Genomic DNA, 72089 nt, shown 5'->3' on the forward strand with positions numbered 1-72089 from the left:
TATCATTCGTTTAACGACATGCAAATTGACTGTTTCCAGATGGAATGATGCAAATAAAAATATAACAAAAAAACAAATCGGTAATGATAATGGCACACAGATCGCAGCCTCTGTTTAACGATGTCGGTACGAGTTAAATGTTAACGTTTAATAATAATAATAGTAATAACAAAAACATTTTATACGTTTTGACAAATGTGTTCTATGCGGGAATCACGCAGAAATATTCTTGCAACTCTCTGTACTTTGTTTCATCTTAAGTCCCAACGCAGCCCATACTACAATTTAATAAAATTCATAGATAAAAAAAAAAAAAACGAGATGGGGGAAAAGAAAGGGACAAACACAACGAAGTCTCAAATTTCTGTAATGGAGTCAATGAGACAGCGTCAAAATCGCACCATCATTGTGTTCATCATGTTTCTGGACGTGTTATATCAGCGCTGAGCCAATCATAAACAGAAAAAGCCTAGTGACTTGCACTTTTGACATTGCTTGATTGGTCCCATTACATCGTAGCCTCGACTGCGTCCGGGACGAAACAAAGTAGAGACCGTAACTTACTTGAAATATCGTTCTCCCTGTCCGTTCATATACAGAAATTAGGGTTGCGAAATACCTTTTTCTGTCGGGTCAGATGATAAAAAAAAAAGTTCGCAGATGTAGACATTTTTACGATGTTTTAATAAAGGTCTTTGACGCAGGAAACATAGTCAAACGTAAACGACATCAGTAAGAGTGTCTTCAAAGCTGTATCCAGCCCCTTATCCCAAAACTCTTTCAAGTCTTTTTATCCACGTTTCGAGTATGTTTAAAGTTAGAATCAAAACAAAGCGAACGGTTTAAAACCGGCAATACGCGAACACGCACAAAATATGTTCACTAATTAACGTGAAATCAGAGTTCTCGTGCAAGCATAAAAGGCGAGCCGCGCGTTTCGAATCAAACATCAGAAATAAAAGTAAGCAACACGACACGGGACACGTACAGCTTTTGTCTTACCCTGACACTGAGCCATGGCGGACGTTACACGAGTCACCGTACCCACTCCAGAGCCGAGAACTTTTCACGTGACCGTCTGTTTGAGCAGTCACGTGGTTCGCGTGGAGCTCCGGGTTGGTTGGATGAGCTGCTAGTGTCCGCTGCAGTCCAGTTTACGTTTAAACGGAGTGAAACATCGGACTCGTGGACATTCCAAATCAGGCCACGAGCACTCCGGAGTGGCAAGGAAGTTCTCTGTGCTCGCTGCTCGCTAATTACCGGTGCAAACAGTACTAATTGGAAGAAATCCCTTTAACGGTTCTTGCTTACAACGGGAAAGGGGGGGGGGGGGGGGGTCGAACGGGTTCGTTTTTACCAGGTGGAAACTCGCAGTATTTTTTTTGGGAAGGGAAGCGTCAGCCTCACCAAGAAACGTCGCAGGTAATCAAATTACGAATAGAACCACTGAATGTCCCTCGAGTGGCGAATCTCGTAGCGTCTGCTTCAACCGAAGAATCGGACCCATAGAGCTTCCTGATTGGCTGATGTCGGCCATCTTGAAGTCAGCCGAAGAATAAAAGAAGCTGCAAATGTTTTTAAAAAGCGTTTACGGTAAATCACTGAGCATCGGGTGAAATGACTTTGTCTGAGTAGAGCTCTGCGCATACTTGAACTCCTCTCTCACCTGGCGGTGGAGGCTCGCATATGCAGTGTCTCCAATAAAAAAAAAAAATCAGTATTTTTTTAGCAGCAGAAATAAACTACGCATTGCCGAGTCTCTGTTCAAATGTAACTCCGGTCCAAACCTAAATATGCTAAAGTTTCAGAACGAAACGTTTTCTTATTCAAGAGTTATAAGTGATCTTATGGAGTTTTCACACACACAAAAAAAAAATGATGGTCTATGAAACCATCAATAACATAGGAATGGATAGAGTGACCTACCGCGGATGCGAACCATTTTCTGATTGAAAAAAAAAGGTAACAAAATAACTTAACTTTTAAATAAAATAATGGCTAGTTTGTTCTATAACTTTGACATTTGGTGCTACGTTTTGGCAAAGACTGAGAGTTGGGCCATACGTAGCGTATCTTTACGGCAAAGACAAGCAAACACTGTAAATGTTTTTTTTTTTAGGGACACCATGTACTTTGAAAGCAATATAGACAGCAGATAACGCTAACTTGAGCAACAGATGCAATGTTTTGTACATGTGCGATCAGCTTGTGCTCACGATAGATTTTCGTCAACTGGTCACCAAGAGTAGTAACGATGAATGGATGGATGAATAAACATTTCTATAAACCACATTAAATTGGGGGCGGGGGAGGACGGTTGCGCAATGGAATGATATTTTAGGAGAAGGAAGTATAGTTAGGTGAGCTCGCGGATGCCTCTCTTCTACAAGAAGGAGATTACAAGTTTTAGCACAACGAGACGTCGTATTTCTTTTTAGGTCGGCTTTATCCAGTTTCAAGATTCCGAGGTTCTTCGTTCAATGATGCGATTACTTAATTTGTTTCTTCTATGAAGGAGCTATAAAAGCACATGCAAGGAAACGAGGGTATTTGATCCTATTAAATCAGATTTGTTTTATTATTAAAAACATATTTCAAAATTTTGCGCAATATATGCAAACGCGTGCTTCGTTAAAAAAAGTGGCGTGTTACGATACTTTTTTTTCAGTCTTTTTATTTCTACGCGATTTTCGGTGCGGTTCGCGTGGCCTGCCAGGTCTGACAGAAGAACGCTTTACTTGGGGGCAACTTTATGTGAAAATGATGCCAAGGGTATTGACACTCGTTCACCGAGGCGCCTTGAGCGCCGATCAAAGCTATGGAAACGCCATTCTCCACTTCTAAAATTTTACCAAAAGTTCTTCTCGAGACGGCCAAGGAGCTTTTGGAAGGCCGAGGTGCTATCGCTATTAACTCTTATTAACCGAAATGTCTTCTTCTTGCGCATGCTTCTTTCTGACATGTTTTATACAGTCGTTTGTTTTTTTGAGAACCGCTTCAGGACTGAGAATTTGCAAAAATTATTGCTAAATCCTGACAAAGAAAAAAAGTTTTTTTTTGTTGCCGCGCTTTTCGATTTAGCGCCAGAGCAAAAGATTCGGCACCTTGACTTTGGAAACCTATATACTAACCTCGTCCAGCGGTTGCTCTGTGTGTGTTTTTTGTCGTTCGACCCGAGGAAGTTGCTCGGAGCTCGGGTTCAGTCACGTGTTCCGCAGTTGTGAGGGGCAGCGGTGGCAACTTATACCGCCATGTTTTGCGTTTATCCGCGCTCGGAGGTGTCCCTATACGAATCCGTTGGTGTGTTCGACGGTTTCCATAGTACCTGTACGAGCCTTCGGGAGACGACGAGTGCCAGTAATTAATAAAACCCAGACGATAAGTACTCTTATTATCGGATTGCTCTTGGCTCGCTGGCGCATCGAGCAGACGCATAGACTGGGATTAAGATGATCACGGCGCTTTTCGCCGAAATGTTTTTGTATAGCGCTGTGCTCGGGCAAGCCGACACTAATTCTAAACAAAAGGTTGACCGCTACACTGGACATCTATACGCCACTCCGGCCGTGGTCTACGCGAAAGGCTGTTCTCAAGGAGCCGCACCACGGTGCTACCGTTTCATAGAATACGCTTCCAATGCGGACGGCAAGTCGTCTGCTTGGTTGCGCAGGATTTGCGGTGACGTCAAAACGACGCTGAGCTCTGATTGGCTTTGGTTAAAAGAATAGTGGGTAGACCTCAATGCTAGCTGTCTCGAGGTCTACCGACCATATTTGTTCAATCAGCCAATGAGAGCTCGGCGTTCTGGCATCATTGCAACCCCTGTGCAAGAAGCAGACGGACTTGCGTTCCGCATAGTCCCTGACTGCTTAAGCAATGCAGGGCGCGGTTTCGTAATCCATGATTCGTTTTTTTTTTTTTTTTTTTTGGCGTCCTTATTGGCAGCAGAACGATAATAACATGTTCGCAAATGATCATACCTGATACAAAAGGCACAAAGTTCTCTGCAGAGATGCGTGAGAAATTTATCCGCGGAGACGCCTCACGCATGTTGTACGAATGTCTACTTCGTGCATATGTATGCTTTGAACTCGTCTGCAGACAGTTTTGGTGTGACCAATGTTATGGGAGCGTCATATATTGGATGAATGGACGGATGGATGCCAATGGCTATACCCTTTGGAACGGGTGGTAACTGGCGCCACCTGGCCTAAGTCTAAAAGTACTTATATTGGAAGATATATAAGGTAGAAACGCGCACAGTGTATGCAGATTGTCTTTTGTGTAATGTAAGAAAAGTTTGATCGCGTTTTTTTTTTTTTTTTTAAATCTGTCGGTGAGTGTGTACAGCTCGTGGACTCGCTCGAATCGAAAGGACCGGTTTCTTCTCGTTCTTTCGCAGACAGCTTGTGCTCATCTGGATGCGGACCTTCCACGCACGACACACGTGGGCATGGTGAGCTGGGTGCCCTGCTCGCTTCCACTGATTCTCACCACGACGCTGCTTCCATCTCTTGTCGCTGCTTTGGGGTAAGCGCATATTCGAGACTCCGGAGCGAGAATACGTCCCCTACATATCTCTTGGCTTTTTCCTTTCCATCGTATCACTCCAAAACAAACAAGCAAAACAAGAAAACAGACAAACATACAAACAGCGACGCCACAAGGAAAGAGGTGGTAAGCTATCGCTAACCCAAAACCCTCCCGAAAATGGCGATCGAAAGCAACCAATAATCGCGATAAAGTTGAAGTAAAAAATGACTCAATTTGTTCGTTAGTTACACGACTTGAAAAGTTTCACATAAACTGTGTTGGAAATGGCAGCTAAGGATAGAGAAACCGAATCAAAAGTAATGGACGAACAAAACAAACAAAAAAAAGTAAGGAGGAAACAAAGAAATAGCGCGTGTCTCCCTCTTAAGCAAAAAAACTGGGTTGTGTGTATGTTTACACAGCCCAGAACTTGGTCTGCCTCACAGCGGCGACGAGTCTCCCAGCTGTAGATGAGAAATTTAGCCAGTGCGGTACAACCGCTAGCCTGGGGTCTTTAACGTGCATCACGCAGTAGTGATACACGACCGCACGCCGGTACGATGCTCATCCAGATCGAAACGGGCAGGGGTTGGGATTGAACCCAGGATCCCAGGTTCTGCAGCGCGAGCTTTCGCTCCACGTGCTCCGAGCTGGTGTGTGCTAGACCACTCGGCCACCGATCCCTTTTTTTTCTCTTTATTTCATGGTAGTTACAGCAACATTCATGTTATTCTAACAGCGCTGTACAGCTCTTTTGCACAGCGTATTAAAAATCACGCATTTCGAGGAGTGATCTTAAAATACTAGTCCACTCCGGTTCAGGTTCACAGTTCAAATACACACTCTGTACTTGTTTTACAAGGTTGAAGAAATATGTCCGCACTTCTTTTGCGTCGAGGTAAGCATGTCGAACAGCCATACGTGATCTCCTCTCCCTCTTAAGCAAAACACGCGGAAAGCGCTATTTTAGTGTTGATACTAAATGCTGCTCCACGCACTTGCGACTGCATGCGGTCGCAACTTGTAACTTGTGACGACGAGAAAACACAATTGCGTCAACTGTGGGGTAGCCGTGGAACATAAGGGATATCTGTATATCTCCTACGTTTTCGCGCATCATTCTTTTCCTTTTTCGGCTCGAAACACGTTTGCCGTTCTTATAAAATTCAATTTCTTGTAGATATTACCTAGCTTTGATTTCGAAAATACCGCAAAAACTTCTCTTTAATAAAGTGCAGTTTCAGGATCAACTCATAGATGGCGCTAGCGTGCCAGTATGTTCCCTCGGCATGATAGATCCCAAGAGCTCGGTCGTAAGCAACCGCAAGATGTGTGAACGGGCCTTAAATGTCTCTCTACATGGGCGGAGATGCTATACTTGGTGTTTTCGGCTCCAGGGGGTACAGTTACGGCAGGTCGAACAAGGAAAACAACAAGAACGTGTCCCTCCTGCTGGATAGTCTTCTGCAAGGATACAATCATCACGTGAGACCTGGCAGAGTGGGTAAGACGAGTTTGCTTTGTCCAGTTCTGCGTCGGATGTGAATGCCGCCCGTAAGTCACCAACAGCTCATGAAACTCAGCGTCTTGCCTATTATGGTCACGATTCTTACTCCATGGTTTCGTCCTTAGAGGTGCCCTGAGGAGTTCTCTGAGATCGATAACTCACTCTGCTCGCTCAAAGCATCCTTGAAATCTCTCAATCATGACGATACGCGGCCGATTTCCCTATAAAATAAAGCAATAAAAGATCGCAACACACCGATTTCATATCCGGCGATGGGAGGAGCATTTTCCGAAACTAGGACCACTCTCAGTCAATAGAGAGTTTTAGTAGATCGTTTTTTCGCCCCGATAACGACACCCGATAACGATACAATGCATGCCCAAGGCCGCCGGAAAGGAGAGGAGGTATCGTTATCGGGGCGGTATCGTTATCGACCCTTGCAACCGCGGAGTGATATCTCGAATTCGCGCGGCTATGCTATACCCGTTTTCACCTGGAGAACCGTCGTAAAAAGAGTCCGGCTCCACGCGGAGCATTATTAACTTCCCCTTTGTGTTGGTAACTAAGAAATGTGTAGATGAATGTTAGGTAAGGTATATGTTGTCTTATCAAGGCATACATGTTCCAAACACCAAAAGCATCGCTTGTTCCTCCGACAACCAAATCTCGTAAGAACTACTTCTCGCCGCGTATGAACAATGCGCAAAACTTTTTTTGTTTTGTTTTAAGTGAAACTGGTTATAGTTGCCCATACTGCCCGGACTACCACTCAATTAAGCGAGCGTGTGCGCTAACGACCGGACATATCACTCGCGCAGAAGTGAAAAACAAGAAACAAAAAACAAAAAACAACAGCATACTTTGCTGTTTTTGAGTTGATTATTGCAGTGTTATGTTCCCATTTTCCGACTACTCTTATTTGCTTCTATCATCTAGAAAAGCATACACATTTTGTGATGGCTGCGTTTGGAATCCCAACCAATTAACATTGTGTGAGCCGCTCCGCAAAGCCAGCAACGTTAATTAAAAACAAAACAAAAAAAAAACTTCAAATATTTGTTTGTTGGCACATTGCGTTCTTTAAGCTGTCAATGACTTAGAGAAAGCCGCAGTGCTGAATTTTCTACATAACCTGCCAAAGCTTCGGCGATATGTATCTTATTTTGGGGATGAAAATAAAAAACAAGAACAAAAACAACAATAAGAAGAGAAATTAAAGACGTTTATAAATCTCTGTAACACGAAATTAGAGCGTCTCTTTAGAAGGAGGAGGGAAGGGTACGAACGAGGAGGATATTCCTCTCTTCCTCCTTCCCTCCTTTCCTCCTCTCCTCCTCCTCCCCTCCATTCCTCCTCATCCTCCTCCGCTCCTTCTCTCTTCCTCCGCTGAATTTGTTCATGAATGCCGTGACACGAAGTCATGTGACGTCATTTTTCCCTCTAAATTTAGCGGGGAAGCAGGAATTTGTATTGAGGTCACGTGACGTCAATTTCCCCGCTAAATTTAATGGGTAAATTTTCGCGCTAAATTTAGCGGGTTAAGTTTCAGCATTAAATTTAGCGGGGAAATTGACATCACGTGACCGCAACATAATTCGGTTTTCCCGCTGAATTTAGCGGAGAACCTGCGACGTCCCATAATGCAACGTGCACGGTTACGCCGACGGCGACGCCGCTCAACCCGGAAACGGGCGCCCCAAGAGCTGCGCTCTAAAATAATCTTGCAAATTTCTTGGCGAGACATTCTGCATCACCTGCTGAGTTCTTTACATCACTCACTGAGGGTGATGAGGTTCCCCTATCGGATGCGAGTGCCACGTTAGCGGGGGTCTGGAGCTCCCGGTCAAACAGTCAGAACGTGAGTCACCCAGCTGAACGCTGACACAATAGCTCTTGTCCAGTGCATGACCCGAGCAATGCGGAAAGCAAGTCGTCTGCTTCTTGAGCAGGACTTGCGGTGACGTCACAAAGACGCCAAGCTCTGATTGGCTCTGATGGAAGAATAGTGGGTAGATCTCAAAGCAAGCTGCCCTGAGGTCTTCCCACTCTCTTTCGTTCAGAACCAATCAGAGCTCGGCGTTTCCACGTCACCAGAACCCCTGCAAAAAAAAGCAGACGATCTGGCGCTCCGCATAGAGGCATAGTTGTACAGTATACTCATTGCAAGTAATCAAATTACTAGTAATCGATTACTTTTGGAGACATTTTGTAATCATTTAGTTTTTTTCATTAGGATTTAATTGCACGCATAATCGGATTACTTTTGGAGGTACTCAAATTACTTGTGACTGTTACTATTTTTCCTCCCCTTCCCGGAACCAAGTCTCCGAGAAGAGTATGGTTTTCCGAAAGTGGGCAGAAAATTCTGTCGTTTCAAAAATCTCAAGTAATCTGAAAAGCAACGATTAGTTTGTCAAGTAACGGACAAATTACTTTTCTTCTCAAGCGATAGAACAATTGAATTGAACACTTTTTAACAACGAGTACTTGAAATTGTAACCAATGACTTTCGTTTTTCGAGTAACATGTACAAATCCTCGCCGCCATCTTGAATTGTCGTCACTTTCAGTATGGGCGAAAGCATAGTTTTGCCGTCTCCACGGGTATAGACATTTAGAGTATGAGTGGAACGTCACACATTCTCGTTTTCCCTCCCCTCTATTTGTTTACTATTTACAGGTTAAAACGTTTTATTAGTTTTTCGTCGCCCATACCGGATACGCCTCTTAGGGGTCTGCGAACGAGTACCTGAAAAAAGGTTTATACATCAGTAGATGTAGAAACTTCAGTTCTACGGCTCTTTAGCTGGGTGAATTGGCAGTGGCACGACTTTACTCATTTCATCGCTAAGCAGACGAGGCGGTGGAAGCATTATGTTCCCGCTGCACCAGTCAGCGGTCGGTCTTGCACCACCTTATCAGTCATTCTGCGCATGCGCACGGGGCGTGCCCTAAGAAATCTGGAGCGTCTGCTCTCCCGAAAGGCACTTCGAGGAGTCAATCGCTGCAATCGACGGATGGTGCTCGGCCAACGGCGGGGCTGATAGTATGTTTACAGTCGGTGTAAGGTTAAGGGTGAAGTGGAAGCTCCCACCACCCCTTTTCACTTTAGCGGAACGAACGGTAGAGAGGAGGTCGCGTCTTTTCCAGCGTTCGCTCTGCTAAAGTGGAAAAGGGTGGGAGGAGCTTCCGCTTTACTCTTAACCTGTAAAGGCCCGTTCACACTCTTGCGACTGCTTGCGACCTCTTAAACCTGGGTTCCTTAAAACTTCTTAAACCAGAGAACACACTGGCGCCATCTATTGGGAAGCAGTGTAAACTCGGCGGTCCGGCATATTTTTTTTTATTTCTTGCGCAATATCCTTTCTTTTTTGGCTCGAAAAACTTTTGTCAATGTTATAAACGAGCCTTTCTATGGGTATTACGCACATTTGACCTCGAAAATCCCGCAAAACCTTCGCTTTTGTGAAATGCAGTTCTAGGGTCACCGCATAGATGGCGCCACAATGTCAGTGTGTTCCCTCATTCTAGAAACATTTAAGAAGTTGTAAGAAATCTCGTCTCTCTCAGTCGTACTCGGTCGCAAGAGTGTGAACGGGCCTTAACCGACTCTACACGAGAAAAACCGGTTTGTACTGCGGCACTGAGGGGGTCTAGGGTAATTCGTCAAAAGCCCGTTCGTCGATTGACGGCAGGTAGAAGAACAATTCGTCGAATAAGGCAATTCGCACTAGGCCAACTCGCAGAACGGAAGATTTGTCCAAATTGGCCGTTCGTAATAAATGAACAAACAAACGAACACACAAAACATATTAGTCGAAAGGTACAATTTAACGTGACTTAGTATTATTACCTGTGTTTTTTTTAGAAATAGGCAGAAAATTGAGCGCAATGTGGGGACAAAAATTTTGGTAAACGTGAAAGCGTAATACGACGTGACAAATAAAGGATAATAAAAGGTAGGCTGCTCTTTCAAGTTAACCACCTTGAGCCCCGTTGGCTGAAAATAACTACGTAAAAATATTTTCCACAAAGCTTTTTTTTTTTGAGAATCAGTTTATTGTTATGGAAAGCACGTAGAAGCCAATAGACACAACTTATAAACGTTTATTAAAATATGAATAACAACAATCTTTAATAGGCCCGTACATTTCTTTCAAAAACGTCTTCGTTTTTAAATTTCCTGTTGGTATTAAAATTCCACTCAACCAATTATATGCATGCAACCTTATACTTAAGTAACATTTTTGTGTACTTAACAATTTTAATATGTTTCTAGATGTATCAAAATTAAGAACATGCTACCCCATCTTGTAAACCGTAATGATCGGGCTTGAAAGAAAAAAAATTCATTATGGTGAAGTGTTGAAAATAACAGTTTATAAACCTAACAAAAGTCATAAGAAATTTTTTGATTGATATAATAAAGGACATATACTTAACTTCTAAGTAGCATTGTGCTCGTCAAATGTATTTCGTAACGCAATTATTGTAAATGAATCCTCCTTTCCCAGATAGATGAATAGAGCGGATAATTAACTGTATTTTATTTATAAAATGAAGTGTTACAAGCTGATAAAAAACACTCAAAGAGATATCCACCATCACCCGAATTCAACTGAACAGTACCAGTAAAGAAACTACATGTGCGGAGACAGTTCATTAGCAATTCATAAAGACAACAACAGCAAAAACGATGCGTTTTAAAACGTCTGACTACCGTTGCGTTGAGACGAATGGTATGCGTTTGGAGAGATCTAGAAATACCCAAACGGCTCATGACATACAAACACACACAAAAAAAGGTGTATGTGTTTGAATGGTAGGCGCGTTTGCCCCCAAAGCACACCCAGGCGACTAAAGAAAAAAAAAAAAAAGATTTTCGTTTCTGACCCAGACTCCAAATATGCGGCATGTTTCACAGCGGACGGCACTTAGTCAACCATTTTTCAAAGGCGGAGGACGAATTTTCCAGGGGGACATCAGAGTGTGGCCTCAGGGCAAGGTCATCACTCTAAGACAGACTTTAACGACTTTCCCAGCGTCTTTTAGTTTACGATTTGTGGGTGTTCGTGGGGTAAATGTATCTGGGCGTGTAGGCGGATGAAATCCAGAGCGTCTTGAAACGATAAATCCCGTGACTAACAAAACTGCTGCTTCATGCAAAATTGAATTATTTTTTTTTGAAAGGGGGGGGGGGGGGGGATGGAGTAGCAGAGTTGGATCCAAAGTACCGTACTTTCTGGGCTATAGTCCGCACTCGTTGTACAGTCTGCAGGGTCCAAGTGAGACAAAAAGATAAAAAAAAAAGGTTTTACTTAGACGGTTCGCACCCAGTGCATAGTCCGCACCTGGTGCTTAGTCGACACGAACATCTTTTCATACACGGGACAACCTGGCAAATGTTTGCTTTCTTAGCTCGCAAAGAAACTTGTTTTATGCATAAATCATCCTTAACAAACTCTTTCAATCACAAAATTTGTCTCTTTTCGTCGTAATAAAGGATATTGAAAAACTAAATTCCTGTCTAGTCCGCACGCGTAGTACGACTAACGGCTCGAGTATTGTTAAAGGTTTGCCTCACAATTGATTCATTTATAATAGGGTAAATACTACTACTACTGCTCCTACTACTACTAGTATACTACTACTATTACTATAAACTATAATAATTCTGAATTTGTTTCTGGAGTGGCGAAGCTGCATACGACGCTGACAACACTCGGCATACTAATATATACATTATTGTCGTACAAGGTTTACTCTTGTTTTCAAGATAACATAAAAAGTTAGAGGTGACATTTTCCCGCTATATTTAGCGGGAAGTGTTCCCACTATATTTAGCGCAAATTATCGGAAAATATTCCCCTTAAATCTAGCGAAAAAATGTCCCCGCTAAATTTAGGTGGAAAATCTCCCCGCTGAATTTAGCGGGAAAACGTCCCTTAATGTAGCGTGCGCGGTTACGCCGACGGCGAAGCCGCTCAAGCCGGAAACTGGCGCCTAAGAACTGTTCTCTAAAACAAACTACGCACCAAAGAAAACACACACAACGCGATTACATGTGACAAATGCACGAAATTTAGGAAGAATAAGCGACATATTTGACAATTTTTATGCCATTTTCTTCTGTTGATGTGCCTCTGTGAAGTTATATTCAAACTCTAGAAGAATTTCCTATCTCTTTCACAATTCACGAATTCGATCGAAGTTTGCGGCTGAGAAACCGTTGGCTGTTTCCGCAGCTTGACTACTCTAACCAGTGCACCCACTCGTAGCAGCAGGCACCGAAGCGCACCATGCCAGCAGCTTCCGCAAAAGGGGGTACGCCAAAAAAACTAAGACGGGTACCTAGTTCCTCGGCTCAAATCTATTAGATCAGGGTCGGCGATGCGTTAGAGCCAGCCCTAACCTTCGCTCGGTCGCTTGTTCGGGCGTTCAGCGTATTCCCAAGCTAAATTATTTCTTCTGGATGGCATCCCAGATCAGGTCCTCCCCTGGCAATTTATTCAACACATTATTTTTACCACCTAAACTCCCTCCCTCGGGGCGGTGTCTCTTTATTTTCATTTTACTTGAAAAGCAGTTGCCGAGGAGATGAAGGAAAAAAAACAAATGGTGGGCACTGTGGGTTTCTGGGGTGCGTATATACCAAAAATAGTAAGGTAACCAATTTAGAGAAATGTACGACGATTTGCAAGCTATACAACGAGAGCTCAGTATGTGTTAGCAGGAAAACTCGTAATATGATAAATAAGACAAAATGTTTGAACTTAATACGATGTTAGCTCCATTGTTTACGATTCGGATCGGATGCGATTTTATTTCCTCAAAGGTATCTGAATTGGGATACATTGCATGAAGGGGAGGGGGGGGGGGTAATTACAACATTCACTGCACAATGATTAAGGGTAAACAGCAAAACATTGAAAAACATTCGCTGATCACACTTTACAAATGAGATTTACAAATGTCGCGAAATTTCAAAATTTGGAAGATCTGAGCGAGTAAAAAATTCCAGTCGCCAGGAGCAAAAAAAAAAAAAAAAAAAAAGGGGGGGGGGCGGGGATTTTGAAATTTGTTAGTTCTGCGGAAGATAGGCTGAATTTTGAGTGGATGATCGCGGCGCTTTGTTCCAGAACTTTGTTGAGCGTACGTGTTTCGGTCTTTGCAAGTTTTGCAGTTGAGGAGTGGTTAGCGAAAAAATATTCACGGTGCAGGCGAGCTGGTGTACGTAGATTAGGATGTTAAAATCCTGAGACTGGGAAGGAGGCTTGAAATAAAAAAGCGTAAGAAGTCACAGAAATAAGGGGACAGACAAGCCCACCGATTTAATTCATTACAGACATTTGTTAGCTGAGTTTGGGACGTTTGTCTTTCCTCTTATTTCTGTGACTTCTTACACTTTTTCTTTTCAAGTTTCCTTCCCAGTCACAGGATTTTAACATCATGATCAGGAGTGGTTGTTTCTGACATCTTACAGAGTTAAATGTTGCAGCGACAAAACCACTATACAGGAAAAATTTCCAGAAAGTAAGACAGTTGAATGTACTACTCATTTGTTGGCAAAAGTGTGCGAAAGCTCGCCTGGCTGTCACAACATTACGGAACCTTCTTGAATATTTCGTGTATCAAACTTGTGAGTGCTCCAGCAAACAAGGATGGTTTAGATACAGAATCTTGTACCAACTACCTCTCGCCTCTATTTTGCAGCAATTCGTGATATATTACTTGTGTGTAAGAAAAGAAAAAAAAAAAAGAAAAAGAAAAGTGAAACCCATTGTTGTGGCGTATTTTTCTTTTGACACTTACCATACCTGCCGATTTAATTCATTACAGACATTCCGACGGATGTTTACATTGACATTGAAGTCAGAAGTATGGGACCTGTCTCTGAAGTGGACATGGTAATGTAACATCGTTGCACTTCTTGCAGAATATATTTATCACTCAGATTAGTCGTCAAGTACCCTACAAACGTTTGCTTTACATCCGTCCGTGTAAAACGACCCAGCAGCGAGGATTTAAAATGGAGTCAACCAAATTAAATGCACATAATCATAAATCTTTGTGACCAACGGCCCATTTAGCTTGTTTAACATCAGCGATGTTTTCTTTTCAATTTTAGATATTGACAAATGCCTCTCGAACGTTTCTGTTTAACTGAACATGCTCTGACACATTCGTTGTTGAAAAATATGAAATGTTACGTCTGCAAGTTTTTCTGTGACATGTAGGAACTCGGGCTCCTGTGATTTGTTTTATTGGTTGCACTAGCTTGGAGATTCCAAGGAAGCCCTGATGCACTCTGTTTTGTGTGTATTGTCTACTCTTTGAAAAATTGAAGGCGTATTTTTATCCATTCATCGAACCGTCATATTCGGAATTGTATTTTGTCTGGAACGTAGCAGATACTGACGCATGGTATCGGCCTTCCGGGCACGCTTTGACGTGTCTTTTTTTAAAGTGTCGCCTCATCATCCTTTTCTACGGATTCGTCCCTTCTTGTTGTTGCTTCCGAAAGCTTTTGGAAGCTGGCAAGCATTATATTCAGTTTCATCATTATTCGGCAAACAGCGAAAGCTACAGCTTCACTGAGTCAATCTGCTCGTTGGAGAGAGACATGTGGTAACAGATAATTGAAGCGCTCCCTTTTGGCGTAGCGTTGTCACATACCTTCACTCCGTCGCTCCGACTGGCTCAAGGTGTCTGTAGCGTTTGCTCTGTGCGAAGTTATGAGGAAACAAGGGATAATACATAAGACAGATTTCGCCCGATGTATATCAGACAAATTGCACGCGACGGGCACTCGCAACATCTCAGTTGACTTCCGTGTAAATGCAATTCTGAATTAAAATTTGATTTCTTCCATTTCCACTGCCATGAGCCTTGGCCACTAGGTTTAAGCTCTTGTATTTATTTTTTCGAGTTGTTTTTTAGCTGGAATTCTCACCCTCAACCCTGATAACAAAGGTGTTACGCCTGATAAACTCCTAAAGTTACTAATTTTTTTTTCCTCGGTCTTCCCGCGCCGGAACACTACGCCATTCCAGTAACACATCTGAAACGAAGTGCCACTCTTTGCTATAAGTATAGTTGGGTAAAAAAGAAAAAAAGAAAGAAAGTGTGGTTTTCAAGATCACAATTGGCAAACGAAGTTCTTCTCGTGTATATGCCAGACAAATCGGCATTGAATTCATAATCATGAAGTGACCACAGACAGTATCTCAGCTGTTGTCAAACGGTTTGCGAGACCAAGTCCATTTGAAGGCATTACTTGATTTAGTTTCTACAGAAACTTTCTGAGTGCTATCCGAGCGTCCAAAACATTATATAAATAATCCAGCAAACGGAGTGCATTAAAACGTTTCACATAGGCGTCCTTAGGTGGTACATTTATTGTACACACGTTTTAAAAATGTAGGCGGCAAAAAAAAAAAAAATAAAGAAATAAATTAAACCATATTTCTACGCACAAAGAGAAAAAAAAACACAGTTAAAACCGTCTGGTTGGTGCTACTGCTTACAGATGATACCACACACGCTTGTATCTACCGGATGTGCTCTCGGGTGTCCATATCAAAGGAGTTTACACTTCAAAAAAATTGAGTATGAGGAGTTGAGGAATGCACCACCTAAAGGCATATTCGTAAAAGTTTAATGGCGCACGGTTTAAGTGCTTGTTTATACGAATGTTTTTTTACGCCCAAACAGCGCTCGGAAGCACCCTGTGGTTTTCACACTGTGGTGACGTCATCCTTGTTTTGTATTTTTCCACTGCGCAGACCTATTCCATGGACTGCTATTTCAGACAGAGCTGGCTGGACCGGCGCCTGGCCTTCAGCGGCTCCATGCCGTCCATGACCCTGTCCATATCCATGCTGGAGAAGATATGGCGACCGGACACGTCTTTCTTAAACGGAAAGCACTCCTACCTCCACACCATCACGCAGCCCAACAAGTTCGTGCGCCTCGCGCAGGACGGCACTGTCCTCTACTCGTCTAGGTAAGTACTCCGCGTGTGTTGGACTAATGCCACCTAGAAGACAAAGGCCTGCTTATGACGTCATTGTTGGTGGACCTCCGATCCACTCTAAGCGGCAGACGCCAGGGGCACGCGGCTATGCTTTGCTGCGTACTGTCGTCCGGAGATCCGTTAACGATGTCTTTATGTGTGGGCCTTCTCTTCTGGGATAAAGCCGCAGCTCAGTGAGTCGGCCTTTTAGAGCGCAGCTCTTAGGGGCCCGTTTCCAGCCTGAGCGGCGTCGGCGTCGGCGTAACGGGGGGGGGGGGGGTCACGTGACCTCCGAGGTCACGTGACCCTCCTCCCCCGAGATCACGTGACTACCCGCAGGTGACGTGACCCCCCTCAGTACCCTTCCCTCCTCCTCCTCAAGAGCTGCGCTCCAATTCGGCGTTACAGGGATTTGTAAACGGCTTTCATTTTTTGTTTTTTCTTCTAAGCGATAACCTCTACGGAAGCTTCGTGGAAGCTGAGCAACCTCCTGGATAGCTATATTTAAGTACCAAATTTTCGACGTCATCTACAAGACGCCAACATGGGGCACAGGCTATGGACACGATTGTTGCATCAACATTGGCTGGGGCTTCTACTCAGTCAGTGGAAACCAAAAAGTATTCAATTAAGTTACTCGATTACGCGAGAGTAAAAGTAATTGGCGATTACTTGAAAAAGTAACCTTTACTTTTCAGGCTACCTCAGATTTTGAAAACGAGACTTTTCTGCCAGTTTGAACGCGGGTCTTTCTTAGTGTTCATCATTGGATTAGAATTACCTAATAGCAAGCTACTTCTCTTTTTATTTTAGCAATTTCGGTAAACCATCCTTCTTTCGGCGACAATGTCTTTGCACCTCCCATACGGTACATGGGCCCTCCTGTACGAACTGCACATGCGCTATCACAGAAGACTCGCGCATATGCGCAGTTCGCAAGTCTTACCGCAGTTGACGCCGAGATCCGATGGAGCCAATCACGCAGCGGCAAAAGTGCGTCGTCATGGCGCTCATATCGCCTTTGCGCTCTGAAATTTACGTTGAATGCGGAGCGCAAGTTCGTCTGCTTCTTTTGCAGAGGTTGCGGTGACGTCAAAACGCCGAGCTTTGATTTGCTTGGAATGGAAGAATAGTGGGTATACCTCGAGGCAGCTTACAACGTTACTAAAACACTCAGTTGGGAAACTCGCCATCGAAACCTGGGCCGCTGGCGTTCACCGAGACCGAGCTAAATGCGATAACAGCGCCACTCTTTTTCGTTTGTCTGTACTATGGTCACCTCGAGCTTTTTGAAAGCCTGTTTTTGCGTAAAAACAAACGGAAAAGACTCTTTTTGTATGAAATTTATTGGAGTTTAGTACCAAATGATGGGCGCGTGATGTTTTTATCAGCTTTAGTTCGCAAGGTTTTGCGGAACAATTAATATTGTTTTCATACAACCATGCCTCAGCGGGCCTTTCAGGTAGCATGTCCTGACCTAGGTGCATTTTAACGTCGGTAGTTGAACGCGGCGCGTCCGCCGGGGAGACAGGGGTGGCACCTTGTAACCTCTACCGCTGTTTCTGTTCTCAAAGCCAAAATAGATGTGACGTGCAGTTCTTCGAGAGGCCGCTGCGGGAGAAATGGTGGCTTCGTGTTCGTCATTAGCTCGGTTCTCGGAGACAGATTGGGGCCACTTTTTCAAAGCTGTCTCTATGGGAGTTTCCCAACTGAGTGTTTTAGTAACGTTGGCAGCTTACTTCGAGGTTGATCCACTATCCTTCTATTAGAGCCAATCAGAGCTCGGTGTCGTTATGACGTCACCGCAACCCCTGCAAAAGAAGCAGACGAACTTGGGCTCCGCATAGGTATACCAAACGTCCTCACTCACTTCAATTTGCTTAAAAAGACAAAAAACAAATATAATAATAGCGATAGCGATAAAACTAGGTTGAACACAACTACATAGGTCAGACAGAACTGGACGTTTGTTTCCCCCCGTTTCTTGGGATCAATTTTTGTTAGGAATTGCGATGTCTCGCCAATATCTGAACGACGATGGTGCTTGTCTGAATTCCATGAGTAACTGTTTTAGGAATGATGCTTAGGCCTATAATTATGCGGGGTGTTCTTAAGAAAAGAGAACCGTGGTTTTCTGCGTCGCGTAAATGAACTGTATACGCGTCGCAGCAATCTGGATCCTTTTGAAGATCCATGCGCACATTCGCGTTTGAACACGTTTGAGTGCGTTGCGGAGTCCTTACAGCCAGGCGCGGTCGCTTGCGGAGTGACGCGCGCCTTCCCGCAACGCTCGGTAGCGCGACGCGAGCGAGTAGAGACTCGCTCAACTTTCCGAAGCGATGCGGAGCGTTCGGGTGCGTTCGACGAATCAGAAGCCGAAAGAGGAGAGGGGGTGACGTGTTCGCTCGCCCCACCCGGCCAATTCGGCGAGACGTATCTGGTTCGCCGGTCGCAGTGCTTGCTTTTTCGTTTTGGGGAGCGGTGGGGACTGTATTTTCCAAGGCGGCGATGGTTCAAGCTTGACAAAACGTCGGGGAAGCCGGCGAGGTTGTCCCAAGATCGAACACTTCGACGCTGTCGCTGTGCGCCGCCATGTTGCCTTGGATTTCGCTTACCATTGGTGAGCCACTAGCGACGATAGCGCATTCTTATTGGCTCTTGACTGCGGTTGACTGCGTGTCAACACAACTGTCCGTACAAGTTTGGCGCAAGCGGTCTTCGCAACGCAACGCGGCCGCTTGCCGCTACGGAACGCACCGCGCTCAAACGCGAATGTGCGTATGGGCCTTGAGAATATGACGCCTGCGGTTGCGATAGAACGCGAAAGTTTGAGAACATGACGTTACTTGGTAGAAATTATAAAAGAGAAAGAAGAAATTGCTTATAAGACGACGTCTACCAATACACCTCTTCTACGTGGGCGCCGCCATCATTAATTCTGGAACTTCCGGTATGCGTGAAAACGTTGCTTTCTTCTCGCCTCGACAATAGAACGTGTTAACATTTTAATTGCAACCGTCAGTCGTTCTTGTTATGACCCTTCACTACTTTTTTACTTGTTCGGCGTTGTAACCTCTCGCTTTTTGTTCGGAACGCATACCGGATTGGGGGACAACGTGGCTGGGTGCGAGGCTAAACAAAAGAGGTGTATAGACCCGATACCGTCAAAATAAGAAACGAAGTTGCGGGCGCCCATGCACGGCATGTTCGCTCTTTCTCGCGTTAGTTAAAACGCGTTAACGTAAAGGCCCGACCACACTAGCGTGGACGGCGCCATCGGGCGGCGCCGCCGGGCGGCACCGCCGTCAGGCGTCCCAACGCGAGGAGTCCACATTGGCCTCCGTTTTGCAGGCGTCACGTGACAGCACTGGTTCCCGCGATCGCGCCTCCCGTCGGATTTCCCGCTCTTTCGTCGTCTGCTCTTCGTTACATTCTTCCGTTCCGCACTCGCTGCCACACATGGTAGGAATCCATAATGACCTGGTGATCAGCGTGAATGTGATTATCCTCCTAGCCTGTTCGTTGATCTTGCGACGTCGCCGCGCTCTGAAGGGAAGGAGGCGCAGGTTTTGGGTCCGGCCGAGTTGGTTCTACCGAAACGCCGCGGGACAGGACAGGTCTGGCGCGCCGCCGGGGCTTTGCTGCCCCGGCGGCGCGCCAGAGATGAAGGCTACTTTCGAAAGTGTCACCAAATCAACACGACATCCGTCACAACACAGACGACATGCAACAAGTGCCACGGAGAAACTCACTTGTAATTCCGAATTCCTCTCCTATAATTTCCCAGCGGTTGTTCTTAGCGTCCTTATCTAGGTAGTCTGGCTGCGTCTTGTCATATAAAAAGGGAAACAGTCGCACGGTTTCAAGGAACCGCTCCGTTGGGGAAGGCATCGGGGGAAAATAGGAAGAGCAGACGACGCGAAACACGTCCTTCGGAACGTGAAAGACGAGCCGAGGACCGGCTTGAGCGTTGCCATGGCATCGCGACGTCACTATCTACGCCACTTCCCATTGGCTCCTCTCTTCTGCGGCGTGCGGCGCCCGGCTTTGAACCGCGCACGGAGCGGTTGACTCTGCGGCGCCGTACGTCGCGCCGTTGAAGCCGAAAACTGGTTTGGGTCGGCAAACGGCAGCGCCGACCGCCGCGCCGCAGGCCTCCGCGACGCCAATGTGGTCGTGCCAGTGTACCAGATAGCCCCCAACAACTTCGGGTTCTAAACTGCCGGCGTCGAGTGGGTTTTTGGAGCCGGGTGGTGATATCCGCTCCTCGCTGGTGGAAAATATGGATCAGTCCTGGACCCATATCCAGATTTTCTGCCAGCGACGAGTCGATTTCGCCATCCGCGGCTCCAAAATCCGCTCGCCGCCGGCGCGGATCCGCCCGGAAATCCGCAAGTGCAAACGCACCATAAATGCCACATGCGTCCGCTGTCTGAGTATTTGCTTTGACGAAATTAGGCTGAGGTATACCTCGGCTTCATAGAGAAATTTCCGTTTTTCTTAATCATCTCTACATAAAAAAAAACAAAAAACATAATGTTTTTAAACGTTCGCGTTCTATCCCAACCTCTAGCGTCACATTCTCACGTAGTTTGAGCTTTCTGCTATGGGTAGTTTCTCTATGGGGGCGGAGAAACACACTTCTATTTTTCCCAAGAACGTGTAGTGCTTCGTTTTCATTTCAAGATGACCCGGGAAGAAGTCCCCGCTAAAATTGAACCGGTGTATTATTGATTCACATAAGTGTTCGCATTTTTTTAATGAATATTTTTGAATAAAACGCGCTATTGTGCCATGCAGCGCCGACTCACTTTTTAATTAAAGTGGATCGGGCCCACGCTCGTCAATTCTGCTCGTGGATTCTGGCAAATTTAATCTCAATCTTCTTGTTACATTCTAATTAAAGTCAAACTATTTGTTTGACTAGTCGATCGTTACGACATCTCGTTTTATAAGGCTATTTTACGGCTGTCAATCAAGCTTCAACGCTTGAAGGTGTCTTGTAAACTTTAAACATTGGAAAGTGTATCGTAAAAAATAATATGGCTGAAGTTTCGAATTTCGCATAAAGCATTACTTTAAGTTAGATTTAATATTACTCTTATCTTCTTACTAGACATATTTAGTTCTCATATATTTTCTTTACGTATCGCTTGTTATTTGTTTCAATTACCGCAGTCACGAAGGCGACTCTCCTGCAGATTTATATACGCTACTCATTACAAGTAGTCAAATGACTTGTAATAGATTGCTTTTTCAAGTAATTTTGTAATCATTTGAATACATTTACTGGGAATTAATTACAAATGTAATTGTATGACTTTTGGAGGCACTAAAATTTATTGTACCCACTTAGAATATCTTTCTCATCTTTCTAATGGCGCAATTCTTGGTACATGCAAGGTATCGTCGAACCACGTCCCTGAGAGGAGGATTGTTTACCAAAATTGGTATATTGAGATGATAAGCAGTTATAAGCATCCGGTGAATCTAATTCAATAGGTAAAAAAAACAAAACGTTTTTAAACTGGCAGAGTAAAATCTGTTATTTTGTAAATCTGACGACATTGGAAACGTAACGGTTTCTTCTAAGTAGTCAATGAATCTAATTGAATACTTTTTTAACCAAGAGCAATTGTAATTGTAGTGCATTGTTTCGCTAACGTTTACATGACTGTCTACGGTAACTAAATAAAAAAAAATCCTGACTAAAATACCACGTGGCACCACGTGGCACATTACAGTGCGAGCGCGTCGTTTTTAGTTATATTTGGTTGGGACCAACAGTAGAGCTTATTACATCTACCACAACCACCATTCGATCCGGTGCGTTTGCGCAGAAAGTGGAGCAACAGGAGGACAGACTGTGTCGTCTAGAAGATAGGCTGGTTCACACGCTTGCTTACTGCTTACGACCGAGTTCCTTGTGATCGCTTGTGGCCAGTGAACACACTGACGCGCCATCTATCGGTCGATCGTGTGACACTTCTTCACTTTAGTGAAACGCAGTTCTAGGGGCGGCTCATAGATGGCGCCAGCGTGCCGCTGCGTTTTCTCGTCGTAAGAGGTCACCAGAACTCGGTCGTGCGCGAACGCAGGTGTGTGAACCAAGGCGAATTCGATACCGATGATTGTCCTTGTAGCGAAGCGTTGACAGTGTCATTTATACGCGTTGATTAAAATGATCCGACAGATTGCCGGTGTTTGAAGAACGCAGACAAACAAACGATGTCGCGCCTATAGTACGCGCCGAAGAATTAGGGGAGAGGAGGAGTCGAGAGGGCGTGGGGGCGTCAGAATGCCGAGCTCTGGTTCGAATGATCAGTGGACAGACCTAAAGGTAGATGCCGTTGTCTTGACTGCACTCGTCGAGTGCGTTCGATTGCGATGACTAACAACTCTGTTCTTGTTTCATTTTGTCTTCGATCATTCTTGTTTTCTTCGACGCGTTAACGTAAACAAATCAAAACCTCTGCTATTGTTCGTTTAAGCTTGTGGCTAAGTAATATAACTCCTTCACTTGTAAAGTTAGAGACGTGGAGCTAACACACTGGTTGTTTAGCCGCTTTATATTTTTGGTTGCGATAATCTCCGTTGTGATCTGATTACTATTCCTGCTTGGTACGGTGCGGTTGTTTAGAACCGCCGTACAACCGGCAATCCAGGCAATCAATTCATAAACAACCTAATCGCCCAGACTGCACTCTTAACAAATCACAATGTAACACAAAGTTAATCTTTCCATAGCTGGTACATAGAAAAAAAAAAGTCTCAAATTTACCGAGTAAAAGTTAAGATTTCTGAGGATCAAGAATTTCTTCTCGGGGCTTTTCTTTTTGCCGAATGAGCAATAGGGACAATCTTTCGAAACATCCTTCAATCCGCTTTCTAGGCTCGTCTGGAGTCTACAGTATTCGGGAGCATGATGTGGCAAGGACCCCTAAAATTACGAGCTATTTTTCTGTTTCATCTCTGAGAGCAAGAGAAGACGAGTTAGGGAGGGGTTGGATGAAACATAGTGATGGATGGACCTGACATCTTAGACAGTTTGTGTTTTCGATCCAGACCACGGAAGCTGTAAGCAGGATGACGCGTACATTTTGTTTTCTTTCGAGTAGGACAGGATAGGAAAAACTTGCGTGATGTAGACACCAATAACGACATTTCTTCAAAATGTTGCGCGAGAATGAGGCGCATTAATAAAAAGACATTATAAAAATAATGATAGATTAGATCGATTGGTCTCGACTACTGAATAGCCATGGCCAGTCATGGGTTAACCACTGTTTCTTTTTTTTTTTAACTCCGCACAGATTTTCGTGACGCCATCCAAACCTGGTTTATGGCAGAAAAAAAAAAAGAAAGAAAAGAAACCACGTTAAAGCTCTTTTTTTTGTTAAGTAGTCCGATTACTAAATATTATATATAGACAAACAAAAAAAAAAATTCTAAACTTTTTTTTACCAACATCTACTACCGGCGAATACTATAATATTGGCGTAGAGAATGAAAATAGAAGACAAGGTGATGCCTTGTATTCCAAGTGGAATTAATCTTAAGCTACGGCAGTCACATTTTCAAATCGTAACTTCCGCAAGTTTCGCCCCCTCTGCAGTAATCACCAAAATGGCGGCGTTAAAAAAAATATCTGGCGAATGAAGGGCCGGTACGCGAAGTGTACCTTCTTACTGTCTCTTGTAAAAAGAAAAAAACAACAACAAGAACAACAAACAACCGATGAATTGGAGGTGATTCGACTTGCAGGCTGACTGTCAGCGCAAGTTGTCCGATGAACTTGGAAAAATTCCCGATGGACACACAACGCTGTCCCCTACGGATTGGAAGCTGTAAGTAGTGTTCACAGACTCGATGTATTTGTGCGCTTTCGCGCTAGGCACGTTCTATTAAGTAGGAAAGATAGATGATATGGTAGCTACAATTCGGAAATAGATAGACGGTTTAGCATACCTCTTTAACAAACTTGAATCGGTTCAAAATAAAGCACCTCGTTTCATGTCGCACAACTACTCACGGGAGTTAAGCATAACTGCTCTAAAATCAAACCTCTAGCTTCGCACTTTTTCTTTTGTTCGGCAACTTCACAGTTGTGCAACCCATTTTGATCAGTATATTATAGTTATATGATATGGGAATTACATGGCTTTGCAATCTACGTTAAGAAAAAAAAAACGAGTAGTTATCTTCTTTTTTTTTTTTGCATGGTGTTCAATATTTTGCTTTGTTTTTCCTTTTCTCGCCAGCCGGCTATCCCGCCAAGGACGTCATGTTCCGCTGGAACCCCAAGCGCCGCGTGGTGATAGCGTCAGATATGAAACTCAACCAATTTGACCTCGTTCAGACGCCAACCGACAACCAGAGTGATTTTTCTAGGAAAGGTAAGGCACGCCGCACCCATGCACCAGGAAAACTGCTCGCGGTACATCACTCGAGAAACAAGCAGCGTGAAGTATCATTTATACATTCATTCTTTCTAATGTATAAACTTAAATGCATGTTTGAAAGCTGCCACAACAACAACACTAACGAAGCTTGTTCTAAAATTGGAGTTACAGTCTTGAGGCAGCGCTTTTTCCCTCATCTTTCAGCGTGTCACGGCTGCGTACGCACTCAACTAGCAAGTTCTATTTCACCCTACGTTTCTGGAGCTCAGAGAAAAAAATAAATAAACTACTCTAAGTCGAGAAAATGAGCCGCAATGTCAATGCCGCCCGCAGAACGGGATAATTGCCTTCATTAGCAGCCCAGAAAGATAGTACGAGGCAGGGAAGGCTGGCTTTAATTGAATGGTCACGATTATTAAGAGTGCTAGTGCTGCCTAAAACGTAGATAAAACGAGCATGCCTGACTCGGCTGATGATGATGATACTGATCTCGGTGGCGATGGTGCTAACCCAAACACGAGTGACGGTGGGAGACTCTTTACGATTTGCCGGTAGGAATCTCACGTATTAAGACGAAATTGCAGTTCTCGATGTACCTCGTAAAAATTCAGCAATATGTTTTATAAAAAAAAAAAAAGCTTAAATACCCCCCCCCCCCCCCCCTCCCCGGGGGAGCGACTCAAGTTGTTCAAGGTCACGGCCAGCTTCGTCATTATTGCACTCGTAACAGCCTAAATGCGCAGGCTGTGAAAGTTGGGTTTAAAAGCAAGAGCATTTATAGGCGCCCCGCTTCTACAAATGGGTGATGTGGGCGTACTTAGCTGTTCCCGTCGAAAAGTAAACCGAGTCAGATAGCTGGATGTTTAGACGGTAGGACGTCAGTCAGCTATTAAGTTTGTCGACCTTTCTTTTCGCGTTAGGTAGAAAACTTGGTCAGTGCCGTATGATTATTAACCTCAGGTCCTTAACGGGCATCACGAAGTGGTGATTACACGAAAACGCGCTGGTTAATATAACGTTTTTTTTTTTAATTCGTAGGAATGATATTTGAACTCAGGTTATAGGAGAGAGAAAATAAAGAGTTTTTCCTTCACGCACTACACCAAACTACACTCGTATTCAGCAAAGGAAGTGTATAGAAAAAAAAAAGTCCAGCTTCTCGAGGTTTGTTACTGATTCCGCTTTTCATGTGTGGAATTAAGATATATGTAGGTGTACCTTAGATTAGCTTTAGGCTGTTCTATCAAAACGTACACGTTTCAAACGCCAAAAACATCGTCTCCCCTTGAACAATCAAACCTTGTATCAACTACTTCGCGCAATCCATATATAACGCGGAAAACTTACTTAAAGGGCGATCTACAAAATCGACTCGTGCCGGGCAGAAAACCGGCTCCCAGTTTCCTTCTTTCCACTACTCCTCGCACTCTTCTCGCCTCCTCTCCCCAAAAAGCGGGTCTCTGAGCTGCTCCAAGCAGAAAGCGGGAGGGTTTCCTTTTTTCTCAAATACGAAGAAGGAATTGGGGGAGTGTTTTCTTTTTCTGCTTGTTGGTCGGCATTTAAGTTCAGACGCAGCCGACGCTACGAGCTGATGGGACCCATCAGACAGCATCAAAAGTGCACCGTCACTGTGTTCGCCATGCTCCTGTATGTGTTCTATCATTTCCGAACCAATCATAAACAAAAGAGGCCTAATGACTTGCGCTTTTGAAGCTACTTGATTGGTCCCATTACCTCGTAGCGTCGACTGCGTCCAGACACGCTGAAACGAATTATACTAGTAATGATTATTATGCAATTAATGCAAAGGTATAAGCGAGCTGGACATTTAGCTGTGTTTGGAGATTTGTGTCTGTCTTTTGTCCCTCTTGTATACTAGTAAGATGATAGCACTTCTAAGTTATCAAAATGACTTCACGTTTTATTTCTCTTTCTTAATCTTTCTCTTTCCAATAACCTTCACTTTTGTATTTTCTGTGGTAATCAACTTCTACATGTTACCCATTTATATTTATTTATTTATATGCGTATACTGCAACCTCGATTGAGGCCGTTGCGGGAATAGAAAAAAGCGATTAAAATAAATCAGTATTGAACAACAAACAAAAACGAAAAACTAGAAATATCGATTTCACAATCACACATCAAGGCAAGGTAAGTTTACGTATTTATAATATAAAGGATTCATAGGGATGCATGTGTGTAGATCCATTACCACTGTTACATAACTCAAAAGCGCGAGGAAAAAGCAAAAATTTTTTTTTTAAACAATCGGGATGAGATAGAACTGGTACAGCTCTGAAAAGAGGAGACCGTCTGGTGCGATTGACATCTGTGAACTTAATGTAGTTTATGCGCTGGATGCCGCAATCCCCATTACCAATAGACCGATCTCACCAGCCAGCCTGACTACGCCACTGCTGCCGCAATGCATCGAGGGAACTTTAGTCAAGGATGAAGAAAGAATAAAACAATTAAAGCAGGGACAACACCAACCACATCTTTCAAGATGTGGTTGGTGTTGTCCCTGTTTTAATTGTTTTATTCTTTCTTTATCCTTGACTTAAACCAACACGCTCTTCTCCCAAGCGGAACTTCAGTCTGTCTGCACGTGCGACAACCTCGCTAGAGCTCTGCGCGTTTAGAGCACGAGACGGCACGAGCCTTCTCATGCACGGCCGTCATGCCTCCGGTGAACTAAAGTTATGGCGGCGTCACGCATGCGCCGAACGCTTATACTTCGTTTCAGCTTCGGTTCGAGCGCGGCCGATGTTATGAGCCGAAGGGCCAATCAAACAGCGAAAGAGGCACAACGTCATGGCGTGCTCTCTGTAGTTGATAGGACCAGCCAATATTCGCCATGTCTCTGTGCATGCTCCTCCGCCGGCTAGTCCTATCAAGCACAGAGAGCACGCCATGACGCTGCGCTTTTTCCGCTGTTTGATTGGCCCTTTGGCTCATAACATCGGCCGCGCTCGGACCGAAGCTGAAACGAAGTATAGTGGGATCGGTCTTTTTATGAAACATTTTCAGCAGCCACTCGACAGTCCGTCTGAAAGACACAGATTCTATTTCCAACACTGTCATAGCAGACGATGGTGATAAATTTCGATCATATTGTAAATAAACCGAACAGCCTCAGCGTGGATTGAATTGAGAAGATTAATGTCCCTTTTTGGATACGGGACCCAGACAACGGATCTATACTCAAAAATTGGAGGAACGAGAATTTCAAAAGCGGTTAGTCTGACCTCTTTAGGAGATAATTTCAACGTACGTTTAACATACCCTAGCTTCCTAAGGGCGCGATAACAAATGAAAGTAACGTGCTTGTGCCATTTTAGGTTAAGCGTTAAAACAATACCTAAATTGTTTAAATCCTAAACCTCATTTAATACTGTATCTTCAATGCCATGTCGAAACACCAGTGGTGATTTTTTATTTGCAGACCTTATGACCACTAACTTGTCAAAATGTATTTCCGTGTGCCATTTTTTTTGGTTGCTCTAGCTAAAGAAGCGCACGAAGAATTCATTAAGAGTTGATTATTTAAAGAAATAACATCACTTTACAGAACGCAATCGTAGGCATAAAAAAAAAAAAACTGACATGTTTTTCTTTCACAGTCATTAATACAAAAAAGAAATAAAAGTGCTCCTAACACCGATTCCTGCGGTGGGTTCTGCAGCGTGAACATTCCACTTACAGTCAGGGTCTCTGCTTCACTACCGCTTCTCCTTACGGTTGAGCAGAGCCAAGAGCGCAACGTCACGCTGTTCGCCATCTTTATTTTCCTGCGGTATCATTAGTTAAGCCAATTAAGCGCGGTGGCCGTGACCTTGGACTTTTATAGAACGGCTGTTTGCCTTCGTATGTCTTTTTTTTACAGTCACTGAGCGCTTAAGAGGGAGGAGGAAGATAACTACTTTATTAAAAGCCCAAAAGTACGGCCTTTGAAAAGGAGCGCTTGCTCCGCCAGGGCCCATTGAAGGTTCGCCGAGTCCGAGCTGAGCCAAGCATTCCAGGAGGGAGGGAATGGGTACGGGAAGTAGGGAGAAGTGAGCGCAGTGCTACATGCGTAGAGGATGTGCTCTGTGTCTGGCCTGATCCCCGGGAAGTTGGTACAGTGAGCTGTCCCCTGCCACCTGAAGTTGTAGAGCATTAGCGGGGTGAGAAGAGTGTTGGTCTGTACTTTGCGAAGGATATGCGCTTGTTTGGTGTTGAGTGAGGGGTGAGGTTTGGGAAGGGTCAGGGCCTTTTCTCACTTTAAGAGGGGGATCGGTGGCCGAGTGGGCTAGCGCACACCAGCTCGGAGCAGGGGGAGCGAAAGCTCGCGCTGCAGAACCCAGGTATCCTGGACTCAATCCCCACCTTTGCCCCATTTTAATCTAGATGAGCAGCGTACCGGCTTGCGGGCATGTATCACTAGCGCGTGATGCACGTTAAAGACCCGAGGCTAGCGGTCGTACTGCACTGGCTAAATTTCTCGTCTACAGCTGCTGAGACACCAGACTCCCGTTGAGGCTGGCTGACTTCCGGCTTTATAAACATACGCACAACATTATTATTATCATTATTAGAGAGTTGAATAAACGCGTGGTGCGGCTTATGACCTTAGCGCTTCTTGCACCGGGAATGGTTCTTACGAGTTCTGATCGGACGATGCGGCAATCTTATTGGCTGCGGAGTGATAAAAGAATGCCCGAAAGTTGCCACGCCTCGAGTTTCTTAGGTGGTCGGCGACTATGGTATTTGCGCGCACTCTTACCTTCTGGACAAACGAAGTATAGTTCTTACATGTCGGTCTCACCGGCTTCGTAATGCTGACTTCAGGGGGAAAAAAGAAATTGATTACATGAATAGAAATTGATGGAGAGGAGGAGAGGAGATCCCGCGAGAGACTTCGGAGCCCCGAGCTCTGACCGGAATGACTAGTGGGCAGACACAAAGATAACTGCCTTTGTCTCTGCTCACTGTTCGAATGCCGGTGTCCGGCATTCGGAGTTCAATTCAAGTCAGAGGGCGCTTTGAATTTAATTATTTCTTTTCAATGGCCCTCCGAAGTACGTGTACCACTTTTCGGAACGGTTTCCGTGGCCTCCCTTAGAACTTTCTCAGGGATTCGAGCCGTTAAGCCCAATTTGTGCTAAAAGTGCGAATTCATTGTCTCGGATAAACTGAAGAGGTGTACCTCTAAGAGAGGAAACGCTGGCTTGGGCTGCGCAGAAGGTCCCTTCGCTATGCTCCTGGTGAACTTCCAACTGAAGCGGCACATGGGCTACTTCCTGATCGAGGTGTACGCGCCCTGCACCCTCCTGGTCGTCCTCTCGTGGGTCTCCTTCTGGATCAACCGAGAAGCCACGGCGGACAGAATCGCGCTTGGTACGTCGAACACGTTCACTATCGGGGCGGTCACATTAAGGAAACAGTTGGACAACTCTGTCCGTCAACACGAGGGAAACATGTCTTCGGCTACCCTGTCACGTAGAGGTAACAACATGTTTTTGTCGCTCGACAACAGTGTTCGCCGACCTGTTGCCCGACAGACGTAGAACACCCTGTCGCAGCGGGCTGACGGCGAAGCCAACACGGGGAACAATCCGCCATCTTAATTGTTTACCTTTGTTCGTGTGCGGCGCGGCGTCGCTGGAGATGTGACCCTATACAAGGTGTTATTGCGTTTGAAGGGCCGGAAATTACCACGGGATGAGATCAACCACTGATTGTGATAAGAAAACTTGACAGGGGGAGTATTTTTCGCTTTTTATTTTATCAACTGTTGTTCATTCGCCGATGAAGCAGCTAGCCCTAGCCGGCGATGATGAGATCGCTGCCATATTTATGATTTACGCCACCGTATGAAGTGGTTTTTTCCGGTTCTGCTTTTTATGCAATTACTACCTTTAAGGTAGAAATCAGTTAGCACTTACAGTACCCCAAAGTGTCTCGTAGAGTGGTGTGGAGCTGAACTGGCAGTGCTTAAAAACTGCGACCCCGACACGATCGGCCTTCGTAACGATTGGTAGAATAAATATTTTTTAACGCCGTCTACTTGCCTTTACAGCCTGTTATGTGTTCACTTCATTGCCCAAAACCTCCTGGCAATTTTTGAATCAAATGAGGTGTCTGGCAGCGGTGGTTTTCAATCTAAGCATCTACAATCATGATCAAAGCAGTCGTTCTTATGCTTCGATTTTTGAATCGCCCGCTTTCGTGGATACTTTTTTTATTAAATATTATCAACGGGTGAGTAGGCTTGCCATTTTATTTCTTAGCAGTAATGTGAGCTGGTCTACCGGCAGTTCTAATTTTAACAACCGCCTGAACGTTCGCGACCGTAGCTGTGTCCATCGCGACAATCGCTTTCCTTAATTACGAAGTAAAACACCAATAAAAGTATTCTAACTGTACGCCAGCCTTAATTATGCTTACATAGCGTTTTCCAGACCTTTATTTGAAAGAGGTTCTAGAAAATAACACGTGATTTATAGAAAGCTCTGCCATCGAAGCTATCTATGTTGTGTTAACGGCACGAAATTCGCCCATCCACTGATTCGGACTAATGCCCCTGAATAAGAAAGGTAGCGACATCTTCTCCCTCCTCCTCCTGTAATGCGCACACCTTTTATCTTTATGTTTTGCTTTTTTACACCCGCGTATTGACTGTAGAGCTGCCTGGATCGAGCCAAGATAGCAGACGGCCTTCCTATAGATGAGTCAGAGCGCAGTCAAAGGCTGAAAGACACGCGAAAGTACATACCCCTAAAAGCGCACGTAACGGTCTACCAGCCTCGAAGGATAGGCTCAAAGAAAGACGGTGAAAGCCGTGATGTTGCATAGTCGACGTTATTTGATTGGCGACATGAGCTCATAGCATGCACTGCACCCCGACAGCAGAGGCATTCTTTCTCCCACCTCGTCCGTCATGCACTCTCTTATTGTTATATATAGCTCTTTCGCGCTCGCGCGTCGACGGTAGCGCCGCCTGGATCGGCCCAGGATAGCAGGCGGAATTCTTCAAAGAATGTCGCTACTTTTTCGTATAAAGGGGCTTAAATCTGGACAACACGCGTCGTCCAACACACCTTGCAGCTTTTTTTTCGGCCGAAAACTGTCACACCGAGGCAACATTGTTGCTGTCGCCTGTATCGTGCTCATGTTCCCGCAATGTGGCAGGCTTGTCGAAGAGCAGGGCGACCGAAAACCAAGTTGACCAACTGTTGATGAAGATGTGTTGCTGTCGCCGCCGTGTTTTCCCAACGTGACAGGAACTTATGCGGGTAGAAAGTGAGGATGAAGAGGAAACGGAAGCGGCCGGGAACGTTGGAACACCGAGCTCGGGTTGGGATGATTCGTGGATAGGCAGAAAACTGGCTGCCTTTGATCCTACTCGCTGTTCAAACGGTTTGGTGTGCGAACGCCGGCGTTCGACGCTCGCGTTCGAACACGTTTGAACATCGAGTAGGGACAAAGGCACAGCTAGCTTTGTGTCTATTTACCAATCGTTCCAACCAGAGCTCAGTGTTTCGACCGTCCCTGGACACTCTCACCTTCCTCTCTTCGTCAATTTTTACCCATGTACTCCATCTCACTTCGAAGGGGGGCATGAAAGTGGATTTTGAGATCGTCTTTTCATGATCCGAAGTCATATTTGTGCTCAAAATGTCATAAAAAAATACATTGAGGGTTGACCTTTTTTTTCTTTTCTTAGAAACGCAACCAAACATCCCGACACGCCTTTTTTTACGGATATATCACATAATGTTCGCTCGTGTTTTGAACGAAAAAAAGTAAAAGGCCACGCACGATTTCTTTTTGGTGTTCTTGAGATGCTTAAAGCTCACAGAATAAGCTTACACTATAAAAAAAGAAAAAAAAAAAACCAGCAGCGACAACAACAGGCCATATAAATTCAGTTTACATCATAAAAAATGAAATTAATTTGATCGATTTACCAAGGTGAACCGCGCGGCCAACGCTACATTTCGATGCAACCACCCAAGCAACGCCAAAAGCGGACATTTCGAAGCAAACATTTTATGCTTACACATTGATCATAAAGTTAGTTATTTTGCTTTCTTATTCCGGATGCAATCGATACTATAAAATATGAATAACGGAAGAATATTTTTCCAGATCATATAAAATCAACGAAAATCTTTACTATATATGGATTACTTAGGGAACTATGCTTGACTAATTTGAAGCTCCTTCGATGCGACTCGAGTGTCACTTACTTAAAAATATATGGCAGTGTTTAGGTTATTTTGTGGGCTCCTTGAAATACGAGCAATATATCTTTCAAAGTTTGCCGTTTAAGACAAAAAAAAAAAGTTCCATGCAAAACGTGTGTGCAGCGGTATCGGGTAGGTGAGAGCGGGAAGGTTGATGCAGGTACCGCAGATAAGATACAATTGACTGCTTATACCGGCAATCCGTCGTGCTCTTGAGAATTCAGTGTTTACCCCCTGCGTGTGAAATGCCTTCTCTACCTTAATCGATGTCGGTCTTCCTTACGTTGTTACGCCCCGTGTCGCTATGCTACAGGGGTGACCACAATTTTGACCATGACGTTCCTGGCGCTGGAGAGTCGGAACGACCTTCCGAAAGTTCCCTACTGCACGGCTCTCGACTACTACGTGGCCATCGGCTTCGGATTCGTCTTTGCCACCATCGTCGAGTTCGCCATCGTCCACTACTTCACCAAAGTAAGCCTCAAGGAACGGCGAATTATAAGAATGTATTTATATATGAAAGCGATCAGGATTTACATATAATCACTGATCGTGTCACTGATGTAGTTTATGCCCTTACACATACCAGTGACGTTTAAAGGTATGTCTTAATGCGTTGCCGAACTGAAGCACTGTCGGCGGCCACTGAGAAGTTAAAGAACTCTGGGTGTGGAAAGTTCCGTGTACATTATAAACGCTCGGCAGTTAATCAGATCGCGGCATCACTCGATCAGGCTGCCAAAAGAACGAGTCACGAGGCAGGACGTGGGACAATAATATGTCGCGCCCCGCGTTTCGTAAAGCTGTGAGTGTTGCTAGAGTTCGTACACAATATTATACGGATGTCCCGGTATGCTTCCGCAATACCAAACACTGTGCGTACCTAGCTTTTGTAACCAAACACCATTTCGCCAGGTTTTGCTTGTTCTTTTACACATCAGGTATGGTAAACAAAAATAAGTATTATAAACAATGAAAGGACAAGTTAATAAGGAATTTTGTTTTCCCTTGACTAATATTTTATTAATACGTTTATCGCCATTTGATTAGGGCAGAAATTCTATTTAGTTCAGTTTTGAAACGAAAGCGGGTCCAGTAAACCTTGTATAACTATTCCACTAATTTTACGTTCCTTAAAATGAAGATTGCAAGCTTTATGGGTGTCACGTGGAACGTCTTGGAGTTCTCATAACATCTTAGGACGGAGGATTTGGCAAGATGGCTTTTCATACTTCTAATTTACGGCGCTCGAGCACGATTCACGCTGAAACACGCACACCAGTAAAAGGGAACCGCTCATTCAGCGCTGACTATCAGCCCAGTTCTGTTTTTGGTCTTCTCCGCTGTTTGCGCTTATATCCACAGCACTTCGTTATTTTCCCTTTTGTGGCTAGATAAACCAACTCTTCCTCAGATAAGGTTATAGAAGTGTTGCTTACACAACTTTCGTCCAGCTTCGCAATGTTCTTGGCATCAGTCATTTCTAGCGTGCGCCGTTTAAAGTTCTTGCTGATAAACCTACCATTTTGTTTAAAGTCTGGTGAGCATCCGCCGTTCCGGCAATGGATACCTAGATGTCAAGAATTTGCTTTTTGATATTGTTTTTGTGCTGTTTTAAGCGGTCACTTATACATATATTTCAGTTTGTTCTAGACATGTTTTGCCACACGATAGGGAAATAGAATAAAACCCATGTTTCTGTGCACGGGATGTAAGGGGTTTGATGCTTTTTAGGGCAGCCTGCACTGGGATTCTGGGTAGAGTTGACTTTTTTGCATAAACGTAGAAGTTTGTTCGAGACTGAGAAGACTGTATACCTACATTTACACGGTTTCCTGTCGTCTTGAGATTGTGTGACATGTTACGAATGTAAGCTGTAACTTTTGGCCTTTTTATTCTCCCTCTTAACTTGTCAGCTGTACTTTCACCCGTTTAGGTTTTTTAAGGAGGTTTCAGCTATAGAGGGCTATTAGCTGTGTGGTGTATTCCGGTTGTTATGGCCTAGATATTTGTGCCTCAAAGCTTACATGGGCCAAATGCGAGCAGGACTTCTTAATAGAGGTTTTTTGATGCATAGGTTTACTGTGTTGATTTTTACAGACTTTGAATGTGCCGAATTAAATTGAAGGAGCGGCTTTTTTACTCTTGGTTCATATGACCAACAAAATTGGTGGCCAACAAAAACCGCCGGAGGTCTAGGAATCTATTCTCCTTCTGGAAGCTCTTGAGTAATATCTAACTGATCCGACCATTTTTTTTAACTGGCGAGAATGTTAAAAATAATGCTGGGGAAGTCGTTTTTGTTGAAAAAATCATCGACGTAGCGGTACACTTTCGCCACTCTTAAGCTGTCGAGACACTAATGCAGGAAGTCTCTTATGATATGCTAGATACACGACACCAAGAACTAGTGTGATGCATGTCCCTTTGCATACTTCATTTTTTTCGTGGGTAGGTCTTACCATCGGAAAGGCGCCACGAGAGCACCGACGGGAGAGCGCCGCGACACGAGAGCGCGTGCCATTAGAGCGCTCTCGTGTCGCGAATGCTTTTTGGAGTATCTTTGCCCAGCCGTGTTCTGTGCCACGCTCCACAACTTTGTTATTGGAACTTCTGCTCTAAGTTCAATACTTCAAAAAGGTAATGAATGAATCTGAATTAATGAGTTAATTGGAAAAAATTAAAAAAAAGCCTGAATTGCCCCAAACAGTGAACAAACTTGTTCGTTTGGTTTCGTTTTCCCCAAAATGCACCAAAATATGTTTAAACCTTTGCTTAAGTTACGTGGAATTTTCGCTAGAGTCTAACACGAAACTCTGACGTCCTACCGCTGCGGAGGCGCTGCTGTTGATGCCACGCATGCGCGGACGAATTCACTTTACGCCAATCTCGTTTCTGCGCCTGCGCAGTGCCCACCTAGTATGGACAAATTCAAACTTGCTCACAGACAGCGCCATTGGTCTATATGCCCTTCACAATTTCATACGTTGTCAAGTTGTCAAGAGTAAATAGAAAATTTAATTGCGGCTGACGAAGTCCGTAGTTTGTTCGCCACGAAGTTCATTGGACACACGCAGGAAAAACGCGAATGCCCGTACGTTTGCGTTCCTAGGTCGTGCATGGAGTTCGCCACAGTCTAAGTTCTGTGCGGTTCACGTCTTGCCGAGCTTTCGGGTACCGAATTTGCTTGAAGCACTTCGTGAGTGTTTTCTTATTTGCTCCGTACCGACTTTCCCCTTAAAAACGCTGGTGCGTTGCAGCTGTCAGAGATGTTTAAGGAAATTATTGATGGCGAGGTCTACCGAACTATTTCATCCAGATTGCCGGATTTTGTCGTAACAGCCATCATTAGTGCATTTTGTTTTACGCCATTACACGTAATCCTACACGAGTAAACTTGAGCTACAATTTCCCCGTCAGTGATAATCTCTCGCTCAGGTTTCCGCGGTTGTTGAAGCGGACTTATCTCGAAGTTGACAATGTTAGAGTCGATTAGACAGGAGTACCGAATCGGGATGGAAAAAGGGAGATAGAGCCGGCTCGACCTGATTTAGAACGTTCGCCATCAAAATTGTAAAAATAAAATTTCGCCCGGCTTGTATCGAAGCTGAACCCAAATTCCTAGTAGTAATCCCCTGAAGTTTCGAAGGACGCACGGAACCTGAATGCGCGTATCGGTGTCCCTCACCCAAACAGGAACGTCGTACAATTGAGTTGTCGGGGACCTTCCATGCGGCTCGGCTAATTTTCATGTTGGGATCAGACGTCAAATAAACCCTAAAGTGACAAATGAATTAAATCTTTTCCGAAACAAAATGTCGGTGGCTTTGTAATTACAATTTATGCGGGAATTTTGTTGGTCGTGTATGTTCGCTGTAATATTTAATAATAAAAAAATTCGACACGATTACTTTTTCTTAAACTAATGATTTGTCTGTTCCAACTGCTAAATATTTGTTTCTGTTGCTAAAGTTATGGGTACCTCATTTCACCCGGAGTCTTGTCCTGATTTAATACAAACGATCTCATTTAAGATTTCGTAAATTGATCTATAAGCACTAGGAAATTTTCCCCTAGCTTTTTGGATATCCGTGGCTGGCTCCAACACAGAAATCGACTACAAGGTCATAATATCCTAAAGTTTATGCATTGTTTTTTTTTTTACGTTGAATTTATGTCAAACTTTTAATGACTGGCAATTTAGTTTTTTTTTTTTTTATCAAAATGCAAATGTAGGCGTATTTTTCTTCGGTACTTTGTGATATTGTAGTACTAAAATGTGCCATCTTCCTCGTATGGCGTAAGAATAATAATCATAAAGAAACGAATCCGTAGCTCGTGATGTATAGTGCGCCGCAATATGAAAGACCCACTGGAAGTGCGTGGGCGAGGCGGTGGCTGGCGGGGGCGCTGCGAGCGCTCTGGGCAACTCCATTTTGCTTCGAGGGGAGGACGCTCCCTCGGGGCTCAGCACAAACTGGTAAGCGCGATGCGCTCTAGCTGTGCCCCGAGTGGGCGTCCTCCCCTCGAAACAGAAGGGAGTTGCCCGGAGCGCTCGCAGCGCCCCCTCCAGCCACCGCCTCGGGCACGCGCTCCCAGTCGGTCTTTCATATTGCAGCGCACTGTAAGTACTTGCTGAGACGCATCTCGCCAAATAACGTGCGTGATCGCCGATGTGTCTCCCTCACGTAGGTTGGAAGCGGAGAGTTCTACTACCCGCCGGGAACGGAGTCTAGTTATGACAAGGCTTCCTCTGACGCAACGGACACGGAAGACAACGACCCCGATGACCCGCACCAGGATCCCGGGTCGTGCCACGAATCCAACGACCGTCGGTTCACGATACCGCGCGGGAAGAGGGTCACTCTACCGAGCAACGTAAGACCAAACTTGTACGTAACGAGTTAGAAGTAGCGCGCTACTTCTGTTCAGTGACGACGTAATGCATTAGTTACATTTTTAGAAGGAAAGAGTAACATCTTTTCTTTACTTCTTGGTGGAGTGACGAGTAACCGTATTTAGATACTTCTAAAGACAACATGTAGTACATAAGTTACTCTAATTCTTGTTCACCCCAGCTCAGGTTTGTGACTTTCAGGGCATGAAAAGCGCCAACAAGAAATGAAAGATGCCCATATGAATGTGTTGAGAAAGTTAGACATTGTTAACAAGAAATATTAGAAAGCGACTTCTGCTTTCGAAACACGACGAATCGAGTGTAACGCGATAGTAACTCCTTACTTCTGAGCTTCAGTAAAGCGTTTTTTTTTAAAATCCTAGTCACAAGTAACTTACTAGTTACTTTTTTAGCAAGTAACGATCGAGTTACGGTACTTGGTCGCTTTTTCAGTAATGTTTGCATGTTTGTGTAAGACAGTGTTGCCTTTTCTTTCAATCAGAGGTAACTACACAATTTGCAACCACACCATCTTTACAAAGTGTTGCGCTTTTATGGTACAGTAGCAAAATCAGGAATCCAGTCCTATCGGATGTGAACTTCAGTGACTCAATTAGAATAAAGTATTCACTGTCCCCGTCTGGTATTTAAAGAACAAACACCCTCTTTGCAAAGCGTTTCGGCCTTATGGCCAAAAGGTATACCCATGAGTCTAGTCCTTTCAAGTCGGAACTGCAGTAAGTGACTTTGGACACACTATTCACTGTCGCCGTCTGATCTTTAATGAACTACCGCCATCTTTACAATGCGCTGTGGTCTTATAGTCCAGAGGCATACCCAGGAGTCTATTCCTCTCAAATCTGAACTCCAGTAAGTGACTTAAAACACACTGTTTACTGTTGCCGTCTGGCATTCAATGCTATGATGCCATCTTTGCAAAGCGTGGCGAATCGGAAGTGCAGTAAGTCACTTTTAACTCACAATTTTTTATATTTATCTGGTACCTAAAAAATTACCAGAAAACTGTTCGTGCTGTAAAGTGCGGCAGCATAATTATGGACTGTGCATCTTCATCCCTGTTAATCTTTAGTGCTCTAGTCAGACCTGTTCGCCTTTAGCATAAATAATCCTTCCAAAACGACTATTTTATCTCTGCAACGAATAATACAGGATTGTTAATTGGATCACATGACATTACGTTTATATTTCGCCCTGCAGGCAGTCTACTGCACCGAATTAGAAACTACGGCAGCTCAGGCCTTCGACTGTACGGAACCGGCACCTTCCAGAAACACGGCGGACACAACGGAAACAGCAGCCAATGGTCGGCTGGACTCTCCGCAGGCGTCCGGAACTGTCGAGCCATCCAGAAGACCGTCGGACCGAGGCCGCCGCCCACTCAGACAACGTGTCGAGCGGCGAAAGAGGCCCTCCATGATCACTCGTCGACGGATGTCCAGTCAGATCCAAGAACTCTGGATCAACAGCGTCAGCAAGATCGACAAGGTGTCGAGGGTGGTGTTCCCTCTAACGTTCATTGTCACCAACGTCGTGTACTGGTTAACGTACTTCAAAGAGGATGAAATTAGGTGATCGTAGGGAACTCGCCATGCCCTTTGTTCCCTATTTTCTTATGCTATCAGTGACCATGATCAATCAAACTACTTTTGTCTGGGTCACTGGTACCGCCTCCCTGACAACGAGAGGTGATGTGGGCAAAAGCATTAATATTTAAGTTTTGTTACTATAGTTTGAGATGTTACTGGTTTTTCTCTTGCAATAGGTTCAACAGGAGAAACTGTGAAGGTTTGTACCCTGCTACATGTTAGCTCGGTCGTGACCAATGACTTACTGCCAGTGCTGTGCAATGCCTCACTTTCTCTCTTTCGTTTAGAAGCACCTCGAATGTTTGTCAAATCTGTTGTTCAAGTGCATCTCCATGAACTCATAGTTTTTTAAGTAAAAACAAAACAAACAAAAACATTTCTCCACCGTATCTTATGACGGTCCGCCTATTTTGCAACTTGTAAGTCACACAACTTTCTTGGCATGCAATTGTGTCGTTTCGCTCTGGGTTGTTTGTGCTTAAAGACTCGATGAATAAGAAGGTACAATTCTGTGTGCACTAGAAGGATAGACTCTGGAAAATGGTATAGCCACTAAAAGTGCAATCGCTAAAGACATACTCCAACATGGTATAAAACCGAGTTACAAAAATTGTTATTCCATTTTACTTATTTACAAACGATTTAAGTCTCTCTGAAGTAGTTTGAAGCGAGTGGTCGTACGATAACCCGGAAACAAAAGTAAACGTAAGACACTTTATTACATTTATTTTGTAAAAAAATGCACATGAATTCTCCGATGTATGTGGGTGAACGTAGCCAGAAGAGTTTATTTAAGTTTCGTGTTTCCGAATAACCACGCGGTAAAGCAATATTTGTAGTCTTGGGAGTGCGTTTCTCTTTGTATAGGCAATACAAAAATGGTCTTTTTTGAATATATATGCAACACGACAAACCACGTCGTTTTTGTGGTGTGTACACTATCGAAATGACTACCCCCCCCCCCCCCCCCCCCCCGATGTCCAACCAATATTCTATACATTCCCTAACAGGATATGTTTCCCTTCACCAGTTCCATCGGGAGGTCGAGTACATAAGAAACCATTTCTCTTTCTGGGAAGGCTGGTTAGTTCTATACTCTGTTTCAGTCTCGCCGCAGCCGTTGCTAGTAAAGTTCCCTGATACTTCTTTTACAAGTAACGACAACCAATACAAATGACAAAGCAAATTCCTCTGGAACAAAATGGCGACATTCAGTTCAGTCGTCTGCTGTGCGCCGCCATTCGCTTCCTAAAACCTGCACCGTCACGCAGTCGGCGCTTCTAAGAATGTCGTTACTTGTAGGAAGCTCTTATCCATAGGGACTTCAGTTGCTAGTACTAGCGCCAAAAAATGCACCGTCACGGCTCAGGTTGTCTTCCTGCGTTTGCTACCACCAGCCGCACCAACAATGCGCAAAAAAGAAAAAAACGAAGTGCAGGATCGCCAGCGAATTTACTGTACGTGATTGGTTTATTTACACGGTGATTGCGAACGCACAAAGTCGACGAATGCCGTGACGGAGCGTGTAGCGTCTACTGCGGTCGGACTTAAAATGAGTATAGACCAACTCAACAATCTGACGTCACACCACTGCGGTGGCGCTGCTATCGGTTGTGCGCATGTGCAGACACTTAGCTCCTCCCGAATTTGGCTTGTGCGCACGCGCAGTGCCTACAGCTGGTGTGGGCAAAGCGGGTTGCTTTGGAAACACTGTGTGGGTATTTAAAACTAGCGTGTGCGTTAGTTGTTGAGGTCGAATCCCGTCCATCGGTTCATCTAACGCGACATTGCAAAACTGATAAACGTTGGCGTTTCTTACAATGAAACCCTGACTGTTGTACGCTTGTTACGGAATAATAAAAAAATAATATTGTCGACGTTCCTTTTATTTTTTCTTGCAATGACAGCCCAAGTGACTCAGAACCACTGGAGTCGCTGACGGCTTAAAGAAGCGCGAAGCGTGGGAAAATATATAAAAACCACCGTGGGAAAATATTTTTCGCTGAACGTTGCATTTAGGGTTAAAGTCCAGTCTGCCCTGGAAACTGGCTTCTCCTAAAAACCACAGTGGGAAAAAATTTTTCGCTGAACTTTGCATTTAGGGTTAAGCTCCAGTCTGCTCTGGAAGCTGCCTTCTCCTAAAAACAACCATGGGAAAATATTTTTCGCTGCTTTGCATTTAGGGTTAAGCTCCAGTCTGCTCTGGAAGCTGGCTTCTCCTAAAAACCACCGTGGGAAAATATTTTTCGCTTAACTTTGCATTTAGGGTTGGGATTCGTCGCCTGGCTTCCGAGCTATCAAGACGTATCGCGATGAGCTCCGTCGGAGCGGTAACGGCCGCTGATAGCCGTGGAATTTCTGCTGAGTTAGGCTCCCAAGGATACAGGATCGTACTGCCTCCCCTGCCGAAGGGCGTTCACGCCCTGAATTCTGTCTTTCTGCACGCCGACATTACGGCGCGGCCTTATCGCATTGAAGATTTTAAAGCCGGACTCGAGAAAGCGGGAGTACCAGGCGAAATCGCCGCGTGTGGTTCATTTCAGATGAACCACGTGTGGATGGTGACTCTGAAAACACCGTTGGCCAAGAAGAAGCTGGTGGACGCCGCGTCCTTCGAGGCTAAAGGGAGACGCTGCATCGTCGTCGACCCGGAGAAGGCCGAGGTGAGGCTGAAGCTTTATTGGATTTCTTTTCACCTTCCGGACGAAACCGTGAAGAAGGCCCTGGAGCCGTATGGCAAGGTTGAAGACGTCGCCCGAGAGACCTGGCGTGTCGGAGGCTTCGAAGGTGTGCAGTCGACCACCCGAGTCGTGAGGCTGACCCTAAGGGAAGGCGTCACGCTCGAAAACCTGCCGCACCAACTACGACTTCCAGGCTGCACGGCCTTGGTGCTGGCCCCGGGTAGAGCTCCGCTCTGCCTCAGGTGCCGTCGAACCGGCCACATTCGTAGGGAGTGCCGAGTGCCGCGCTGTGAGAGCTGCAGGCGTTTCGGACACCTACGCGACGACTGCAAGAAAACCTACGCAGACGTGGCTAACGGCGGCCCTGAGGACGACGCCTCGGAGCTACTCATGGACCAGGATGAAGCTGAGGACGCGGCAGGCGGAAACTTGAAGGGCAGCCAACCTCAGAGGCGGGCCGAGACCACCGTGGTCGTCCCACCACCCGAGACGTCCACCACGGCCGAGCTCCCCCAAGAAAACACGGACACCCCGAAACCGGTGGGCGACGACGTCGCACGCGTTTCGGCCCTCCAGGGGGACGAGCGCGAGCACGACTACGCCTGCCGGGAGTCGACCCTGGCTGCCGTTGAAAGGGAGAACGACCAGAAGGACGGCGAGATGGACGCCGTGAGCGGCTCTGCCAAGCGTTCCCTGGAACCGACACCAACCCAGGAGCCCGGTCAACCGCAGAACCTGCAGGAGAGGGTACTCCAGAGGTGGCAGACGGTGACTTCCAAAAGGGGCCGACGCCAAGCCCCCCCTCAAGGACCACCGGAGGGCCACGTGCCGAAGGCTCCATAGTGAAGGAACTGTACTGCGGCTGAATAATATTGCTTAGGCGGCCTAGTACAAGTAAGAGTGTTGTATTTTTTTGTATGTGTTTACCTGTTTGACTTAAGCGGCTTTTTGTATCGTAGCCTAGCCTTCTCTCTATTTTAGCTCCGTGATAGTAATATGTCTCTTAGTTTCGCCACTTTAAACGTCCGTGGGTTGGCCTCGTCGAGGAAGCAGTACCAACTGCAGCGTCTGGTAGAAGAGGAGCAGCCGGACTTTCTTGCGGTGCAAGAAACTAAATTGCAGACAGAAGAGAACATTGAGAGAGCGCTGAGGCCTTATCTCCGGCGATATGAAGTTGCCGCTAGTCATGCTGCGGGTCGGTCGGGGGGCTGTTTTCTTTTTTTAAGAAAGTCTGTGAACTATGAAAACTTGCAAGTTGTTATCGATGAGTGCGGGCGGTTCATTTCTTGTGATTTCACGCTGTCAGATGTCCAGTGGCGAGTGATATGTATCTACGCTCCCAATAACGCGAAGGATAGAGAAGTCTTTTTTCAATTTCTACGTAATTATCTGGAGTGCGACAAAGTGATCGTGTGCATGGGTGACTTTAATTGTGTCTGTGACGAGCGGGATAGTACTGGAGCGGCCACGAGTGGTGACAGCAGTTCGACACTTTTGAAAGAAATTGTAAATGTGTGTGGGCTCGAGGACGTCGGTGCCTTATGCACCATAATAAGTGGCGTAAGGTATACGCATTTTCAAAATACGTCACACGCTCGTTTAGACCGTATTTATGTTACAGTTGACGTACTGCGCACTGTGCACGGCTACCGTGTCCAGCCCATTTTTTTTACTGACCACTGCCTCGTAAGCGTAAAAATTGGCAGGAAAGAAAGCAGAGCGTCTCGTTTTAACTGGCAGCTTTGGAAATTAAACCGAACACTTTTGAATGATAAACTTTTTGCAACCACTGTCGCTGAGCTGTTGCGGGGTGTGGTCGAAAAAGAGACTTGTATCAGGGAAGCCTGGGAAGGATTCAAAGAGGGAGTTAAGTTGGCCGCGGTAGAAAGGGCCAGTAACATTACTTTCCAAGCTCGAGCTCGCGAAAGGCAGTTGAAGCAAGACCTTAACGCATTGTGTCGAGTAGAGTGTGAGCGCCCTGGAACTTGCGGCGATGACATTCGGCACATCAAGATGGAGTTGGATCAAATATACAATGAAAAGTATAAAGGGGCAGTCGTGCGGGCATGCTCGGAGAAATTTCTGTTGGGAGAACAGCCGACTAAGCGAGCTCTGGCTGAGGAAAAGAAGTATGCCCTGACTCGAGAAATAAGAGAAATAGAATATAAAGGGGAAATTAGCAGCGATAAATATGTTATAGAAGAAGCTTTTGTTGAGTACTTTGGGAAACTTTTTGGGGAAAAACCGACACCCGTAGGATTTCGTAAATTTAAAGATTTTTTGTCACTCATGCCTAAGTTGGATGAGGAGGTTACAACGTGGCTCGAGGGAGAAATCACGCTAGGAGAGGTTGAACGAGCAATAGATTCGCTAGCGAGACAGAAAACCCCGGGGCCTGATGGGCTTTGTGCAGAATTTTACCAAACCTTTAAAAATACCCTTAGTCCCGTACTGTTGGCCGTATTTAATGAGTCATTCGAAAATTACTGTCTACCGCGTTCCTTTGTAGAGGCCCACACCATACTGATACCGAAGTCGGAGGACTTGTCGAAAAGGCTCATCGTGACGGGATATAGGCCGATTACATTATGTAAAATAGACTACAAGATTTTCACTAAGATTATTACGCGTAGGCTCCAGTGTGTCATTCGGGACCTCATCGGGGATCACCAGACATGTGGCATTAAAGGAAGGTCCATTCAAACTAATATTCATATAGCGAGAAGCATTTTTGAAACTGTTGGGAGGGATAAAGTGGCAATGATACAATTAGACTTGGAGAAAGCGTTTGATAGAGTTAGACATGATGTTCTAAAGAGTATTTTATTGCAAGTTAATGTAGGCAAAGTTGTCCTAACGGGCGTAGATATGGCGTATAAAGGTTGTACCACCAGGCTGGTGTTAAATAATAATGTTTCTAAGAAAATTGCAGTGCTTTCGTCAGACAGGGATGTCCCCTTTCACCCTTACTATTTGCTCTGTACCTTGAACCTTTCTGTGTGAGCGTGATAGCTAGCAAGAATATTCGGGGGTTTCTTTTCAATAATGTTGAAGTTAAAGTGTCCGCATACGCTGACGATGTGGCTATTTTTTGTAAAGACGAAGAAAGCGTCATGGAAACTGTCGTCCTCACGAAAGAATATTGTAACGCCACAGGAGCGGCAGTGAACTGGGGGAAATGTTGTGGGGTGTGGCACGGGAGGTGGGCTTTAAAACCGCATTACTTTCCAGGCTTTAATTGGGAAGCGACGCCATGTACATATCTTGGGGTGCCCTTGGAATATTACGAAGTTAGCACGCCGTACTGGACGGAGCTCGCAAAAGATTTAAAGACGAAGGCGGACACTTGGGTCAGTCGGAACTTGTCAATTTTTGCGCGCGCCAAAGTGTGTAATATATTTTTAATCGCAAAGATCTGGTACATGATGCAAGTTTTGGCATGTACACGGATGAGTATCCAAAAGTTCCATAGGGTGTTCGCCACTCTCATCTGGAAGTCCGGGTGGGAGAGGATGAGAAGAGATAACCTTTTCCGGAGCGTCAAGTCGGGAGGCCTTGGCCTCTCGCATCTTTTCGTCCGTAAGATTGTTTCGCGCTTCTTTTTCCTACGCGACCAGAATCATCCCTTCCTACGTGCAATTATCCAGGTGAGACTGGCGAACTCTTTGCCGGCAGTGTTGGTGACTAGTGAATGTACTGAACCCCCTTGTTTTTCTGGTTATTTAAAAGAAGTGAAAGACGCTGTATTGTTTTTGCGAGCGCGTTTTTCGATGGACTACCTGGGTAGTGTCACTAAAAAAAAGCTCAGTCGTGACCTGATTGAGCTCCTTTTTCCTGCACCACTGTATCAATCGGTGTACAGCCAATGTCCGGGTCAAGATGTGATCCAGCGTGTGAAAAGGATGTGTGTTCCACCAGGGGCAAAGTCCTTTTTCTTTAAATTGCACAGCGAGACATTGCCGGTCAAGCCATGGCTAAGAGATAAAGGAATCTTTGTTCCGTGGTCGGTGGATTGTCTCCTGTGTAAGACACCAGAAACCATCGAACACGTTTTTATTTATTGTTGGGATGCTGTGTTTTTTTGGGACATTCTTCAAAGGACTATGAAAAAAGATTTTATGTTGTCCCCGGAGACCATTAGGTATTTACCTGTTGAAGAAAGTGACACTGTGCCCTACGACCTTTTTATGATACTCGGCCTGTTTAGTATTTGGAAAACAAGGATGGAATTTTGGCATGCTGACCCAAAAATTAAGTCTGTACAGAAGCATTTTATCGATATTGTAAACGAGGTTCAAACGGTGTATTGCAGAACACCAGAAACTACGCCTGAGTGGGCACACTTGTTCAGTGAAATTAAGAACTTGAGAGAACTTTAGTTCGCCCACAAGTCGCTGGGCGTGAGCTCCTTGTAATGACATAGCATTCTGTGCTGCAATGTTGAGTTCAATAAAGAAAAAAAAAACTTTGCATTTCGGGTTAAGCTCCAGTCTGCTCTGGAAGCTGGCTTCTCCTAAAAACCACCGTGGGAAAATATTTTTCGCTGAACTTTGCATTTAGGGTTAATCTCCAGTCTGCTCTGGAAGCTGGCTTCTCCTAAAAACCACCGTGGGAAAATATTTTTCGCTGAACTTTGCATTTAGGGTTAAGCTCCAGTCTGGTCTGGAAGCTGGCTTCTCCTAAAAAAATCCGTGGGAAAATATTTTTCGCTGAACTTTGCATTTAGGGTTAAGCTCCAGTCTGCTCTGGACGCTGGCTTCTCCTAAAAACAACCGTGGGAAAATATTTTTCGCTGAACTTTGCATTTAGGGTTAAGCTCCAGTCTGCTCTGGAAGCTGAAAAAAATTCGTAGAATTATCGTCAACGATAGTTGTAAAGTATTACGCACTGCCTCGGGTGCTTTGACCTTACGCACTAGAGCGTCACAGGAGCGAGTATTTCAGCAAAATAACCCTTTGAATCGATCACTTTTGTGGCATCACGACGAACACACTTTCACCATGAAATCGTAACAAATAATGATTGATGATGAAATTGATTGGGTCCCAACAGTAGAGCCACATTATTTAGGTTGCAAACAAACTGGGCGTCGTTCATGCGATGTGTTTACTTCCACGTTCGAATGTGTTGAGAATGAGTAGCCGAAAAGCGCAGTCTGCAGGCTCCTTCCTGGAGTGGCCTGATATTTCCCCAACTCGGGAAAAGGGGGGGGGGGGGGGGGTTAGAAAGGGGTGGATATTGTGGGAAGGTGATAATATTTATTCTCACTTAGGAGAGTCGCCGGTCGTTGAAAAGTCGACTCGCTCATTACGGGTAAGCCTGTGGGGCCACATCTATAGTAACCATAAGTAAAATGTGGCTTACAGCTATGTTACTGAGGAGTTGTAATAGTGCAAACGATGGGGCGTTGTGGAGGCAAGTGAAGCAAAGACCTATCTTACGATTGTGCCGTCTTCATTAGAAGCAATAATTTCGGTTTGCTTCTTCAACCCCTCCTGACGCCAATCTTTCCAATTTTGGATAAATCCGGGACAGCGTTGATCGCCCAAGCCAGCGCCAATATTTAAAGGTCTTTATCAAGTTATCACACAGTCATCAAGCAGAGGTAAGGACGAATAAATACGCAAAAGAGTCCAAAATGGGATGAACAACCTAGAGGAGATGTGCTTCAAACAGTAATGAAGAGATTAGGGAAAGCCACTTGATTTATAAGTTTCAAAAAGAAATGTGTTATCGACGACCTGAACCCTTTATTGCGCAAGCCAATCCTCGTGTAGACACGAGAATGGTTCCAGCAGGCGCGCGATGCCAGAGAGCGGCTGCAGGAACGAACCCAGCATACCACGACCCCTCGATCTCCACCGCCCGAGCGGCCTCGGACCTGCAGCTCATGGGAAAAGGCGTTCGGTCGCTCTGGCTTGGACGTCTCAAGGTCGCTCGCAGCTAGCCGCTCATTTCTCGGTTTTTGAGGATTATCTCGACAGAAAAAGCCGACACAAAAGAAGCCCCTGCCGTCACGTGATTTTTGGGAGAGGGTGAAAAGAGGAGGGCGCGAGGGGCATTTTCCTACCTTGCGGAAAATGGTTTCGTTGGTCGGTCTTTAAAGGGGCCCTGCAATCATATTTAAGCGTCTACCTTTTTTGTGGTTTTCACGTCTCTTGGGGTTGGGGCAAGCCAGCGGGCACGGAGAGAGTAACTAAATATCAGTGCGTCATATTTTAACCGGACGACGCGGAAACCTCCTCCACCGACGAGGGCGACCCGCGGTACCGAAAGCGCGCAAAATGTGACGTCTTTGGTCCTGGGCTTGCCACTGGTCAAAGCCGCTAAGAGCTTTTTTTTAGTCGAGATACAAAATATAAGTGTCGTGAACCGTTTCAATTATGTATGAAAGTAGTTTTTGTTCACTATTTTAGGTCAGAAAAGAAACAAATCCAGTTTAGAAAGTACGGAAACGAGAAATGACCCGTCGACATACCCGCCACCAAGCAGCGGAAAAAAACGGCGCATACTAGAAAAGGCTAGTGGGATGAGGCTACGACAAACGAGGAGCGTAGAAAGGTCCCGGATGTACGCGGCGGCGCTGTGGTCGTATACCGGCTCAAGAATCCGACCGGTTCCGAGCGTTCCGAAGGCCTTCGGCGCGGGCCCTGCTGGCGATTCGGCCATTTGGCGGTGCGTCAGCGCGAAGTGGCTCTTGTTCTGAACTGATCTTTACCCCGTGTTTGCTGTCGTTTGTGGCCAGTGAAATGTTAGGCCGAACTAGTGTTTAGTCGCGCTGCAAATGCAATACGAGCTGCCCTGGCCGTCCGCTTCATACAGCCTATCCAACACGTGCTTTAGTGGCGCCCTCTCGAGCCGTCGACACGGAGTGCGGCAGCCGTGTGCGCTCGATGAGCTCACTACTCCTCCTCTAGTTCAAGGCTACTCAAGGCAGGACCTACGACTTCATGAAGGAGGTTATTTTTTGCTTGTTTTTGTAATTCTAATTTGCCTATAACTTTTAAAATAAAGCGAAATTTGAGAAAAGAAAAGTTGGATTAAGTTACTACGTTCAGTACGCTCATGTTCAGTGCAAATTAAAAACCAGTCAAAAAGTCATTGCAGGGCCCTTTTAAGCTCCAGTCTGCTCTGGAAGCTGGCTTCTCCTAAAAACCACCGTGGGAAAATATTTTTCGCTGAACTTTGCATTTAGGGGGATTCGACTTCCGGCTCTCGAAGTGGAAGGACGTATCAGTATGAGCTCCGTCGGAGCGGCATCAACGGCTACTGATAGCCGCGGTTTATCTGCTGAGCTGAGCAACGAAAGTTATAAGATAGTGTTGCCCCCGCTGCCAACAGGCGTTCACGCCCTAAATACTGTGTTTCTTCACGGCGATATCGGCGCGCGGCCCTACCGCATCGAAGATTTCAAGGTCGGCCTGGCAAAAGCAGGGGTCCTGGGCGACATTGCCGCATGTGGCTCTTTTCAAATGAGCCACGTGTGGATGGTGACCCTGAAGTCCTCATCTGCCAAGCAGAAGCTGGTGTCCGCCGGAACCATCGAGGCTAAAGGAAGACGCTGTCTCGTTGTTGACCCGGAGAAAAACGAGGTGAGAATCAAACTTCACTGGATTCCCTTCCACCTTCCGGACGACAACGTCAGGAAGGCCCTGGAGCCGTACGGGAAAGTGACAGAGGTCGCAAGAGAGACCTGGCGCGTTAGTGGCTTCGAAGGGGTCCAGTCTACCACGAGAATTGCGAGGCTAACTTTGAAGGAGGGAGTCACTATAGAGCAGCTGCCGCACCAACTCCGGATGCCTGGCTGCACGGCACTCGTCCTGGCTCCAGGTAGGGCCCCGCTCTGCCTCAGGGGCCGAAGAACTGGCCACATCAGGAGAGAGTGCAGTGTGCCTCGCTGCGACAGCTGTCGGCGCTTCGGGCACACTACAGAGGACTGTAGGAGGACGTACGCCGACGCCGATAACGTGGGGACGGCGGACGAAACCTCAGAGCTCGTGATGGACCAGGAAGAAGCCGAAGAAGCTACAGGCGCCCCTTCCAAGGCCCCGGCCGCGTCGGAGCTTGCTCCAGATACTGCGGGTGTTACCAAACCCGCGGTCAGAGAGCCAGCGCTAGGTTCATCCTCTCAAGATCAAGGGCAAGGCCAGGACCACTCCCGCCGCGAACCGCGCCCGAACGTCAGTGGTGAGGAAGAAGCCCAGAAGGACGACGAGCAAGGTATGGAGGCCACAAGCGGCACTGCAAAAAGACCACTAGAGACGGCACAGATCCAGGAGCCCGAACAGACGGACGGGCTTCAGGGGAGAATGGCCCAGAGGTTTCAGCTGATAACCAAGAGGGGCCGGCACCACGCAAGGCCTGGTGCTACAGGTGGAAGTCCGACAACAAAGGACTCAGCGCAAAAGGAACCATAAATGTAATTGCAGGGTGCCCGGTCTCTGTCACTTAGGAAGAGAACCACAAGTAAGAACGTTGTACCTTGTATTGGTGTATATACCGCAAAGCGTGTTCTGCCAATTGCTTAATCTTGTTACATCCTAGCCTCCCTTCCTTGCGTGACTTGGTCTATTTAAATGATATCCGAATGGCCCTTAGTTTTGCTACTTTGAATGTTCGGGGGTTGTCCTCGAGAAAGAAGCAATACCAATTGCAGCGTCTGTTGGCAGACGAGCAGCCGGATTTTCTTGCGGTACAAGAGACGAAGATGGAAGCGGAGGATAATATCGCCAGAGCGCTGAGTCCTTATCTGGGGCGATACGAGGTAGCCGCGAGTCATGCTGTGGGCTTTTCGGCGGGCTGTTTTCTTTTTCTAAAAAAGTCTTTAAGATATAAAAACCTGCAAGTAGTCATTGATGAGTGCGGGCGTTTCATTTCATGCGATTTTATGTTGTCAGGAGTGCAATGGCGTTTGATGTGTATTTATGCACCTAATGCTGCGAGAGACAGAGAGGTGTTTTTTCGATTTTTGCACAGTTATATGGAGTGCGACAAAAGTGTTGTTCTCATGGGCGACTTTAATTGTGTGTGTGACGAACGAGACAGAACCGCGCAGGCAGCGTATAGTGACAGTAGTTCAAGTGTTTTGAAAGAAATCGTCGAATCGTGTGGACTTGAGGACGTTGGTGCGTTGTGCAGTAGAAGGCACGACTTTAGATTTACCCATTTTCAAAATGCATCGCACGCCCGCTTAGACCGTATTTATGTTTCAGTCAACGTTCTGCGAGCAGTGCACGACTATCGCGTTAAACCCATTTTTTTTTACTGACCATTGCTTTGCTAGCGTCAAGGTTGGAAGGAAAGAACACCCGACTTCTAGATTCAACTGGGGGCTCTGGAAACTAAACCGAACGCTCCTGACCGATAAACAGTTCGCTGATACTGTCTGTGAGCTGTTGTGCACTATGTCCAAAAGAGAGACCGCCATCAGCGAAGCTTGGGATGTTTTTAAAGAAGACGTTAAATTAGCCGCGGTAGAACGGGCGAGTAACATTACCTTCCAAAGTCGAGCTCGTGAAAAGGAATTGAAGCGAAATTTGAATGCTCTTTGCCTAATAGAGTGTGAACAACCAGGCACGAGTAACGAGGACATTCGGTATATAAAAGCAGAGCTAGACAAAATCTACCTCGAAAAGTACAAGGGAGCTGTCGTGCGTGCACGCTCAGAGAAATTTCTGTGTGGAGAACAACCCACCAAACGAGCGCTCGCTGACGAGAAGAAGTACGCATTATCCAGAGAAATTCGAGAAATAGAATATAAAGGAACAATCAGTAGCGATACGGCAGTTATTGAAGGAGTGTTCTTTGAATATTATCAACATCTTTTTGGTGAAAAACGGACCCCCATAGGCTTTGATAAGTTAAACGATTTTCTAACACACATGCCGAGGCTTCATGACGACGTCAAAACTTGGCTTGAAGGTGATATCACCCAGAGCGAAGTGGACCACGCAATAGAATCCCTTGCAAAACAAAAGACACCTGGACCTGACGGTCTCTGTGCTGAGTTTTACCAAACATTTAAAGACACAATTAGCCCTTTATTGTTACGTGTTTTTCGTGAGGCATACGAAAATCAACGACTACCGTTGTCCTTTGCGGAAGCCCATACCATCTTGATACCAAAATCGGAGGATGAAAAGACAAGGCTTAAAGTCACGGGTTACAGGCCTATTACACTGTGTAACACTGATTACAAAATTTTTACCAAGATCCTTACGCGTAGGCTTCAAAGCATAATCGGCAGTTTAATCGGAAACCACCAGACGTGTGGGATAAAAGGACGCTCTATACAAACTAACATTCATGTCGCTAGAAGCATTCTGGAAACAGTGGGGAGGGACCAAGTAGCAATGATACAGCTAGACTTCGAGAAAGCTTTCGACAAAGTGCAACATGATGTCCTGACGACTATATTAGAGCACGTTAATGTAGGAGACACTATTCTAAAAGGGGTGTGCAAGGCATATAAAGGGTGTACCACCAGACTTGTGTTAAATAATCATGTTTCTAAAAGCATTGCTGTTTTAACGTCAGTGAGACAGGGCTGTCCCCTGTCGCCTTTATTGTTTTCGCTATACCTCGAACCCTTTTGCGTGAGTGTGGCAGCCAGCAATAACATTCGCGGATTCTCTTTAAATAGTGTCGAGATTAAAGTGTCTGCATATGCTGACGACGTTGCCGTTTTTTGTAGTGATGCAGTAAGTGTTATGGAAACTGTTGTGCTCGCCAAAGAATTCTGTAATGCCACCGGAGCGGCGATTAACTGGGGGAAATGTTGCGGAGTGTGGCACGGCATGTGGGATTTAAAGCCTCGGTTTTTTGCGGGTATAACCTGGGAAAATACACCCTGTACTTATCTCGGAGTGCCACTGGAGTATTATAAGAGTAGCGCGCCGTACTGGACTGAAGTAGCGAACGTTCTAAAGTGTAAGGCAGACACATGGACAAATCGCAGCTTGTCAATATTCGCGAGAGCTACAGTGTGCAATATTTTTCTGGCAGCAAAAATATGGTATATTTTGCAAGTCTTGTCATGTCCGCGCGTCAACATCCAAAAGTTCCACAGGGTGTTCGCCACTTTTATTTGGAAGTCGGGTTGGGAACGGATGAGAAGGGACAACCTCTTCCGTAAAGTGAAGGACGGAGGCCTCGGCCTTTCGCATCTTTTTGTTAGAAAGCTCGTTTCGCGCTTCTTTTTTCTGCGCGACCAGAACCACCCGTTTTTACGCAATATTATCCAGGTGAGACTGGCGAACTCCCTACCGACAATGCTGGTGACTAATCAATGTACTGAGCCCCCAAGTCTTTCGGGGTACTTGAAAGAGGTAAAAGAGGCCGCACTGTTTTTGCAAACCCGTTTTTCAATGGAATACCTTGGAAGTGTCACGAAGAAAAAGCTCAGCCGAGACCTAGTTGAGCTCCTTTTTCCTGCACCTTTGTATCGCTCACTGTACAGCCAGTGTCCCGGGCAAGATGTACTTTGTCGCGTGAAAAGAATGTGCGTTCCGCCAGCTGCTAAGTCATTTTTCTTTAAGTTGCACAGTGGCACGCTCCCGGTCAAACCGTGGCTAAGAGAAAAAGGAATTTTTGTCCCCTGGTCTGTGGATTGCCTCCTGTGTAAAACACCCGAAACCATCGAACACGTCTTCATCCATTGTTGGGACGCCGTGTTCTTCTGGGACATTCTGCAACGAACTTTGAAAAAAGACATTTTATTAACCCAGCACACTATTCGGTACCTTCCAGTTGAAAAGAGCGACAATGTCCCTTATGATGTTTTCATTTTGCTTGGACTGTTCAGTATTTGGAAAACTAGGATGGAATTCCGGCATGCCGACCCCAAGATCAAATCTGTACATAAGCACTTCCTCGATGTTGTCGCCGAGGTTCAGTCTGTATACTGCCGTACTGCAGAAACCGCACCCGATTGGGCGCACTTGTTTGACGAGATAAAGAACATGAAAGAACTTTAGTTTCGCCCACAAGCAGTGAGGCGAGGTGTTTTCATGACTTAGCATTATGTGCTGCATTGTTGTGTCTAATAAAGAAAAAAAAAAAAAAAAAAAAAAAAAAACTTTGCATTTGGGGTTGAGCTCCAGTCTGCTCTGGAAGCTGGCTTCTCCTAAAAACCACCGTGGGAAAATATTTTTCGCTGAACTTTGCATTTGGGGTTAAGCTCCAGTCTGCTTTGGAAGCTGGCTTCTCCTAAAAACAACCGTGGGAAAATATTTTTCGCTGCTTTGCATTTAGGGTTAAGCTCCAGTCTGCTCTGGAAGCTGGCTTCTCCTAAAAACCACCGTGGGAAAATATTTTTCGCTGCTTTGCATTTAGGGTTAAGCTCCAGTCTGCTCTGGAAGCTGGCTTCTTCTAAATACCACCGTGGGAAAATATTTTTCGCTGAACTTTGCATTTGGGGTTGGATTCGTCGCCTGGCTTCCGAGCTATCAAGACGTATCGCGATGAGCTCCGTCGGAGCGGTAACGGCCGCTGATAGCCGTGGAATTTCTGCTGAGTTAGGCTCCCAAGGATACAGGATCGTACTGCCTCCCCTGCCGAAGGGCGTTCACGCCCTGAATTCTGTTTTTCTGCACGCCGACATTACGGCGCGGCCTTATCGCATTGAAGATTTTAAAGCCGGACTCGAGAAAGCGGGAGTACTAGGCGAAATCGCCGCATGTGGTTCATTTCAGATGAACCACGTGTGGATGGTGACTCTGAAAACACCGTCGGCCAAGAAGAAGCTGCTGGACGCCGCGTCCTTCGAGGCTAAAGGGAGACGCTGCATCGTCGTCGACCCGGAGAAGGCCGAGGTGAGGCTGAAGCTTCATTGGATTTCTTTTCACCTTCCGGACGAAACCGTGAAGAAGGCCCTGGAGCCGTATGGCAAGGTTGAGGACGTCGCCCGAGAGACCTGGCGGGTCGGAGGCTTCGAAGGTGTGCAGTCGACCACCCGAGTCGTGAGGCTGACCCTAAGGGAAGGCGTCACGCTCGAAAACCTGCCGCACCAACTACGACTTCCAGGCTGCACGGCCTTGGTGCTGGCCCCGGGTAGAGCTCCGCTCTGCCTCAGGTGCCGTCGAACCGGCCACATTCGTAGGGAGTGCCGAGTGCCGCGCTGCGAGAGCTGCAGGCGTTTCGGACACCTACGCGACGACTGCAAGAAAACCTACGCAGACGTGGCTAACGGCGGCCCTGAGGACGACGCCTCGGAGCTACTCATGGACCAGGATGAAGCTGAGGACGCGGCAGGCGGAAACTCAGAGGGCAGCCAACCTCAGAGGCGAGCCGAGATCACCGTGGTCGTCCCACCACCCGAGACGTCCACCACGGCCGAGCTCCCCGCAGAAAACACGGACACCCCGAAACCGGTGGGCGACGACGTCGCACGCGTTTCGGCCCTCCAGGGGGACGAGCGCGGACACGACTACACCCGCCGGGAGTCGACCCTGGCTGCCGTTGAAAGGGAGAACGACCAGAAGGACGGCGAGATGGACGCCGTGAGCGGCTCTGCCAAGCGTTCCCTGGAACCGACACCAACCCAGGAGCCCGGTCAACCGCAGAACCTGCAGGAGAGGGTACTCCAGAGGTGGCAGACGGTGACTTCCAAGAGGGGCCGACGCCACGCCCCCCCTCAAGGACCACCGGAGGGCCACGTGCCGAAGGCTCCATAGTGAAGGAACTGTACTGCGGCTGAATAATATTGCTTAGGCGGCCTAGTACAAGTAAGAGTGTTGTATTTTTTTGTATGTGTTTACCTGTTTGACTTAAGCGGCTTTTTGTATCGTAGCCTAGCCTTCTCTCTATTTTAGCTCCGTGATAGTAATATGTCTCTTAGTTTCGCCACTTTAAACGTCCGTGGGTTGGCCTCGTCGAGGAAGCAGTACCAACTGCAGCGTCTGGTAGAGGACGAGCAGCCGGACTTTCTTGCGGTGCAAGAAACTAAATTGCAGACAGAAGAGAACATTGAGAGAGCGCTGAGGCCTTATCTCCGGCGATATAAAGTTGCCGCTAGTCATGCTACGGGTCGGTCGGGGGGCTGTTTTCTTTTTCTAAGAAAGTCTGTGAACTATGAAAACTTGCAAGTTGTTATCGATGAGTGCGGGCGGTTCATTTCTTGTGATTTCACGCTGTCAGATGTCCAGTGGCGAGTGATATGTATCTATGCTCCCAATAACGCGAAGGATAGAGAAGTCTTTTTTCAATTTCTACGTAATTATCTGAAGTGCGACAAAGTGATCGTGTGCATGGGTGACTTTAATTGTGTCTGTGACGAGCGGGATAGTACTGGAGCGGCCACGAGTGGTGACAGCAGTTCGACACTTTTGAAAGAAATTGTAAATGTGTGTGGGCTCGAGGACGTCGGTGCCTTATGCACCATAAGAAGTGGCGTAAGGTATACGCATTTTCAAAATAGGTCACACGCTCGTTTAGATCGTATTTATGTTACAGTTGACGTACTGCGCACTGTGCACGGCTACCGTGTCCAGCCCATTTTTTTTACTGACCACTGCCTCGTAAGCGTAAAAATTGGCAGGAAAGAAAGCAGAGCGTCTCGTTTTAACTGGCAGCTTTGGAAATTAAACCGAACACTTTTGAATGATAAACTTTTTGCAACCACTGTCGCTGAGCTGTTGCGGGGTGTGGTCGAAAAAGAGACTTGTATCAGGGAAGCCTGGGAAGGATTCAAAGAGGGAGTTAAGTTGGCCGCGGTAGAAAGGGCCAGTAACATCACTTTCCAAGCTCGAGCTCGCGAAAGGCAGTTGAAGCAAGACCTTAACGCATTATGTCGAGTAGAGTGTGAGCGCCCTGGAACTTGCGGCGATGACATTCGGCACATCAAGATGGAGTCGGATCAAATATACAATGAAAAGTATAAAGGGGCAGTCGTGCGGGCACGCTCGGAGAAATTTCTGTTGGGAGAACAGCCGACTAAGCGAGCTCTGGCTGAGGAAAAGAAGTATGCCCTGACTCGAGAAATAAGAGAAATAGAATATAAAGGGGAAATTAGCAGCGATAAAGATGTTATAGAAGAAGCTTTTGTTGAGTACTTTGGGAAACTTTTTGGGGAAAAACCGACTCCCGTAGGATTTCGTAAATTTAAAGATTTTTTGTCACTCATGCCCAAGTTGGATGAGGAGGTTACAACGTGGCTCGAGGGAGAAATCACGCTAGGAGAGGTTGAACGAGCAATAGGTTCGCTAGCGAGACAGAAAACCCCGGGGCCTGATGGGCTTTGTGCAGAATTTTACCAAACCTTTAAAAATACCCTTAGTCCCGTAGTGTTGGCCGTATTTAATGAGTCATTCGAAAATTACTGTATACCGCGTTCCTTTGTAAAGGCCCACACCATACTGATACCGAAGTCGCAGGACTTGTCGAAAAGGCTCAGCGTGACGGGATATAGGCCGATTACATTATGTAACATAGACTACAAGATTTTCACTAAGATTATTACGCGTAGGCTCCAGTGTGTCATTCGGGACCTCATCGGGGATCACCAGACATGTGGCATTAAAGGAAGGTCTATTCAAACTAATATTCATATAGCGAGAAGCATTTTTGAAACTGTTGGGAGGGATAAAGTGGCAATGATACAATTAGACTTGGAGAAAGCGTTTGATAGAGTTAGACATGATGTTCTAAAGAGTATTTTATTGCATGTTAATGTAGGCAAAGTTGTCCTAAAGGGCGTAGATATGGCGTATAAATGTTGTACCACCAGGCTGGTGTTAAATAATAATGTTTCTAAGAAAATTGCAGTGCTTTCGTCAGTCAGACAAGGATGTCCCCTTTCACCCTTACTATTTGCTCTGTACCTTGAACCTTTCTGTGTGAGCGTGATAGCTAGCAAGAATATCCGGGGGTTTCTTTTCAATAATGTCGAAGTTAAAGTGTCCGCATACGCTGACGATGTGGCTATTTTTTGTAAAGACGAAGAAAGCGTCATGGAAACTGTCGTCCTCACGAAAGAATATTGTAACGCCACAGGAGCGGCAGTGAACTGGGGGAAATGTTGTGGGGTGTGGCACGGGAGGTGGGCTTCAAAACCGCATTACTTTGCAGGCTTTAATTGGGAAGCGACGCCATGTACATATCTTGGGGTGCCCTTGGAATATTACAAAGTTAGCACGCCGTACTGGACGGAGCTCGCAAAAGATTTAGAGACGAAGGCGGACACTTGGGTCAGTCGGAACTTGTCAATTTTTGAGCGCACCACAGCGTGTAATATTTTTTTAATCGCAAAGATCTGGTACATTATGCAAGTTTTGGCATGTACACGAATGAGTATCCAAAAGTTCCATAGGGTGTTCGCCACTCTCATCTGGAAGTCCGGGTGGGAGAGGATGAGAAGAGATAACCTTTTCCGGAGCGTCAAGTCGGGAGTCCTTGGCCTCTCGCATCTTTTCGTCCGTAAGATTGTTTCGCGCTTCTTTTTCCAACGCGACCAGAATCATCCCTTCCTACGTGCAATTATCCAGGTGAGACTGGCGAACTCTTTGCCGGCAGTGTTGGAGACTAGTGAATGTACTGAACCCCCTTGTTTTTCTGGTTATTTAAAAGAAGTGAAAGACGCTGTATTGTTTTTGCGAGCGCGTTTTTCGATGGACTACCTGGGTAGTGTCACTAAAAAGAAGCTCAGTCGTGACCTGACTGAGCTCCTTTTCCCTGCGCCACTGTATCGATCGGTGTACAGCCAATGTCCGGGTCAAGATGTGCTCCAGCGTGTGAAAAGGATTTGTGTTCCACCAGGGGTAAAGTCCTTTTTCTTTAAATTGCACAGCGAGACATTGCCAGTCAAGCCATGGCTAAGAGATAAGGGAATCTTTGTTCCGTGGTCGGTGGATTGTCTCCTGTGTAAGACACCAGAAACCATCGAACACGTTTTTATTTATTGTTGGGATGCTGTGTTTTTTTGGGACATTCTTCAAAGGACCCTGAAAAAAGATTTTATGTTGTCCCCGGAGACCATTAGGTATTTACCTGTTGAAGAAAGTGACACTGTGCCCTATGACCTTTTTATGATACTCGGCCTGTTTAGTATCTGGAAAACAAGAATGGAATTTCGGCATGCTGACCCAAAAATTAAGTCTGTACAGAAGCATTTTATCGATATTGTAAACGAGGTTCAAACGGTGTATTGCAGAACACCAGAAACTACGCCTGAGTGGGCACACGTGTTCAGTGAAATTAAGAACATGAGAGAACTTTAGTTCGCCCACAAGTCGCTGGGCGTGAGCTCCTTGTAATGACAGCATTTTGTGCTGCAATGTTGAGTTCAATAAAGAAAAAAAAAAAAAAAAAAAAAACTTTGCATTTGGGGTTAAGCTCCAGTCTGCTCTGGAAGCTGGCTTCTCCTAAAAACCACCGTGGGAAAATATTTTTCGCTGTTTTGCATTTAGGGTTAAGCTCCAGTCTGCTCTGGAAGCTGGCTTCTTCTAAATACCACCGTGGGAAAATATTTTTCGCTGAACTTTGCATTTGGGGAGAACCTTGCGACTTTAGCTTAGTGTGATTCGTCGTTTGGCTTTCGAGGCGAGCAGACGTATCGCAATGAGCTCCGTCGGAGCGGTATCAACGGCCGCTGATAGCCTTGGTTTCAAGGATGAACGCAGCAGCGAGGACTACAGGATTATCATGCCCCCGATCCCGGCGGGCGAGCATCTGCTAAATTCTGTCTTTTTGCACGCCGATATCGGAGCAAGACCGTACCGGATCGAAGATTTTAAGGCCGGGCTGGAGAACGCAGGAGTGCTCAAGGACATAGCTGCGTTTGGTTCATTTCAGATGAACCACGTATGGCTGGCGACCCTGAAGACACCCGCTGCCAAAAAGAAGTTGGCTGACGTCAAGGCCTTCGAAGTTAAAGGCAGGCAGTGCATCATCCTCGACCCGGACCGGGCGGAGGTGCGCCTCAAGTTGCATTGGATTCCATTTTACCTGCCCGACGACTGCGTAAAGCGAGCCCTGGAACCTTTCGGCAAAGTCGAGGAAGTTTCCCGAGAGACCTGGCGCGTCGGCGGATTCGAGGGAGTCCAGTCGACCACGAGGACGGTGAGACTAACCCTAAAAGAGGGCGTCACCATTGAGCACCTGCCGCATCAGCTCCGGCTCGTTGGCTGCACTGCGCTGGTCCTGGCGCCAGGACGGGCACCGCTCTGCCTTCGGTGCCGCAAGACCGGCCACATCCGGAAGGAGTGTCGTGTGCCCCGCTGTGAAGGCTGTCGACGCTTCGGGCACACTAGAAGCGAGTGTGTCAGGACATACGCCGTCGTGGCCCACGCGGGGGCGGAAGAAGACCTGGCGGAACACATCATGGACCAGGTCGAGGCGGAAGCGGCGACGGCAGAAGCCGGAGGGACCACCATCAACCCCGAACCTCGGGGTCAGGGTGGAACATCCGCAAGTACTTCTTCAGCCCAACCCCAGGTATTCCCAGCTGAGGTGAAAACCCAAGCGAACGTCACTCCAACGCAAGAAACGGCAGGCAGCGGGCCTACTCACCCTCTGCCGCCCCAAGAACCCGACGGCAAAGAAGACGAACACCGGGCACACCGGGTGTCAGTAGCCCCCGCCCAAAAGGCGGACCGCGAGGACGATGGCGTCCAAATGGAGGCCGTGGACGGCTCTGCCAAGCGGCCTCTCCCGCCATCAGCTACACCGGACGACGAGCACCCAGCGGGGCTCCAGAACACGGTGCTCGAAAGGTGGAGAACGGTCATGTCCAAGAGGGGCAAATACCAAGGAGGAAGGCCTCGAACCTCGGCGGAGGTCAAGCCTCCGGAAGAACCGCGGTGAGGCGTCCAGAAAAAAGGACACTAGGGTCGTGAGTGGGTTTTTTTTTCTTTGTCAGAATGACAGTGTAGTTGCACGGTTTTTGCTTTAATCTCCGCAAATTTTAATATAGCCCTCATATTTGCCACCCTCAATATACGTGGTTTAAATTCGAGGAAGAAGCAGTACCAGTTGCAACGCTTGTTATCTGACGCGAATCCGGATTTTCTTGCAGTGCAAGAAACTAAAATGGAAAGTGATAATGACATTGCGATTGCGCTAAAGCCTTTTCTTTCCAAATATGAAGTGTGCGTGAGTCAGGCGGTTGGTTTTTCGGCGGGATGTTTCCTTTTTCTGAAAAAATCCATCGATCTTTCGAACTTACATGTGACTACAGATGATCGCGGACGTTTTATTTTATGCGATTTTAATTTGGCAAGTGTTCAGTGGCGGGTTATATGTGTATACGCACCGAATAATGCGGGAGACAGAGAACAGTTTTTTCAGTTTCTACACAGTTACGTATACTGTGACAGAACAGTTGTTCTGATGGGTGATTTTAACTGTGTTTGCGATGAGAGCGATAAGTCCTCGCAGACAGCGATAAGTGATAACAGCGTGAGCGTTTTGAGAAACATGGTAATCTCTTGTGGCCTGGATGACGTAGGCGGATCGTACGCACCAACGCATAGTCTGCGCTACACCCATTTTCAGGCTTCTTCCCACGCTCGTCTTGACCGTATTTATTTATCGTGTGACCTATTACAACAAGTGCGTGAGTATAGCGTCCAACCAGTTTTTTTCTCGGACCATTGCCTCGTAAGCTTTAAAATAGGGAAAAAAGAAAGCGCAGCCTCAAAGTTCAATTGGGGCCTCTGGAAGATCAACAGAACACTACTTAAGGACGAAAAGTTCATTGATACTGTAGACGGACTACTGCGTGACGTTAGCAAAAGGGGCGGCGACTTAGGGGAAATGTGGGAAGTATTAAAAGAGGAAGTGAAATTGGTAGCGATCGAAAGATCGAGCAACATTCTTTTTCAACGCAGGGAGCGCGAAAAACAACTAAAACGGAACCTGGAAGCACTTCACCGCTTAGAGAGCCAAACACCAGGGGCAAGCATGGAAGATATACGAAACATTAAGGCAGAGCTAGACAAAATATACCAAGAAAAGTACAAAGGGGCAGTAATACGTTCACGGTCTGAGAAGTACCTATTGGGGGAGCAGCCCACCAAGCGAGCTTTGTCCGATGAAAAGAAATATGCGTTGTCAAAGGAAATCCGTGAAATTGAGGTTAATGGAGCAATAAGCAGGGATAAAGAGGTCATTCAGCAAGGCTTTGTCGACTATTATAACAAGCTCTTTGGCGAACGGTCGCCTCCTAAAGGTTTTCAAAATCTAGATGACTTCCTTGCTCTCATGCCCCAACTAAGCGAGGACGCGAAAACATGGCTAGAAGGAGACATAACCATAGGAGAGATCGAGCTAGTTATTGATTCGTTAGCGCGACAGAAAACGCCGGGGCCCGATGGCCTTTGCGCGGAATTTTATCAATGTTTCAAAAAATCTGTCAGCCCCTTACTGCTTTCGGTATTTCAAGAAGCCTACAAAAAGCATAAATTACCACGTTCATTTTCTGAGGCCCATACAATTTTTATACCGAAGTCGGACGACGAAGTCAAAAAACGCAGTGTAACAGGCTATAGGCCTATTTCGTTGTGCAACTCAGACTATAAAATATTTACAAAAGTCCTCACGCGCCGCCTTCAGAAAGTCATCGTTGACCTTATTGGAGATCACCAAACTTGTGGCATACAAGGGAGGTCTATACAAACAAACATACACGTAGCAAGGAGTATTTTAGAAACAGTGGGGGGTAGCCGCGTGGCCATGATTCAGTTGGATTTCGAAAAAGCTTTCGATAGGGTTCGGCACGACGTGCTGAAGCGGATTTTATCACACGTAAATGTTGGGGACGTAATTTTGGAAGGCGTGACCATGGCTTATGATAACTGTGGTACAAGACTGGTAATAAACAATTCTTTATCAAGACGCATAGAAGTCAAGACATCGGTGCGACAGGGCTGTCCTTTGTCGCCTCTACTTTTCTCATTATACTTAGAACCTTTTTGCCTGAAAATTGCAGCCTGCAAAAATTTTCGAGGCTTCACCTTAAACACGGTGGAAGTTAAAGTATCAGCATATGCGGACGATGTTGCCGTTTTTTGCAGTGATAAAGAAAGCATAGAGGAAACTGTGAAGATCACAAATGAGTATTGTGATGCCACAGGAGCCGCGGTCAACTGGGGGAAGTGTTGCGGGTTCTGGCACGGCAATTGGACCTCAAAGCCATTGTCTTTTGCAAGAATTGACTGGACAAGCACTCCAACCACCTATCTCGGGGTGCCGTTACAACACTACAAGGACAGCACACCCTATTGGACCGAAGTTTTGGAGGATTTAAAATCAAAGACCGCCACGTGGGTTACTCGGGATATATCTATTTTCACCCGCGCCACGGTATGCAATATCTTCCTCATAGCGAAGCTATGGTACGTTTTACAGGTTCTGGCATGTAAACGCACAAGCATCCAAAAGTTTCATAGAGTTTTTGCCACTTTTATATGGAAATCCAGCTGGGAGAGGATGCGAAGAGACAACCTCTTTCGCCGCGTCAAGACCGGGGGACTGGGACTCACGCACTTGTACGTTAAACAACTAGTTTCACGTTTCTGTTTTCTGCGTGATCAGAACCACCCGTTTCTGCGCACTGTTATCCAGATGAAACTAGCTAATTCCCTGCCCGCCATGTTAGTTACCAGTGACTGTGGTAAACCTCTGAGTCTGGTCGGATTTTTGAAAGAAGTGAAGGATGCTGCTTTATTTTTACAATCGCGATTTTCTCTGGAATACCTTAACAGCGTCAAAAAAAAGAAGTTGTCAAGGGATTTAGTTGAAATTCTTTTTCCCACGCCCCTGTATCGCTCAGTTTATAGCCATTGTCCGGGACAAGATGTGTTGTGTCGCGTCAAAAAGATGGCCGTCCCGCCCGTTGTCAAATCATTTTTCTTTAAACTTCATAGCGGTACATTGCCTGTCAAACCATGGTTGGAGGAAAAGGGTCTTTTCGTTCCTTGGTCGATTGATTGTCTCCTGTGCAAGACGCCAGAAACAATAGAGCACATTTTCATTTATTGTTGGGACGCGGTCTTCTTTTGGGACATACTACAGAGAACGTTGAAAAAGGACTTGATTAAAACGCACGAAACAATTCGTTTCCTTCCAGTCGATAAAGGGGATACGGTCCCCTATGATATGTTTATAGTCCTGGGTCTGTTTAGTCTATGGAAAACCCGAATGGAACTGCGTCATGCAGACCTGCACGTTAAACAGGCACGTTTTCATTTTATTGATGTGGTAACTCAGGTCCAGTCTGTGTACTGCAGGACTCCTGACACAGCGCCTGACTGGGCACACTTGTTTGAATTGTGTAAAAATATGAAGGACTTTTAGTTAGCCCATGAGTTTTTGGGCGGTTTGTATGAATATTGACATGGCATTTGTATGCTGCACAATGTGTCAAATAAATAAAAAAAAAAAAAAAAAAAAAAAACTTTGCATTTGGGGATTCGTCGCCTGGCTTCCGAGCTATCAAGACGTATCGCGATGAGCTCCGTCGGAGCGGTAACGGCCGCTGATAGCCGTGGAATTTCTGCTGAGTAGGCTCCCAAGGATACAGGATCGTACTGCCTCCCCTGCCGAAGGGCGTTCACGCCCTGAATTCTGTCTTTCTGCACGCCGACATTGCGGCGCGGCCTTATCGCGTTGAAGATTTTAAAGCCGGACTCGAGAAAGCGGGAGTACTAGGCGAAATCGCCGCATGTGGTTCATTTCAGATGAACCACGTGTGGATGGTGACTCTGAAAACACCGTTGGCCAAGAAGAAGCTGGTGGACGCCGCGTCTTTCGAGGCTAAAGGGAGACGCTGCATCGTCGTCGACCCGGAGAAGGCCGAGGTGAGGCTGAAGCTTCATTGGATTTCTTTTCACCTTCCGGACGAAACCGTGAAGAAGGCCCTGGAGCCGTATGGTAAGGTTGAGGACGTCGCCCGAGAGACCTGGCGTGTTAGAGGCTTCGAAGGTGTGCAGTCGACCACCCGAGTCGTGAGGCTGACACTAAGGGAAGGCGCCACGCTCGAAAACCTGCCGCACCAACTACGACTCCCAGGCTGCACGGCCTTGGCGCTGGCCCCGGGTAGAGCTCCGCTCTGCCTCAGGTGCCGTCGAACCGGCCACATTCGTAGGGAGTGCCAAGTGCCGCGCTGCGAGAGCTGCAGGCGTTTCGGACACCTACGCGACGACTGCAAGAAAACCTACGCAGACGTGGCTGACGGCGGCCCTGAGGACGACGCCTCGGAGCTACTCATGGACCAGGATGAAGCTGAGGACGCGGCAGGCGGAAACTCGGAGGGCAGCCAACCTCAGAGGCGGGCCGAGACCACCGTGGTCGTCTTACCACCCGAGACGTCTACCACGGCCGAGCTCCCCGCAGATAACACGGACACCCCGAAACCGGTAGGCGACGACGTCGCACGCGTTTCGGCCCTCCAGGGGGACGAGCGCGGGCACGACTACACCCGCCGGGAGTCGACCCTGGCTGCCGTTGAAAGGGAGAACGACCAGAAGGACGGCGAGATGGACGCCCTGAGCGGCTCTGCCAAGCGTTCCCTGGAACCGACACCAACCCAGGAGCCCGTCAACCGCAGAACCTGCAGGAGAGGGTGCTCCAGAGGTGGCAGACGGTGACTTCGAAGAGGGGCCGACGTCAAGCCCCCCCTCAAGGACCACCGGAGGGCCACGTGCCGAGGGCTCCATAGTGAAGGAACTGTACTGTGGCTGAACAATATTGCTTAGGCGGCCTAGTACAAGTAAGATTGTTGTATTTTTTGTATGTGTTTACCTGTTTGACTTAAGTGGCTTTTTGTATCGTAGCATAGCCTTCTCTCTATTTTAGCTCCGTGATAGTAATATGTCTCTTAGTTTCGCCACTTTAAACGTCCGTGGGTTGGCCTCGTCGAGGAAGCAGTACCAACTGCAGCGTCTGGTAGAGGACGAGCAGCCGGACTTTCTTGCGGTGCAAGAAACTAAATTGCAGACAGAGGAGAACATAGAGAGAGCGCTGAGGCCTTATCTCCGGCGATATGAAGTTGCCGCTAGTCATGCTGCGGGTCGGTCGGGGGGTTGTTTTCTTTTTTTAAGAAAGTCCGTGAACTATGAAAACTTGCAAGTTGTTATCGATGAGTGCGGGCGGTTCATTTCTTGTGATTTCACGCTGTCAGACGTCCAGTGGCGAGTGATATGTATCTACGCTCCCAATAACGCGAAGGATAGAGAAGTCTTTTTTCAATTTCTACGTAATTATCTAGAGTGTGACAAAGTGATCGTGTGCATGGGTGACTTTAATTGTGTCTGTGACGAGCGGGATAGTACTGGAGCGGCCACGAGTGGTGACAGCAGTTCGAGACTTTTGAAAGAAATTGTAAATGTGTGGGCTCGAGGACGTCGGTGCCTTATGCACCATAAGAAGTGGCGTAAGGTATACGCATTTTCAAAATAGGTCACACGCTCGTTTAGATCGTATTTATGTTACAGTTGACGTACTGCGCACTGTGCACGGCTACCGTGTCCAGCCCATTTCTTTTACTGACCACTGCCTCGTAAGCGTAAAAATTGGCAGGAAAGAAAGCAGAGCGTCTCGTTTTAACTGGCAGCTTTGGAAATTAAACCGAACACTGTTGAATGATAAACTTTTTGCAACCACTGTCGCTGAGCTGTTGCGGGGTGTGGTCGAAAAAGAGACTTGTATCAGAGAGGCCTGGGAAGGATTCAAAGAGGGAGTTAAGTCGGCCGCGGTAGAAAGGGCCAGTAACATCACATTCCAAGCTCGAGCTCGCGAAAGGCAGTTGAAGCAAGACCTTAACGCATTGTGTCGAGTAGAGTGTGAGCGCCCTGGAACTTGCGGCGATGACACTTGGCACATCAAGATGGAGTTGGATCAAATATACAAAGAAAAGTATAAAGGTGCAGTCGTGCGGGCACGCTCGGAGAAAATTCTGTTGGGAGAACAGCCGACTAAGCGAGCTCTGGCTGAGGAAAAGAAGTATGCCCTGACTCGAGAAATAAGAGAAATAGAATATAAAGGGAAAATTAGCAGCGATAAAGATGTTATAGAAGAAGCTTTTGTTGAGTGCTTTGGGAAACCTTTTGGGGAAAAACCGACTCCCGTAGGATTTCGTAAATTTACAGATTTTTTGTCACTCATGCCCAAGTTGGATGAGGAGGTTACAACGTGGCTCGAGGGAGAAATCACGCTAGGAGAGGTTGAACAAGCAATAGATTCGCTAGCGAGACAGAAAACCCCGGGGCCTGATGGGCTTTGTGCAGAATTTTACCAACCCTTTAAAAATGCCCTTAGTCCCGTACTGTTGGCCGTATTTAATGAGTCATTCGAAAATTTCTGTCTACCGCGTTCCTTTGTAGAGGCCCACACCATACTGATACCGAAGTCGGAGGACTTGTCGAAAAGGCTCAGCGTGACGGGATATAGGCCGATTACATTATGTAACATAGACTACAAGATTTTCACTAAGATTATTACGCGTAGGCCTCATCGGGGATCACCAGACATGTGGCATTAAAGGGAGGTCCATTCAAACTAATATTCATATCGCGAGAAGCATTTTTGAAGCTGTTGGGTGGGATAAAGTGGCAATGATACAATTAGACTTGGAGAAAGCGTTTGATAGAGTTAGGCGTGATGTTCTAAAGAGTATTTTATCGCATGTTAATGTAGGCAAAGTTGTCCTAAAGGGCGTGGATATGGCGTACAAAGGTTGTAACACCAGGCTGGTGTTAAATAATAATGTTTCTAAGAAAATTGCAGTGCTTTCGTCAGTCAGACAGGGATGTCCCCTTTCGCCCTTACTATTTTCTCTGTACCTTGAACCTTTCTGTGTGAGCGTGATAGCTAGGAAGAATATCCGGGGGTTTCTTTTCAATAATGTTGAAGTTAAAGTGTCCGCATACGCTGGCGATGTGGCTATTTTTTGTAAAGACGAAGAAAGCGTCATGGAAACGGTCGTCCTCACGAAATAATATTGTAACGCCACAGGAGCGGCAGTGAACTGGGGGAAATGTTGTGGGGTGTGGCATGGGAGGTGGGCTTTAAAACCGCATTACTTTGCAGGCTTTAATTGGGAAGCGACGCCATGTACATATCTTGGGGTGCCCTTGGAATATTACAAAGTTAGCACGCCGTACTAGACGGAGCTCGCAAAAGATTTAAAGACGAAGGCGGACACTTGGGTCAGTCGGAACTTGTCAATTTTTGCACGCGCCACAGTGTGTAATGTTTTTTTGATCGCAAAGATCTGGTACATTATGCAAGTTTTGGCATGTACACGGATGAGTATCCAAAAGTTCCATAGGGTGTTCGCCACTCTCATCTGGAAGTCCGGGTGGGAGAGGATGAGAAGAGATAACCTTTTCCGGAGCGTCAAGTCGAGAGGCCTTGGCCTCTCGCATCTTTTCATCCGTAAGATTGTTTCGCGCTTCTTTTTCCTACGCGACCAGAATCATCCCTTCCTACGTGCAATTATCCAGGTGAGACTGGCGAACACTTTGCCGGCAGTGTTGGTGACTAGTGAATGTACTGAACCCCCTTGTTTTTCTGGTTATTTGAAAGAAGTGAAAGACGCTGTATTGTTTTTGCGAGCGCGTTTTTCGATGGACTACCTGGGTAGTGTCACTAAAAAGAAGCTCAGTCGTGACCTGATTGAGCTCCTTTTCCCTGCGCCACTGTATAGATCGGTGTACAGCCAACGTCCGGGTCAAGATGTGCTCCAGCGTGTGAAAAGGATGTGTGTTCCACCAGGGGTAAAGTCCTTTTTCTGTAAATTGCACAGCGAGATATTGCCAGTCAAGCCATGGCTAAGAGATAAAGGAATCTTTGTTCCGTGGTCGGTGGATTGTCTCCTGTGTAAGACACCAGAAACCATCGAACACGTTTTTATTTATTGTTGGGATGCTGTGTTTTTTTGGGACATTCTTCAAAGGACCCTGAAAAAAGATTTTATGTTGTCCCCGGAGACCATTAGCTATTTACCTGTTGAAGAAAGTGACACTGTGCCCTATGACCTTTTTATGATACTCGGCCTGTTTAGTATTTGGAAAACAAGGATGGAATTTCGGCATGCTGACCCAAAAATTAAGTCTGTACAGAAGCATTTTATCGATATTGTAAACGAGGTTCAAACGGTGTATTGCAGAACACCAGAAACTACGCCTGAGTGGGCACACTTGTTCAGTAAAATTAAGAACATGAGAGAACTTTAGTTCGCCCACAAGTCGCTGGGCGTGAGCTCCTTCTAATGACATAGCATTCTGTGCTGCAATGTTGAGTTCAATAAAGAAAAAAAAAAAAACTTTGCATTTAGGGTTGTTCCAGTCTGCTCTGGAAGCTGGCTTCTCCTAAAAACAACCGTGGGAAAATATTTTTCGCTGAACTTTGCATTTTGGGTTAAGCTCCAGTCTGCTCTGGAAGCTGGCTTTTCCTAAAAACCACTGTGGGAAAATATTTTTCGCTGAACTTTGCATTTGGTGTTAAGCTCCAGTCTGCTCTGGAAGCTGGCGTGCTCAAATCACTATGGTGTTGGTAGAAAGTCAGGGCCTGGGAATTGACATCTCAAATAAAATAATTGAAATGCAACAAAGCTCTTACCGAAAACACTTTATTTGGATGCAAATTTAGTCATACCGATTAAAGCGAATTTAATATTGCCCTTTCGTAAGTCGCCTCCAGGTGGCGCTAGCTCCCCACTATTATCTGAAAGTAAGTTTCTCCTTGAGACGGATAGGTTTGTTTTGCCGACCACATGACAACACAAGCAATTGTGAAACTGGTAATAATCACTGCGTGACAGCTTCTGGTTTCTCTCTGCGAGATATGGCCGGTGCGTTCAAGTCAGGCCTCGCGCTGGTAGAAATATCAGAGAAAACAAACTTCTCACTGAAGACCTGAAATCGCACAGAGCGCTCTCCCAAAACACTTCATTCGGGTGTCTTATTTAATCGCGCCAATTGTGACTAATTTAAGTATGCCCTTTCATAAAAAGCCTACTTTGAGAAGAAGTTGTAGCCTGCGGGTTATTTTATAGCACCCGATTTATTTGCTCGAGTATGTAAAAAGACGTCGTCCAGTTTATGCTCTTACCTTTGGTAGATACTTCTCTTGCATGTCCACGAACCTATTTATTTTTTTTTTTCTCACCACTACTACTTCGTGTCCTAGGTTGCCCGACGGGCTGGTAGACCAAGCCCGCATACTCACCATTTCATCTAAACTGCTCATCAGTTTTTTTTTTTGTGCATATGCATTACAAATAAACGGACTGGTTTCTTCGAAGTACTAAAATCTTTAAGGCTCAGGAGCATATCATGAAGCGACAGTCCTTGCTATTAAAAGCCTTCCTCGTCCGTGTATTGATATACTCACCTCCTGCAACATTAGCATCGGAGAGATTCAAACAAACAAAAAAAAAAGCTGCACATACATTGAATCTTTCTGCATTGCAGTTTGGTTTTATCTCACAAAGAAAAATGACCAAAGAAAGCTGTTCCATGAGGATAATTGCATGTGCAGGGAGAAACCAACATTTGCAGCTGTGTAACATTTATTGACGTCAAATGGGAGAAAAAAAAAAAAAGGAGGAAGAAAAAGACGAGGTTCTATGGCCGTTTAGTGAAGAGTCCCAACGTCTGGGAGACTGCGGGTACAGGACCACTCGGAATACGTAACCTGCAAAAGAAAAAAAAATAACAAGACACCACCACAAACACACACCCCCCACACAGACAAAAACAAATAAAAAAAAACAAAACAAATTGCGCTAAATTCAGTTAGACCGCGGTACACGAGTTAAGTTGAAACTATCTCAAAACATATTTCTTTTTGAGATGAGGAACACACATAGGGGGACACATCGCACATCTTGGAAGGAAGCTCAACAGGGTGTCCAGCCAAGGTGGAACAGAAAAAGAAAGAAAACGAGTCTCCCGCAAACGTAAGCATCAAAGGAGCAGTTTGCAGAACCGCGGTGCGTGTTACGAAGTATCTTCGCAAACCAATTTACAAAAAATATGGAAAAAAAAGTAGAACAGGCATGACAATTGATACTGAGGATAATTACTTTATATGAGGAATTAAGTACATAAAAAAAAAACAAGAAGCTATCCTTTTTTTCTTGTCAGGTGTCTTCTTTTGGGTAACTGAAGTTCTCAATTTGACTAAAACTATGAGACTGGAAAACGCAAAAGAAAAATGACCCTCAGCGGTAGATATTCAGTTTGGTAAACTCAAACTAGGACTGCTAAAGGAATGTTACGCTTTATACATAACATATTGCCAAGGTTAAAAAAAGTCATTCACAACATGATCAAACTTAATTTGAAAAGCTGAGTGCTGCGACGAATGAATTGACCGACTTGTCAAAAATTATTGTTCCGTAAATAGCTATTGCACAGAGTTTAATAAATGTAACAGCTTAAATTTGGCGATTTATACGGATCAACTAGTGGTGTGAAAAAAAAAATGCAAGGGGTAGAGTTTGATGTTATATCAACTATGGTGCATAAGTAGTCATATCGTACGCGCTGAAAAAGAGTGGAATAGTTCTACGTTTTACGGCTAGCCTTCGACAGCGCTTTCAATGCGCCCTCTAAAGGTAAGGATGCATCGAAATTTAAAGCTTGTACACTTATCGTGTAAGCGGGCCAGACGTCGGGTGATGAAGGAGGTTATTTCAGAAAGGGTAGCGGCTTATATAGCCGAGGCGTGACGTGACTTGTCTTGTGTATCGGCTTGGTTCGGGACGTCACGATGACTCAGACTTGAGCTACGCTACATCTGCCCTCCATCCGATCGTCTTTCGTGCAAGGGGTACCGACGAGGTTCTTGACGTACTCTTGAGCTCCTCCGAGGTTCTGGAAGCTGTTCGACGTCTTGAGCGTCGGAGGCTTCAGAGGTTCCAGGAGCACCAGCTGTGGCAGGGGCTTGTCGTGCGGGGCCAGAGGCTTCAGAGGTTCCGCGTCGTGCGGGGCCGCTACCTCCCAGAGGTGCTGTCGGGTGCGGCGGACTTCGCGGCCGTCTTCGGTCTGCAAGATCGTCGAGCGAGGCGTGTTAGCTTGTCTCGGGACGGTAGCAGGAGCCCATGTTCGTTTGTCCTGTTCGTAGGTCGTGACCTGCTGTCCTCGTGACAACGTCGGCACGTCCCTGGCGCCGCTGTTATAGTACCTTCTTCGCCGTTGGTGGATCTCTTGTAGTCGGTTGTGGACGTCCTTGGTCGGCTCACTCTCTGACTCCAGGTGGCTTGTGGGCACGG

General features: G+C 46.0%; 1 pseudogene; it reads right to left on the reverse strand.

Annotated features, from left to right (window-relative positions):
* Positions 1 to 71592: 71592 nt before the first annotated feature.
* LOC121045948 overlaps positions 71593 to 72089 on the reverse strand; it is a 2719-nt pseudogene continuing 2222 nt past the window's right edge.

This window comes from Ixodes scapularis, unplaced genomic scaffold (assembly GCF_016920785.2).
Source record: "Ixodes scapularis isolate PalLabHiFi unplaced genomic scaffold, ASM1692078v2 PGA_scaffold13__105_contigs__length_92229423, whole genome shotgun sequence".
Lineage (NCBI taxonomy): Eukaryota > Metazoa > Arthropoda > Arachnida > Ixodida > Ixodidae > Ixodes > Ixodes scapularis.